This window comes from Clupea harengus, chromosome 14 (assembly GCF_900700415.2).
Source record: "Clupea harengus chromosome 14, Ch_v2.0.2, whole genome shotgun sequence".
Classification (NCBI taxonomy): domain Eukaryota; kingdom Metazoa; phylum Chordata; class Actinopteri; order Clupeiformes; family Clupeidae; genus Clupea; species Clupea harengus.
Window position 1 is genome coordinate 19,114,107 of NC_045165.1, and position 64,553 is coordinate 19,178,659.

Consider the following 64,553-nt stretch of genomic DNA (forward strand, 5'->3'; position numbering starts at 1 on the left):
TTCTCACCCTCCATTATTTTGCATGAGGTACTTCTTTAACACAGCACATGGTCTGCAGATGATCTCAGAGCATATCAGAGCATATATTTAAATATAGGAACTGTAGGAAGAGAGAGAGAGAGAGAGAGAGAGAGAGAGAGAGCTCAGCCCCTCCCCCAGCCTCTCTGGTTCACGAGCTTCCCATTCACATCTTTAAAATGTTAATTGTGCATAAATTGAGCTGTTATGGATCAAGGCCATGGGAAAATAGGATGAGTGCAAGAAAGACAGGGAACGATTAAAAAAATAATAAGGAACCGGTAGCAAGGAAGGAAGAGAGGAACTGAGAGGGAAGAAAAGTGAAATTACAGCCTAACCCTAGACACAATTACAAAAACACAGGCCGTAGATGTGCTTATTGTTTTCACTAACACACTATTTGACGACATAAGTAAAGGTGACAGCACATTGAGTCTCACATTGGTTCTATGTGCTAGAAGTGATATTAAACAAAGATTCCCAGGTCACCTGACATGTTTCTTTACCACGACACTCTAGATAAGGTTGAGGTGTTGGCATGAGTCATGACAGGCGGGAGGGGTGGAAAGGTCACAGGAAAGGTCACAGGATGGTACACCAGTGGACTAATCCTCCTTCTCACCCTGGTGCTCTAAGGATATAACACCCAATAGAGCTAAATTAACACCATCAAAATAGACCTGCAATAAGAGAGCAGGTAACAGGGTGTAATAAGCCCCGACACACATCTTCACTCACTGAGACTGTTGCTGTGTCTTTGAGAGATGACAGAGTTCTGTTTGCTCCTGAGTTTCTGAAGATAAAAAGCTAAACTTGACAGACTGCTGTCTCTGGTTTGTGAGAGGCATGCCTGCCTGCTGAAAGAAAGGTGCCAAAGTGGTCGTTTTTTCTCCCCAGCCTTGTTATTTCCTGTGTGAGCAGATAAAGAGGCCCGGTCCTGTGGCCCAGTTCCTGGTTTAACCTTCACTTTGTGCCACAAACCACAGTGATGAAGCTGATCAGGCTATCAGTATTAGGGCACCACCTGAAAACAACCACAAAGGCACGCCCTTCACTGGGCTCCACAACCACGAAACTGCCCCCCCCCCACCCCACCCCACCCCTGATGACCACTATCTCATCAGCCAGCATGGCTGACCACCGACAGTCCCCATCCAACCTGACAGAGCTCCAGAGGAGCTCCAGAAACCACCAGGTGGGCAAAGCTTGTTGCGTTATACCCCAAGAAGACTCAAGGCTGTTATCGCTGCCGAAGGTGCATCAACTAAGCACTGAGTAAAGGGTCTGAATACTTATGTCAATGTGACGTTTTAGTTTTTTCCTTTTTAATACATTTGCAAACATTTCTAAAATCAAATGATTGTAGCATAAGGCTGCACAATAACAAAATGTGAAAAAAGTGAAGGGGTCTGAATCCTCTCTGAACGCACTGTAGATATGTATGTATTTATGTGCGTGTGTGTGTGTGTGTGTGTGTGTGTGTGTGTGTATTTACTCACCTCTCCATCTATTCACTGGTTTGTCTGTCTCCATGTTTAGCTTTACAACATGAAACTCAGTATTACTTGCTTAGCTGATTGTTGTTCTTGGAGTGTGTTGTCAGTTGAGTTCACTCTGCCACCTTTGCACTTCTCAATCCCCAACCTATTACCTAACCCACACACCTGCTCCAACCACAAAGAGGACGTTAAGCGCCAGTATCAGATAGATTAATGCCGCTAATGAGCGCCACAAAGAGAAAAAGACACGCTGGTGGAAATAAAGAAGACCGACTGTTACATAAGGATAGTAAGTTTGTGCAATGCATGGGGTCTGGTCTGTTAACCAGAGGAAGATAAAAAAGAACAAATGCTCCTCTCACTTCCCTGGTTGATGGAAACTCTGACAGATGCACTATTGGGGGTGATCTACTACTGGAACGGCTTTCAACCACATCTAAGATTAACGTCACCATACAGTTTGTGAAAAGGGTGGGGTCTGTGTGTGTGTGTGTGTGTGTGTGTGTGTGTGGGCGGGGGGGGGGGGGGGGGGGGGGAGATGGAGGTGTGAAAAGGTAGGTGTGGGGGTGCTGTTTGGCCTTCTTAATGTCAGAGACTTAATAAAATACACAAAAACAGTTCTTCAACTTTCAACTTTGATGGAATGTCCCTGGTTCCGTTGATATGACGTCATGAGAGCGCTCTGTTGAATGATAACCAAAGTGTTTGGTGACTATCACTATGACTATCAGTCTATCGGTGTGATATCTGTCCTGCTTACTGTAATCCGGTAACTTCTTTGGTAACATTTTGTTTTGAATAATGTGGTCTAATTAATTTTGAATCATTCACTTCAAACCAGAACATGTCTTCTCACCCCAGAGATATAACAGTGTTCCCTGCAGTCTGGTCCCCGGGCCCTTGCCCTGTGATGCCCCTCTGTGGGCCCATCAGCCTGGCAGTGGAAGGCGGCTGTAGTATTAGGTCTCATTATCCTCTCACGTCCTTCACCTGGCGGCAGGTTCTTCTCTTGATATTGAGCTGGTCGTAAAGAGCCCTCATGAGTGAATCTGGAATGGAACCTGCCCTGATCCGGTACAGGGGACGGAACCTGCCCCTGATCCAGTACAGGGGATGGAACCTGCCCCTGATCCATTGCAGAGTTAATGGCTATAAGGAGTGGATATAAAGGTGCAGTCCGCAATTCTAATCCCAGACGCTTTTTGTCAAATTCTGCTAATTGCTCCTCATGATCCTCAGTTGTATGTTCATTGTTCACACTGAAAAAACCTCCACTGTTCATTCCTGGCTCGGTAAATGGGACCCAAACATAGTGGCTTGGACTGAGCCATACATAATCCCAGCCAATCAAGACGGTGCTTCAGGGACAGGGGGGTAATTTGATTGGCTGTTCAGCTCAAATATCAGCCCCCTTTTGCAAAACCGATTCGCAGACTGCATCCTTGAAGGCACAATCTGTACTTTTGGTTGTAAAAAAAACAAGACGGTTTCAAGAGAAAGTTTTATTTAAAAGTTACAGTAATGTCAAGGATCGAGTAAATATTTTCCAAACTCCCACGGTTTAGTTTGGCCAATACATTTCCATCATTTTACATGAATCATCAAACAAAACACTTGAATTATTTACATGACATTTTGAAAGAGCCAGGGCTTCAAAAGGATATGACTCCCAGCAGCTGCAAACAACTGTGAGTTGAAATGTATATGTGTCTGAAACCGATTGAAATATTTAGGATCCCCAGTTCTGCTCTAATTGGCAGCGTGTTTGCAGCGCACTAGGACTGACTGCATGAAGAGTTTGACTCTGCCATTTTTTATTGAGTCTACCCTGCGATGAATGATTAATTGTACGTATTTACGGTGAGAAAGCGTTTCCTTTTCATTATTCAGGTATTTGGTCCGTGTGAGGCTAGCGGAGGAAAATGGCATCCATTTACAAACGTATAACATTTATGGATGCGCAACTGAAGTGACAGATCTCGTTCCTGACAATGCTCTTAGCCCGGTGGTAGCCTCGGAAACCGCTCGCAGGGGCTTTCACCCAGTAATGTTTACACCGAGATAACCTCAGGACGACGAGAGATTCCATAAAAGCACTGCCCTGTAAGGAAGGATCATGTCAGCTGGCATAATTTAACAGCTCTTGAGTTTACTCGGTTTACAAAAGACTATATATATAGAATATAATAGAAAAAAAAGATAAATAGATAAATAACTGAAACAGAAATAGGACAGGGCTGTAGTGGGGAAAGGGGATCTCCATCCTCTTTCTCTGAGAGCAGGGGGCTGCACAGACTGCAGACTGTGTGAGTGTCTGGATCGCAGGACTGAATCATCTCTTCTCTTTCTCTGTGCTGTTCTCATTTCAGGGTGCTGTGACCGATGCCTGCGCTGCTGTAATGCCTGTGTGTGTGTGTGTGTGTGTGTGTGTGTGTGTGTGTGTGCATGTTTGTACCGCTGTAACACTCCAGAAAGGTCAAGCTCCGCTGTGTTCTGGCGACATATGCAAGCTTTACCTGGTGGTAGAAGATTGTACGGGGGAGGGTGGGATGTGTGTGCGTGTGTGTGTGTGCGTGTGTGTGTGTGTGTGTGTTTTCAAACAGGACATTACCATATTCATTTCTTTTTCTTTTAATGTGGAAAATTAAAGATTCATGAGGATGTCATTCTGTAGGTGTCCAGGCCACCATACATCCTTTGTTGTGTCTGGGCTTCATCTCAGAGCCTGATCTGTCTGATGTCACCACGCCTGCCCTCAGGAAGGAACCACAAACTGACCTGTGGGGTCAGACCTGGTGTAAGATCCCCCCACACACACACACACACACACACACACACATTCATTCAGGTTGAGTTCCCAACCCAGAAAACATTACGCGCTGAACCTAACCTGGCCCTGATCTGGCAGATCTTCTCCAAATCCATACCAGATCTGCGCCAAATTTAGACCAGATCTGCGCCAAATCCATACTAGATCTGCACCAAATTTAGACCAGATCTGCGCCAAATCCATACCAGATCTGTGCCAAGTCCAGACCAGATCTGATCCAAAACCAGACCAGATCTGTGCCAAATCCAGACCAGATCTGCTCCATAACCAGGTCCAACATAAATCTGGGCCATGTACGGGCCAGAGGCTTTCCTGCGACAGCTGCTTCCTGAGGAAGACACATCACCTGCCACCGGCTCCTCTCTGGCCCCCACACACACAATGAGGCTGAGCCTGTAACGAATGCCCTGCATATCTTTATAGGGAAAAAAACAGCCCTGCATGCAAGCAGGAGGATGCAGTAATGACCTGGCCCCAGAGTGCCCCATCCCATCCCCTCAAACTCAGGAGACTGATAAAAAATGAGGGGGTCATCGCCAAGGTGACGGAGCGGAGAAGGGGAGCGAGGAGTCGGAAGAGGAGCGTAAGGAGATGAGGAGGAAGCCCTCATCCTAACCACCCCCCCACCCCCGCCCTCCATCCGTGACCTCGCCACCCCCGTTCACTAGCGAGACAGAAAAGTGATTGTCATCCAATTAGAGGTACAGAAGCGGGTTTGATTAATCTGGCGAGAGCAAAAGGTGCCCCTGCCACAGCACAGCAGCCCGGCTCCAGGCACGACTGGGGCAGGTAGAGCAGAGCATGGCGGAGGGGGGCCGAGGGGAGGCAGCGGAGGGGGAGCGGAGGGGGAGCCGTCTCTTCTGCGTCGGTGTGCCGGGGGGGCCCCCACGGGGCCTGCCACCCCTACCCGCCCTGCCTGCGCCTCCACTGGTCAGCCAGGGCTGCTCTGAATTACTGCAGCTCATTGGGCGCCTGACACAATGCACAACTAGAGGTTATGTGCAAGCCGGTGCCTATTTTTCTTATGCAAAGAGAGAGAGAGAGACACAGACCTGTTCTCTGGCCTTTTGTCCTAGCTAAAAATAACCAGACAAATGTGTATGGAAATATTCATATAAATACCTTTATTGTATTATTGATGACAAAGGGTGACAAATTGCTTTATGTGGTCATACTATTGCACAGATGTGAGTGACCAAATGAAGTTATATCAGACCATAATTATAAAACATTTATTTAGGGGACAGAGATTGACTCTTACTGGCTCAGAATAAACCTACACAGATCATTCACGACCCCAATACAAAGAAGTCATTTCTCTGATATCAGAGAAATCATTGCAGTTACAGAGATAAGTCATGTTTTTATAGTATACATCATTGGCTTACTTCAGCTACGGTCCAGTCCATCAAAACCACATGGCTGTAAATGCAATCACCATTGATTGCCAATGCCTTAACTGACCATAGCAATAGATGACTACAAAACAAAGTACAAGCACTAGCATTTAACAGCCTACACACACTATTAATAGGCAGGTCAATATTAACCACACACATAACTATCTGGATAAAGTTGAAAACCCTGCTGTACAACATCATTTGCTAACTGCCCAAAGTAACCCATACATTAAAATGGCTGACTTATTTTTGTGAGTGCTTGCAATGCAAACTAAACCTCTCAATAGTGACCTGTCAGACTGGATTCTGATGTTCGGAGGTGTGATATTTCGGAATAATTTCTGACCATTGCTAATGTTTGCCCTAATGTCTGTTTGACAATCCTATGTGGAGTTATGGATCTCTCCCCATTCATTTAGATAGGAGCCTGATGTTGTTTTCCCGAAATAGCTGCCCGAAGGTGTTACCAAGATGAGTGGCGAGACTTGCCTGTAAGGACTTTGCTTTCACTCTCATCAATGCTCTGGCATGAAAATAAATGTTTAATAAATGTTGAATGACAGCGATGAGCAAGACATGGTTTGTATAGTGGGACTGTATGTCTCTTTTGCCCACAGAACTCACAGTATTGTCACAGAAGTCAAAACTCCATTCAGACACGAAGGCCGAGCATGCTGCTGGATGGAGGTCGAAGCTGTCAAGGGGACATTGCAGTTCTTTTTCCTCAAGTACTTTAGCAGTATGGCATATACTCCACTGCATTCTCGTGCGCATATACACACACACACACACACACACACACACATACATACACAAGAGAGAGAGAGAGAGAGAGAATGGGAGTCCTTCTACGTGGGCCATTCCTTTGTCTCTCAGCCTTGATGTGGAATGAAAAGCTCACTTAAATAGGCCTGTGGGCACACTGTGAGATAGGGTGAGCCAGGCCCGGGGGCAGCCACTGATAAGTCATTGGTCTCCTCTTAAATTGTTTCTTCTTAGTTCCCAGTTGCGTTTCGCCAGCATTTCTGACGGATCTGAGAAGAAAATCAAGGGGCCCGGGCGCGAGCCGAGAGAAAGACAGCACTGACATTGATTGATGTCCGAGCTCTCTCCCTGATTCGCTGATTAAAGCCATCAATCTATATGCAGAAGAGGTGTCCGATGCAAATAGACCCAATCAGCTGGGACAAAATGGTTTTGTCATGATGGTATGGAAATAAGAGCGGCCAGCAAAGGTAGCGCTGGGTGGGAGCAGTGCAAACCGATTTCGGTTCGACTCGGGAGATGCTGTGTCCCAAATTAAAGCCATTACATGCTTGTGTTGTTCCCGTTTGGTCTGTTAGGGAGAGCCCGATTGTTTGGCCTCAGTTCTTTTCTGACAGCAGCTAGAAGCAGGTTGATGAGCAGGAACCACGTGGAAAACGGCACAAGACAGTTTTGTAGTTTGTATGTGTGGGGGAAGTTGTGGGGGAGTGTTATTGTGTTGCTATATACAACATTTGAAATTCATATGCTTCATTTAGTTTTCATTTCTGTGAAACCACCACAAGCCACGGTGTGCGTAAGTACACAGAGAGTGTATCTCTGCATGACGACTCATGCAGCACCACTGCAGAATGGACATGGCTCGTCTGAGAGCTGGGGCTGCCATGTCTATCTTCTGGGGTGTTAGTCTGAGACATTTTAAAAAGTGGCTGCAGGCTGTCCTTTAGATGTCAGATTTCTATCTAGTTCAAATAAAAATAAAATGAGACATTGCATTAAAGAATTCCAAACATCTTTTAGCTCAGATGAAAATTGATATGGGAGATTGCACTGAAGCATTGAAGGATCATTACAAATTAAAGATGGCCTGAATCACAAATGGCGGAGGTCTCTCTCTCTCTCTCTCTCTCTCTCTCTCTCTGTGTCTTGCCAACTATCGGGATGTCACCGCAGACGGTGGATGGATCCATCTACAGAAGCCTTCACCTCACTCTTTCCCGCCCTTCAATTGCTCCACATGTAACAAGCCGACTGGGCTGCCGACACCAAAGTGTGGCACACTCCTTCTCCCCTCCAGCCAATTCTGATTTGAATCAGTTAAATTAAGTAACAAATTCTGTTGGCATAGTAACAGCCCGGCTAATTTATCATGGGAAATAGTCTGTGAGACGGACGGGTTGCCCGGCAACAGCCAATGGCGACGCGGAAGAGGCCCGGTGACAAATTGCACAGGATGCAGATGCTGTGATGGGTGTGTGTGTGTGTGTGTGTGTGTGGGAGGAGGGGGGGGGGGGGGGGGGGCGCATTTGAGTGACGCTCACAAGGGAGTTGTATGTGTGTGAGTGTGTGAGTGTGTGTATGGGGAGGCGGGGGGGGGGGGGGGGGATCCTCAGGAAGCCGGGTGTGTCAAAGGACGGGGAGGGGAGAGAGGGGGCCCCGCTGCACAATGCAAGCCTCCAGTATCGAGATCACAAACCACAGACTAATGGCCCTTTCAGTCAAGCAGACAGTACTGAAATAAACCACTTTCCCCCCTCTCTCTCTCTTCTGACTGGAGCAGCCTGATGGCTATGAAACAGCACGGTTAGAAGGGCCCAGCCGATTGGATGGGGAAGGGACAAAAACATGAGAATGATAATCACTCACTCCTGTGAAAGTCCGGCCAAAAAAAAGGGGCAAGTGTTAATTTGAGGTAATCAGGCCAGATAACTGTGCACCACTAACCCTGACAGGAAGATCAATGGCCATTCAGCTCATTCAGATGCATGTGTTTGGAAGTGTTGATGAGAGGACTGCTCTGAAGTGTATAGGAAGCCATATATTGTTCATCATATGGTATGTGTATATTGTTGTACATTAACCCTAACCCCTAACAATAATCTAATATCAGAACTAAAAGTAATGATGATGATGATGATGATGGCGATGACAATGATGATGATGATGATGATGATGATGATCACTGTTTAGCTCTTACCAGATCTTCCTTTAGCTCTTGTCTCCTGTGTGTCATATAACACTACATTAGTGTATGTTTGCCAGGGCACACAGGGCACTCGGGATGAAGGAAAAGTGAACTGTTTTCATGAAGAGCATCACCCTACTGTTTTTGGACTCATTGGCATTACATGCAGTACATATTGTGCTCTTTCACCTTTAGGGTCATCTATTCTATAACAGAATAGATATAAAGATAGAAACAGATAGAAAAATAGGAACAGGTACAAAGATAGAAATAGGTAGAAACAGACAGAAAGATAGAAATAGATAGAAAGATACTCCTCAGGGTTCAGCCTCGCTCTGAGCAGTGACATCTTCTCATTTCTAAACACTGTTTTGTCATCCGGCCACAGAATACTGACCATCTGAGTTCAGTGCAAATGACAACACACAAATGATGTCCAGGACAAGTGATACACTTCAAGTGCAGTCCTCAGTAACGTTCTCGACAGACCGCATGTAGCGTGTCAGCAATTTATACATTGGATACGAACATTTAGGACTAATGCATGCTTATGATGGGCAGGAATTCCTGCGCTGCTTCAGAAGCCTGTTCTCTCTCCATTTTTCACAGCATGTTTGTGATGGGGATTCTCCAATCAAGAGATGCTCCCACCTCTGGATGGGCGAGATGTTTGATGAAAGTTATTCATCACGTTTGAATTATAATAATCAGTTCTCTGTCACGCACGCTGCTCTGTGGGGTGACACCATGTTTCTGCTCTCTAATATCTATGAAATTTAGATCATCCTCACAGCCAGATGGCAGCCGACCCTGAAGCTGACTCACCCGGGATATGGCTGGGGTCTGGCCCTGATATGGCCCACATTTGGCACGGATAAGACCCACATTTGGCTGGGGTCTGGCACGGATATGGCCCACATTTGGCTGGGGTCTGGCACGGATATGGCCCACATTTGGCTGGGGTCTGGCACGGATATGGCCCACATTTGGCACGGCTATGGCCCACATTTGGGCCGGATCTAGCCCAGAACTGCAGGACCAGCTGCTCAGGACCAACTACTAACTGGAGAAGATCTCATGAAGGTTATGTCTCCAGCATGAGCAGGGGGATCGACAGTAAGAGCCATACACTGATGTGAAGCATGAAATGCTATTAAAGAGTTTTGGGTTGGAGGCAACCTCACCAGAACAGCCCCTTCACCTCTGCATGAATAAAGAAACAAAACAAACAGTATGGAGTATGGAGATGTTCATTGGCATCATCACATCATATCATGCAGCAGCGATGATGGAAGTGCCATGTGCCCGAAGGTTATTTTCAATAACATGCACAGGCTCAGATGAGGAAATGGAGGGACTGCTCAGAGAGGACGCTGGGACACGCTCTCTGTGTTTCTCCCATGTGAGGAGTGGGATGCAGATTCTCCACCTCCTGCCAAACCCGCGGGTGAAGTGGGACTGTCACTCTAATACCTCACGGCGGCTCTGATGAGCTGGGGAATAAGTATGCAAAAAAGGCCGGCAGAGAGGAGGAGGAAAAAAAGGCAATCAAGGGGAGCAGTGTCTCGAGCTGGACCATAAATCTTTGTCTGGTTCAATCGCGGCTCGGGCCGAAACGGTGTAAAATTCGAGCAGGGATGTCATCAATTTCTGTTAGCCACTCTGTCCCTCTTTGTGTCGACGGTGGAGTCGGTGATGGATTGATTTTGTCAGTTGTGCTCGGTTCACAGTATGTTAACACGGAAGGCCAGGGTTGGGTTATGGAGAGAGGGTTATTCCAGTCCTGGGTGTGACCGCTCTCTCTCTCTCTCTCTCTCTCTCTCTCTCTCTCTCTCTCTCTCACAGCCGTTCACACCTTTTCTTCAAGACCCTCCAGAAGGGTGTAGAAGTGAGAATGAAAAGAAAAGAGGGAGAAGACATCGTGAAAATGTCTTCATGAGATAAACAGAGAAAATATGTAGCACAACATAACAGGCAACTCCCAGGAAGGCTCTGGCGCACACACACATGCGTGAATTAAAACACGTCTACGGTTACACAAATAAATAACACATAACTGAATGAAAAAAATGAAGAGAGGCCATTCTCCAGGGTCAATTGAAATATTATACTTGGTCTTTGTGTTGCATGTCAGCCAGTGTACAGTGACACATAAAACTGACATCAAGAATGGCTCATCTCTGAAACGTCTTTATCGCTTTTTACACAGCTTGTCTTACTGAAAGATGACTTTGAGCGGAAACAAACACCTGTTTTTAAAATGAATGCACAAAAAAACATCAACATGATTAGAGCATAATATTCTCTAATGTTTTTTATTATTATTATTTATTTGGTTTTATTTTAATATATTATTTTTTTATTTTAACTGAAAAAAAGACATGCAGAAAGACTCCATGTGTGTGCATACTGTGTGTGTGTGTGTGTGTGTGTGTGTGTGTGTGTGTGTGTGTGTGTGTGTGTGTGTGTGTGTGTGTGTGTGTGTGTGTGTGTGTGTGTGTGTGTGTGTGTGTGTGTGTGTGTGTGTGTGTGTGTGTGTGTGTGTGTGTGTGTGTACAAAGACATTGGCATGTGTAAAGGGAGTGTATTCCATAAGCAATGTCTGAATAGCTCACCATGAAACTGTCAGCATGGTCACCTTCACCTTCTGTGAAACTGGTAATCCTAACATGGTTCACTAATCATTGAGTCTGCTCAGAGGAATGCACAGTTCAGGCCAACACACACAAACACACACACACACACACACACACACACACACACAAACACACACACACACACACACACACACACAAACACACACACACCCACACACACACACACACGTTACACAAACTTATAAAGACACACACACACACACACATGCACACACTCATACATGCAGACATGCACACTTACTACTGTAGCCTTCACTCACTAATTCACTCTCTCTCAATCACTCACACATTCACACCTCTCTCTCTCTCTCTTCTCTACCCCATCCGCCTTAGCTGGTTTAGAGAAGACCAGGTTGGGGTGGGATTGTTGCCTCTTAGAGATATCTTGGCCACTTCTGTTTTTTGCTGTCATAAATGTCGGAGCTGTGAGCAAGTGTGTGTACACTCATTTTTCAGAGATTACAGAGCTACAGCATCAACAACACTGATATTTCCCATAGACGAGGAATTGAACCAGACACAATACAAGAAAAGGAAAGACACCAAAAAAACAAAAGATAATCAGAAGACAAGAAAAATTATATTTGACTGTAAGTGCTTGCATGTTAAAGACAGTACATGTTAAAGAAATATGAAGTGCATTTTATAAAGCTACCATGAAAAAATAATGAAGGCAAACATACAGTACATACAATTTAACGGATATGTTGATGGCATCATGAAATTAGTTTTACATCCTGACAGGCACCACCCCCAACCCTCCCGCCCCCCACCCCACCCCTCCACTCCCACCCTCCCCCCAAGGGTGACCACTTCTGTGAATAATCCTCCCCCATCAGGCATTAAAATCTCATTTCCAGACTCAAGACACTTCTTCCCGTCACTGGCAACCGACATGAGAATTCATCAGCATGGGTGTCAGGTCAGGGTTTAGCACCCCCAAGCCTCAGAGAAGGGGGACACAGGGGGTAGAAGGGACAAGAGCAAAATTACCCACTCCCCAGCTTCTCTCTTCCCCCTTCATATGTTTGGCTGTTCCTCCACACATCGTCCCCACCGCCGCGGCTATCACCATCCTCTGTGCCCATTAGGTGCGAAAAATCCTGGCAGATAATTTGTTTAGTAAATGAAACAGATGTCTTTTCAGATTTTTTGGAGTGTGTTCCCCTGGGGGGTGGGGGGACTCTCTCCTCCCTGTCCGTCCGGGGGGGGGGTCAGGCAGAATGCCCCCCAGGGGTAGTTGGAGGGAAGAAAAATAACAAGGCACGACGGGCATCTGGGGACCCGCAAACATCACTCACATCTCCCATAATCATCAAGGCAATGCTCGGGTGCCTCCTTAATTTACATAATACCATCCTGACACTTTTACTCCAGCTATCCATCACGGGCGGGACGAGGCCTTCTCCTCTCTGTCTCCTCTCTTCCCTCCTGATTGGGCCTGGTGTTTATCTGTCCAAGCACAAAAGATTGATTCCCTGCTGTTTCGCTCCCTTATGTTCAGCAGATATGAATTTTCACAGAATGATGAAGCACCGAGCCGGCTAATAATAAACAGAAAGCACATATTCAAAAAAGGGGAGAGAGGCTCTCTCTCTGTCTCTCTGTGTGTGTGCGTGTGGAGGATAATGCCAAGTTAAAGAATTGTGTAGAATGAAACCGAATTGTCCTCTTAAAACAAAAAAACAAATACAGTTCGGTTACAACCACAGACACACAAAAACACTCCACTGGTTTCTTTTCACCCCCAAAATGCTACCATTCCATCACATCATCAACCTATTGTTGCCATGGAGCACTTGGAAAGTTCTACAGTGAATCCTTCTGAGGACACGGAGAAAATTCTGTCTCAATGTTGTCCCAACAATGTTAATTATGAATTTAAAATAGAATGATATACATTGTAAACACTATCTACTGTCATCTAACACAGATCATAATGGCATACAGTTATAATCATTATTATGCAAACGATTTAAAGAAATGACTAAACAATACAGAAATATATTTATAAATATATTTGCCTTTTATAATTGTCAAATAATATTATATATTATATATGGTATAAACAATAGCTGTCAGAAGCAGCAGTTGACTCTATTAGATCTGGCCTGACACATCTATTAAGGACTCATCTGTTCTCTGGCGGAGTCTCCAGTAACCAATGGGAACAGGAGCTCCCCTTTCACCACGACTGCTGAGCAGCACAGCTCCTCAACACGTACTGTACGTAGCCCTTAGTCACAGCACAGCTCCTCAACACGTACTGTACGTAGCCCTTAGTCACAGCACAGCTCCTCAACACATACTGTACGTAGCCCTTAGTCACAGTACAGCTCCTCAACACGTACTGTACGTAGCCCTTAGTCACAGTACAGCTCCTCAACACGTACTGTACGTAGCCCTTAGTCACAGCACAGCTCCTCAACACGTACTGTACGTAGCCCTTAGTCACAGCACAGCTCCTCAACACATACTGTACGTAGCCCTTAGTCACAGTACAGCTCCTCAACACGTACTGTACGTAGCCCTTAGTCACAGTACAGCTCCTCAACACGTACTGTACGTAGCCCTTAGTCACAGCACAGCTCCTCAACACATACTGGACGTAGCCCTTAGTCACAGTACAGCTCCTCAACACGTACTGTACGTAGCCCTTAGTCACAGCACAGCTCCTCAACACATACTGTACGTAGCCCTTAGTCACAGCACAGCTCCTCAACACGTACTGTACGTAGCCCTTAGTCACAGCACAGCTCCTCAACACATACTGTACGTAGCCCTTAGTCACAGCACAGCTCCTCAACACATACTGTACGTAGCCCTTAGTCACAGCACAGCTCCTCAACACGTACTGTACGTAGCCCTTAGTCACAGCACAGCTCCTCAACACGTACTGTACGTAGCCATTAGTCACTCAGCTGCAGGGGCGGAGATCCCATTTCATTGTAGGGGGGGACAATACATGGTCAAATTTCAGAGTGTAATTCCGGGGGGGGACATGAAAAAATTGCTTTCACGAGAGCTAGCATAAACTGCTAAATACCGAATTCTCTTATCACATTTACAAACAGAGATTCGAAGTCATTTTAGAATGATCTAAACAGCATTAAATGTACTAACACGAAATATCTATTCACAGACAAATAATGTCCAAAGTTCAAGAGAACTTGATGCTCAAAATAAGTTATAAAACAGCTCAACAGGGAATCGAACTTGCAACCTTTTGATTACGATACGACTTCTCTACCTCCTACGCCACTGTCACTCCACATTGCTATATCAACATAGTTCATGGACCGAAGAAAAAGATGACATTAATTTAACTTCAGATAATTTAACAAATCTGGAGAGGCACTGAGATGTAGACCTACATTTATTAACTAGCATGAACCTGCCCTGACAGGACATTGTCCTAGACTTAGCTAGCTATCTTAACTGTGTTAATTACCGGCATGCGTGTGTTATCGGCAAACGTTCACGTTGTCATGCCAATCCATGAATAAGCTTATGTATACTTGAGCATATCGATTGGAACTTCGTAAATGGAGTTTAGAAAAAAAACTTCTTCTTTACATATTCTTACTGCGTTCGAGAATGAGGTAAATCTCTTTACATATCGTGTATCATAGCGGCAGCGACAGGGGACAGAGGAGGAAACAGTCTGACAATCTGACCGTGTAGGCTACTGGGCTGATTAACTGAAACACGGAGCTGCCGGTAGCCCTGCCCGTTGGAAACAGCATGTGAACCAAACCACTTTGAGGAATAGGGGGAACATGATTTTTCAACACTTAAAAACTATTTTTTTTACGTCTATAATTAACACCGCTTGTGTCGTCGTATTTTTATTAAAAAAAAAAAAATCAAAAAATATTTTTTTTTTTTTAGTTTTCAATGATTGTTGGGGGGGACAACTTTATGGTAGGGGGGGACACGTCCCCCCCGTCCCCCCCGGGATCTCCGCCTATGCTCAGCTGTGCAAACCACTATCTGTTTGTTGTTTAGGTCATCAAGTGAACTTCAATAAATTGTGCGTGCCATGTTGTCAGAAAAAAAGGACAAAGGAAGACTTGATGACAAAAATGAAAAATAAATCATCTGCCGCGCACTTTTTGTCTTTTGCCTTACATTTTACCTGCCACTCTATCTCTCCCCTTATGAATAAGCAAAGAGAAAATATATGGCATGCTCTGGCTTTTTTTTCTTTTCTTTTTCCTTGGGTGTGGGGAAAGGGGCAGTTCCAGTCTTCAAAGTTTCCTTTATGATAACGAAAACCATTAGCTGCTGTCAAACCCCGAAGAAGAGAGATTATTTTTTTTATTGAAATAAGATTAAAATGATAACTTTGACTGCGCCTTCCACCTGATAAAATATTTCAGCTCATAAGTGTGGTGTGGGCACAGGGATTAGAGTCGAGAAAATGGGGAGAGGGAGAGGCAGGGATTCATAATATATAATAAAACAAAGGTGTCATGGGAAATAACATTGATATTAAAATTAGACTGTGACGCAATCTATATGAAAAATGCAGATTTAAGAATGTAAATAGTGATGGGTAGATTCCAGGGCACAGTTGCCATGTAGAGGCGCTTCTCCTTGTGATGTTAGACGCTGGGGAAGCTGATGACCTTTCAACGCATCGTGATTTTGATGAAAGGCAAGCTTAGCTTTGCGTGGACGTGCGCTTTAAACGCCATCTGTCCAAATACCTCTACACGACATATATGCATGTAGGGAAAGCAACGTTATGCAAAGCTTAAACTAAAAATGAAAAAATAAATATTTAATTGAATATGAGGTTGTTTGAATAAATGGGTAAAACATGATTATAGCTATAGCATGTGCAGGGAATAGTACATCTCCATCTCTGTCAAGTTGAAACAGTCTGATTTAAAGCTATCTTTAGCAGCATGTTTTATTGGAAAATTGTGTTTTTAAGGTTTGATGTTGTGGTCAAGTTTAATTGAATCCAGTAGTAGGCCTGATTCATATGTAATTACAACATAACTCAGTGAACAAATGGATATGCTGAATAATTGATTACTTTAATACATTCTAAATTGATTAAGTGGTTAACCAATAACTTATGCAATTTAAAGTTCTTGGCAGCTAAGGTGCTGATGTAATGTACTCATACTAAGCAACTTTGGAAAGGGGGTATGCCGATCCCAGGGGTCCACAAATCCACTGACAAAATGTTTTACCACGGCGTTGATATGTATATATATATATTTTTATTTTTTTTTTATTTTTAGTGCCCTGCTGCACATGCTTTGAAAATACATTTTGAACTTCTTAGTTTTTTTGAGGTGACTTACATTTTCTGTGTTTGAACTTAAAGACACGCTGGTGGTGAACTGTATGAGAAATAAATAAATAATAATAATAAAAAAAAAAAACATAAATAAAATAAAGACAATAAATAAATAAGATCAATGCAGCCTTTCAGCGCACATATCAAATGACAAAACCAGCACACTCCAAAGCTCTGGGAAACATAGAAGGATGATAATGGTCTAAAATGTATTCCTTTCCTCCAAGCTGGAAGCTGGGGTGTTTAGAAGAGACACGAGGTGGATAAAGGAACGTTTGAAGTGTGAAGGGCATTGAGAGCGAGCGAGGAGAGGAGAGTTGCCAATGTCAGCCACAGCACCCCCTGTGACAGAGTCCTCTCTCGTCACACCGCTTGTTTACACTCGCCTAAACACACGTAGACGTCTCGGGGAGGACGGCAGCGCTGGCTGGTAAGCCTGGCATCTGTCTGAGCCATGCCACCCTCAGGCCCTGGCAACCGGTGTAGGTGCAGTCAGTGGTTTCTGTTCTGTAAGAAAATATAAATGAGCTTAGACCTACAATAACGACACGTATCGGAAGGAGAAACAAACCAACAAAATGGCCGTGATTTTTTCTTTTAGAAATTGATTTCCAGTACTTGGCATTAACTTGTCATTTAGGTGGAGTGAGGAGCTCCCACTACTGGACCTAAAACAAATATATCAGGTTTTACACCTGCATTACCCTTCAGTAATAGACCTTATCTAGTGATATCACATAAAAATGCCCACTTACTTGGTTGTGAGAAGCCCTATCCATACCATACATAATCAGATCAGGAAACTGCAATGGCTTCAGCCATTTACCAGACATGTATGTATAGGCCCATGTATTAAGACAAGCAAACACACAAACCTGAATTTGGTCAGTTTTGTATTTTTGAGCGATAAGAATACGTGAGTAGCTGATTATCATTAAAAAATTAAAAAATTTAAATCTCGCACCACTGCCAGGTGTATCGTAGCAACGTTGACGGTGCCTTTCATTGGTTATGACTCACGACCAATGAGAAGCCCGTTCTCTGTTTGGGTAGTGGAACATAACATGACAAACTGAGGGAGAGATGGCCTTCTATCTCATAAAAATCACCCTGTCTTAATGGTCTTAATGGTCTAACCTGTAATATTTCTCTCCCGTAGATTTGCACTGAACTGATTCTCAAAAATACGGAACAAAATCCATCCCGTATCAGTTCAATACAGAACATGTCTTTTATTTTAAAATTCACTGACATAGTTTCCTGCTTCATTATTCTGCTCATCCTTATAATAGTAACCTTGTGAGGAGACTGTTTAACCGCTAAGCTGTTCTAAAACCAATACTTTAAATGCCGGCTCTCACTATCTTTATCCACTATGAATTCTGTATATGAATTGTTCCATTATGTTTCTAGGAATCACGTATGCATCATACAAAGACCCACGTGTGCTGACATGTTATATCCTCTGTAACGTGTATGAATCCATCCGCTTGCTCCTGATGCACTCTTCTCCTTCTCTCCTACCTTCTGTCCACTCCCCCCTTCCTTTTCTATCTCTGTCTCTATCCGGCCGGCCCCAAGCAGATGGGCCCCCCCTTTGAGCTGAGGTTCTGCTCAAGGTTTCTTCCTGCTAAAAGGGAGTCTTTCCTTGCCCCAGTTGCCTTTGTGCTTGCTCTAGTATTTCAGGCCCTGGGCTCTGTGAAGTACCTAGATACAATTTTAATTGTTACTGGCGCTACATAAATAAAATAAAATTGAATTGTATTTTAGTTTCCAATAAATTCCATATTTTACAGGAGAGTCGGCAACCCCAGGTTATTATGCAGCTATGACAGAGGATGAAGGTTACTTTAGCACGGAGTGTAGGTATTCATTTCCCTCAGAAATCAACCTACTTCACCATGAATGAACAGCTGTTGTTATTTGTCAGCTCAGAGACACATACATGATTCTTTTTTTGAGGATGCGAGTTCTAAAATGCGAGTTCAGAAGCAGATCTGAATGACTGCAGGGGAAGCCAGTGCCCCTCCTCTCTCAGTTTCCCATAGTCACTCAACCCCTTGCAACTCAGCTTTGTGCGCAGTGGCTTACTCATTCTCCACCTCCCATCCTACCGCCCCCCTCCCTCTCTGTGGGCATAATGATGGGGGTGTTTTCAGATTCATTGCTCTATCCTCGCCCTACCCAGTGTTTCAGGACCCTGGCCAAAGACCCCTCCAGGCAAGGATTCCCTGCAAGCCCAGTCGTCATTGATTTGACACTCTAACCCTTAACTGGCATAAATATTTGATCAGCAAGGTTAAACAGTGGAAAAAGAGAGCAATAAACCCATCCCTGAAACACTAATAATGTACATCTCAGCGTGAGGTTCGGCTTTTGGTGGTATTTAGTTTGGTGGGAATGTTTGACCAGAATACCTCTGCTTCTTCTTGTAAAATTGGCACCTGTTATGTCCTTTTTCTGAAAAATAATACATCAATCTGTTTGTAGTTATTTTTGTCCTTCAACTAAATGCATCACAAGTGTGTAATAAATGCCCTAACAATTTTACATTGTACATTGCCGTTGGCGCAACTCCCCCGATCATTCTCCTGGTGCAGAACCACCTTAAGTGGCCATTCAAAGGCAGACAAAAACATCGGGAGGAAGCTGAGCGGGGAGTTTTTGACACAAGACCCTCCCAGAGGGGGTCTCCTGCTACTTCAGGTTTTGGAAAGTTCCGGTGCCGGCCCCTGGCTTCTGAAAGCTGACCTCAACCGGCAAACGTCCTCTGTGACTGGCGACTGAAGGGCAATCGCCAATTTAGCAGCCAGGCTTGTTTGACAGGGATCTTTATCTGGAGGCCATAGAGCACAAATGACAACTACATATCTATGGGCTACGAGGCTTAATGTTGTTATGTGTGCAGATGCAGTATTTGAACATCATTTGTATATCCAGGCAGACTTTTAGTCTGTTGTATAAATCTGCTGAAAAAATGCACTGCTGTTCATGCATTAGCACTCACATACATTTGTACATTGTGCATATATTAGTTAAGATGTTTGACGCAAAGTGCCTTACAGGTAGGGTACAAATCTTATCAGTCTGGGTCCCTGTGGGGTATTGCATTAGCTATGTTCACCAATATAATTAAATACAAATGTACTTACAGACATAAATGCAGTGTATGGCATAATGCATGAAATAATTGCATTGTAATGACATACTGCTGTTATTACCATAGCATGTTCAGTTTCTCCCTCTGCCACTGTATTCCTCATAATGACGTCAATGACAATAATTGCTACAGTTACAGCACATAATCTGCTTGCTAGTGTGTCCCAAAGCCTTGTACTAGTCTGCACCTCCTGCATCATGTCTGGCAATGCTGCCAAGTGGCCTCCTCTGCTCCTCATGACAAACATGCTCCTTAAAAGGAGATGGTTACATGTCCTGTGTTTCAGCCTCTCTATGTTGATGAACGGAAGCTGCGTTTACCCACACCTCTCCACTCCTCTCCTCTCCTCTCATCTCCTCACCTCACCTCACCTCACCTCACCTCACCTCACCTTACCTCACCTCACCTCACCTCTCCTCTCCTCTCCTTTCTGTCTTGTCTATCTGTTTTCAGAACTACTGTCTATAACTGTGTTCACTCTGACAACAGAGAAGCACGGTACACACACAGAAAAATCAGCCCGGGTCATCTAGCAGGTCTCACGTCTCAATATTCTGACACAGGAAATGACTAATTAATCCCGGCATACTGATGTCACACTCACACACCACAGCACTCAATCAGGCCCAGGCACACCTCTCTATCCCTGGCTCTCGCCCTCCGACCCCTCAGCTGGTCCCCGAACGTCACCTGGTGGCGGTGAGCCTGGCCGGCATCTGTGATCCCCGGTGACCCTCTCCTGGCACGGCGACTCGGCCCGGCACCCGTGTTCGCATTCGCACCTCAGATGAGGAGGCGCGGGGGTAGGAGGAAGGTGGAGGCGCGCCAGGCTCTCTCTCTCTCTTCCTCGGCGAGCCGCCGCACTTCGCACTCGGTTAACACCTCCCTGATCGCGTGGGGGGGGCCGGAGCGACACACCGACACACACACACGCACGCACGCACACACACTCCACTCCTCGCACAGCGTGTCGGCGAGCCTCATCAACACTCATCAGTGTCCTCCAAGCCTTCCTCAGAGATGCAGCACAAAGCACCGCCGCACCGCTGCGCCGACTTATAATTTAACAGACAGTGTCTGAAATATTATACCGGGAAAGATAAAGAAGGAAAAAAGAGGCATAGCCATGAAATGTCACTGTAAAATAGGTAATATGAACCTTCGCAAAACTGTCCTAAAATACTCGCATGTGGGTTTCGTCATTCTAGTATTTTTTATTTAATTTTTTATTTTACCCAGATCTTGAACCTAGTTATTAAATCTCCTCTTTTACAGGTTAGTGGCGTGGGGACAGCCACACGGGACATCTCATTGGCCCCCCTTCAGAAATGCTTCCCTCTTCAGAAACAGCAACCAAACAAGCCAGAATCTTCACAGCGCTCTTTGGGGAGATCCTGGGTGGATTAAAACATGCTGTTGTTGTCAAAAGCCCAGGTTTGGTTTCTTAAAGAAGACGACAAAGTCACATACACACATACAGTATATTAACTTATTTATTCATTTGCTACCTCATTATGGAGAATGCTATATGTAATTGCATGTTATTTTTACAGCATTGAATTCAGAAGTCATTAAATTTCCTCTATTTTATGGAGGTATTTATATATATTTGTAAGGAGCAAAATATTGGGTTATTTCAGGCATGCATACTTTTACTCTTTTAGTCCGCAGTGAATAACAGACAAATAATGTGGGAATGAATTCCTACCAAGTGAGAAGAAAATATGAGGTCCTACTTAATTCTCCGTTATCTTCTCACCAAAACAAAAAGCATTAATTTATGGTAATTTATGTCCAGAGCGCTGCAGTGGCTTCCCTTCACATCAGTGGCTCTCTCCCATTACTGTTTATAAAGACACTTGATTTTCCAATTTGATCAAATAAACAATAGTCATTTAGGAGAGAGATTGGTTTACATGTTCAGGCATTACACAGTGCCTATCATTATCATCAATGGCATACTCCAATGCTCCCGCCTTGCTGCACTGCCGTGCACAGGTCTATTTCCCCTCTCTGTTTATATAATCAAGGCAATCAAAGGGGTATTGTGAGCTGCCACATAAAACAATAGGCTGTGATTAGCAAAAGGGGATTTTGTATGAAATCGCACTCACTGGCCTTTGAACGTCGGCCTAATGCTAACAAACGCTTTCAGGTGGTGAGACAACAAGCTTGCCATTGTACACGCAAAACCACCACTGTTAGCATACAAGACTTGGCCGCAACATGGCTGGCTGGCGAGACACCGATTCGCTGTATGTGATTTGGGCTTTGTTTCTCTTAACCTTGTTAAAAAAATGTCCTGTAGAGGCGGTCCGACAGCTACGATAGCCACAGATGGACACGTTGCCATTCCCTCTCTGCCTGGTCCTCGCTCAGGCCTTCTCACGTTAAATTGGGCTACTTAAAAAAAAAAAAACTCTGAGATTTGGCCACTGTTTTTCTGGGAAACTCCACACTGATTTAAGTCACAGGGGGACGCTGGCAGAGATATTTGGTCTCTGGTCTATATATGTTATTATTTTTTTTTTCTTTTTCTGTGCCGGCGAGGCATCTTCTCGAGCGGGGATGTGCGAGTAAAACCAGATGGGGTCTATTCACACCACTTTGGGACACCAAGAGTTCGGGAGGCACCCTGCAGCCACTTCTAGTTATCTTTTGTCACCAATCAAGTGGCAGCTTTTTTTTCTACTCCGGTCTCTGTGAGTGAATTTTCATGTTTAGACCATATGTGTGTGTGTGTTTCTGTATGTGTGTGTGTCTGTGTGTGTATGAATGTTTTCAAGGCCCAAACTGTAAAATGAGGAGCCTTTTTTTATTTTACTACTAACTGTGAAATTATGCAGATGAAAACAGGATGGATTACACATGGAAGACGAGCACCAAACACCTGAAAAAGGTGTCTCTTGAACGCACATAAAGGCATGCATGTGTGTGATAGAGCTTTATACACAAGGAAAACTATTTTCCAATAAATGCCATGAAATAAAAACACAGTGGTAAACATTGAGTCCCAGGTTGCAGAAAAAGGAAAGAGCAGGACCATGGCGTTTATTTAATGCAATGATGGTGTTGTTGCATTAATGTTGCATTAATCAAACACCAATCATTTTCAGTAGAGATATTTTATATTTGATCCATATCTGTTTTTGACCCCTTGTCCCTTACCCAAACTGCTTCAGAAGAGCCACATAAACACTGTTTCTGCTAGTTCTTATTCACACAGACAGAACATACAAAGCCAGTCTCTCTCTATTCTTATATATGTGTACCTGTTTGTGAGAGTGCTTGAGTCTGCATGTGCATGTGTGTCTGTGTGTGACACCCTGTGTGTGTGTGTGTGTGTGTGTGTCTGTGTCTGTGTCTGTGTGTGTGTGTGTGTGTGTGTGTGTGTGTGTGTGTGTGTGTGTGTGTAATTTATTTTGCATGTGCGCATGTGCGCATGTGCGTATGTTTAAACCCAAGAATGTATTCTTTAAGAAGGTCATGCTGTAGTTCTGGACAATGCATGCTTGCTTGTAAGCACATGCCTGTGTGTATTTGTGTCCTTGTTCTCCATCTCGTGCCATGAAAGCCATGTGCATTACCTCGGCTTGTGTCTCTCCAATCGGTCCCAGGTGTGTGTGTGTGTGCGTCTGCGTGTGTGTGTGAGTGTGTGTGGAGAGCAGAGGCCATTTCATTTCAATGCCCCATTCAGGAATCAATGGCAACGATAAAACCCACCCACAGTCTAAAAACAGTCTAAGTCCAGAACCCTCTCCCCTCTCCCCATTCTGTGAATGCAGACAGGACACCTGACCCGGTGCTGCTCTGTCCATCCTGGCCTCTGATGGAGCGGTGTCCACTTCTGTTGGGGTTAGAGAAGGGAGGAGGGTGAAAATGGTGTACTGAGAAGTGTTTGGGGCCGTGTAAGTAGAGCAAGCTCTGCCAGACCCTCACTGCTACTGTGAGGCACACAGTGGCACACCTGTACCCGTATGAAAAGGCAAGACTGGGGAGAATTGATTTGGCACTGACCAACAACTGTTACTCCGGATGCAAACAATCTCTGTATCTCTCTCTGTCACACACACACACACACACACACACACACATAAATACAGACAGGCACATACACACACACACACCGTGAAAATATACTGTACTGGGCTGAAACAATTTATTGAAAGGGGTGGTCAGGGATTCTGGAGACAGATTGTTAGAACTTGAACTCAACAGCCAAACAGTCAGTGTTCTTTCCGATGGTCCGTCCCCCGGGACAAAACAATACTGACCTATTGGTTCTGTGAAACACAGCAAAACTAATGTTACCCGCCTTTCAAGCAGAAGTAGAGAACCTCTGCATCTGACAATATTTGTTACTCTGACCTTCTCCTCTTGGACTGTTTCCTGGCCATTTCTCCTTCTTGACAATGCGATGATTGTGGAGTTCAGCACGTTAGCATGTCTCCCTTACCTCTCCCCTTCCCCCTGTCCTATGTATGAGCAGGAACGACCTGCTGCTGATTGGCTGGAATAGTGTTGTGTGGTTCAGTCAGAACCACTTTGTTTGTTTCCCCTATACAGAGCCAGGGCTGTGTATAAATACTGGCTTTTTTTCCCAGTGCACACACAGAACAGACAGCTAGCGGCTCGTGAGGAGATATTCTCTTCTCTAAATTTAACTGAGATAAAGACATGCAATTAAGTCATCATTTGGCTGTTTGTACAATACATTCATGCAAAATACATCGACCTGTCTCTTACTTGGTTACTACAGCTACTATTCTCATTTTGGTCTATTTGTGTATGGCAGGTGAAAAAAACTTTTAACACTTTAAAAATGAGTCATTTGAATTTTACTATTATTATACATAGTCTTCCAGATGCCAAATCTGTGGTAATATGATGTCGATACATTTATACAGTTAGGAGGTCTCATCTCAGTTACATGCTTTGGGTTCCAGGATTGATTACAATTGTGTCATATTCTGAATAAAAGACTATGAAAGACTTTTTTTATTTTTTTATTTGTGACTGGGTTGTCTTTCACATGGCTGCTCTTTCAGCAGTTGACATTTTCTATCCTATCCATTTCTTAAGAATGCCCAGTTTTTTTTCCGTCTTTTTTTTCCTTTTTCCCTCATGGTATTTTTTTCGGCTGATTCTATGACACTTGTGAAAGTGGCGTATGAATGTAAAGTGCTCCAGCTAGGGGCACACTGAGGCCAATAAAAACCTCCTCCTTGATTGCCATTAGTGCGCTTGGCAGCCGTCCTCCTCGCCATCGACTTCAGAGGAGCGGGGCTGCAGTTTTGGGGAGGCAGCCGTCCTCCTAATTTGCACATATGGAAATGCTTTTTCTCACCATTCCACACTGCCTCTGTTGTGGCCAGATGGAATTAGAGAGAGCTCAGAAGCCGTGAAGGAAAACACATCAAAAAGAGGAGAGAGAGAGAGAGAGAGAGGGAGGGAGGGATGGAGGGAGAGAGGAAGGGAGAAAGAGAGAGAGAGAGAGGGATAGAATGATAGATGGAGAGAGAGGGAAGGGATGGGGAAGAAGAGAGAGAAAGACTACTACAGAGATTTTTCTTAAAGAAACCATGAGGCAGGACATAGATAAAGTACTTTGCTTCTCGCAATTATACAGGATACAACACAACACAATCTCTCTCTCCCTTTAACACCTACCATTTTGCAAGGTTCATTATTCATGTTAATGCATACATGTGCACAAATAAACACATACATTCACAATATATACACACAACTGTTTATGTAGTGGCGACACTTCAACAGTTGTACAAACCTTCCTTTTTGCAGTCAAGGTGTACTTAACCTTACACTTTTAAAAGTTATGGTGGCCCTACTGCCTTGTGCAACACACACCATGTTGGTGGATGCTGGAGTGGTGAAAACGCCATAGCTGAAAAACAGCAGCGTGGAAAACAAGTTGCTGATTGGTGGCAGTGATTCATCAGTGGCTAGCAAACCTCCCAGGAATGAAGGAAAAAGGCGCATGGAAGAATAAAAAAAAAACTGCTGCAGACAAACTATGGACCCCACCCTATGACAGCTTTGGGTGAAAAAAAAAGCCACAAAGAACCCCTGTTTCCCAACCTCAGGGCGGAATGGTGTGCGTTACAGTGGCCACCATGCTGCTGTGTCATCAGTGAGCAGACATGGTGGTTCAATGCAGTGAGTTATGTTTTCTGTTGGGCCTTCTACACATTACTCGTCATAACAATTTATGTCGCAGTTATGTCAGCGTCATCTGTCATGATTACTGTCTAATTGTAGAATTAGTCACTTGACTGTTGGTTGAGTAAATGTAGCAGACAGTATGTGATTGCAGCCGCTTGGCTCATGTTTTTCCCTTTCTTCACTGCAATTACTGTATTAAGTTTCACACTTCATGTAAACTGCAGATGCGTCAAGAACAGCTCGTCTGTGCACTGCCTGGGCTACCTCATCTGTTGACCATGAGAACACAATTTAAAAAGATCTTCAAACACATGAATATTTCTGTTCAATGTATGTATGTCATTTAAATTGGAATTTTACATGTAATAGGTAATATATACAGAATGTCATTCATTCCAACATTCCCTTAACTCCTCACGTGAGGAGCCACTTTCCAAACCAATGGTGGAACTGGGGTGGCCGAAGGTTTCAGCGTGTTCCTCTCTCTGCGCTTTGCATATATATACAGTATATAATATTTATTAAAGGACCCTGTCTTGGTACAAACATAATTAATCTGACTCAGCCTTAGTTCATGGTTTTAATGTAGATTTCCACCCGTTAGGTAGGCTGACCTAGGGTAATTTCTTTGGATGCCTACAACCTGTTTTGACGAATACCCCTCTTACTTTTTAATAACTGTTTTCTTCTAGGAATAGTGTTGCACAGGATTATGCCACGGCCGACGGCATATCCATGGACACAACCTGTTTCTAGTTCTGGAGACTAACTCAGAGGCTACAGTGTTGTTACGGGGCTTAGCAGCGTGTTAGATCGAACTGATTCAGGGTGGTGCCAGGCTGCTGTACGATCTCAGTATAACCATTCGATCCAGTGCAGAGGCTGATCAGCAATCCACCGTTGTATAATACAATATAACAGTTCTGCTGCAGCATGTCTTGTCTCATTTAGCACGTCTCATTTAGTCCTACATCTGGTATAATAATTAGCCACATGGACAGTGGTGTTTCTTGATCACACATTGAAACAGACAAATAGAGTGGGTTGTCACCCAAAGGGGGGTTACCTACAACCCACAGAGACCAGAATTCCCTGAAATCCATGTTAAGACTCATCTATTCAGCTGCAGGACTGAGACCACTCTACCACTCAGACTGAGACCATTCAAATAAACCCAAACATGACAAAGAAATCATCTTCTAATGAAATATCTCACTTAGTACTCTTAAATCCATTTTCCTGCGCCTAGTTTAACCCTTGCATGGAAAAGCACAGAGAGAAACCCAGAGAGACAGGTGATAGAGTAAGGGCACCAGCAGGGATGTGAGAAAGTCAACCAAATGGAACAATGCAGTTCTAGAATGTTGTTAGAGGCACAATCTAACAACTAACCCACACCTAATGAGTAATGACAACTAGAAGAAGGCCATCTGTGTTTTTCCAATCCGAAGATTCCCATCCTTCTTTCCACTCACAATAAGATATCATTGTAACTGTAATCTGTTAAAACTATTCCTTTTACCTCATATTATTGTATATCAGAAGGTTGTGAATATGTATAGAGTATAGTATTTGATTATTTTGCCCTTTTGATCGTGAGTCAGACTGTATATATGAATACAGTCCTTGCCATGCATGAGCGGCCCTTCTGTTTTTCTACTGTTTGTTTGTTTGGTTGTCAGTTTTCTTCTATGGGAGGGAGTAGACATGCGATAATTTGCTCTTACACTCAGAGCAGTCTGTTTAGGGATACAGTGAGTATTGTCTGTGAGCCACTGTCAAGATATTGATGCAAATACAAACTGATTGATGCATGCGTGACCATGGGACTGAAGGGGTTAAATGCAGCTTGATGGCAACAAGGTCACATGGTCGCGGACCACCCCGAGACCCAATTATGCATGTCAAAAACGTTGACATATACATGATAAGTATGCAGCCACATAACCCTGCAACCCTGCAATCATGTACAGAAACATGACCAAAATGATTAAACCTTTAGCATGACTCATGTGCAATCTGTCCTGACCATTTGCATTTCTATGCGATTAGCTTACGTGATTAGATCCTTGCTTCTTCTCAATGCGAAAGGCATTTTGGGGTGGTCTTCTCTCAGTGTTTGCAAACATGAATATAGCCAGGGGTGGATTTGCCTTAGGTAGTGCATGCCAGTGACTACCACAGACAAGAACCCCCCTCCCTCCCCATCTCTCTGCTATGCTCTCAGTCTGTTCTCAACACACACACTCGGTGTCACCTCATTGTACCACTGGACTTAACATGGTTGCCCAACAAAGTCCTGACCTTAAACTTTGGGGAATAGAAAAATCCTATAGATGTTTTATTGTCAAATTATTTAAACTTTTGACATTTTGACATCATACCACCATCATTGCAATGGACATTTTAGGACGAAAAATGCTCAGTTCTGATGGAAACTGTAAGCAGAAATAAATCAATTTTCGAAAAAAGTGCAGCCTTTTTGTGTGTATATTCTACTGGGTGATCTAAATGGGTCTGTGTCAGGTCTTGGTCAGCCTCTTGCGTGTGATTTTGTCTCACTGGAGAGTTCAGGGGTTTTCACACACATGTGATTGTGAAAGGAATCAAAACAAAATGAGGACAGTTCTTGGGAAGCACTTGCGAAATGGCATTCCACAACCTATAAATCAGCATTCGCGAGGAGATATTAATCAAACTAGTGAAGACTGAAGACTGTCAGCAAATGCTGCTTCCACTTCCAAGGACCCGCTAGTTCTTTGGCTCACTGTTCGGAATGCCATCGTTACATTTAATTAATTTCAAGATTCTCAGACATGAAAAATGTAAGTGAAATTAGCAGCTCTGGCTAACCTCCGCCAGAATTTACCACTGTAACAGTTTAACCCTTTTTCTTCAGTCTTGGTGAACAGGCGTAATGATAGGCAGACAGACATGCTCATCTCTTTGATGGTCTGTTACTGTAACATGTTCAATGTGAATGTGTTGACATTCAAGAGGCTAATTACAAAGCACAGGGGAGTCCCAGGTACATTTGTGTTTTTCATCATCTGATTTTGTGATCGATATCTATCTGTTAAGCTAGATAGTTGAAGTACTCTTTTAAAAAAAATCAGCCTATAACTGCTTTAAGAAAAGCAAATGAGAGTGCAGTTGAGGAATAGTCTTTAAGGATCAGCATATCAAAATCCTGTTAAATACCCTCAGACTACAGCCAGTAGGGCATATGGACCACATCTAGCACCGCTGTTCAGAGAAAGTGGAGCACTGTCTTACGCGGCCGTCACTAAAACAAACACCACACTTAGTCGTCAGAAGTGAACATGCTCAGACAGATGTTTTGTTTTGGTGTAGGTGGTTCTAAAGAAAGTCAAATTATTTTGCAACCCCTCTCTTTTGACATTTCAGCACGCTCGAGAGTGAGCCACACTTTCTCTGACACAGTTTACATGCAATCTCATTTAGTGCCGACACTTACATTTCCAGAATAAAAATGACTGGACTTGAGAGCAACACTTTTCCACTCCTATGCTGAAAAGTGAGCATATGATAAATAAAAGTCAGATGAAATGAAATAGATAGTGCACTATTTAGTAACAATAGGCAATCTTGTCCATTCTCGCAGACCAGCTCTTTTTTTTTTGTCATGTTGTGGTTTCTTTATCTTCTCCTTCATGATGTCCTTTTTCGGTGAGACCAGTGAGCTTTTGCAGGGGAAGACATTATCTTTCAAAGCCAAGCGAATCAACAAGACTCCACTTGTCTGAGGTGTGAGGTTAATTGGGAAGTGAATTTGACTAAATGATTAATGCATTTGTCAGCACACTCTTTCTTCTTCCTCCTCTTCTTTTTTTCCCCCCAGAAAAGCACTCTGCTGATTTTGGTCTTTTTCTCCTTTTTTCTTACATGGCTTCAAGTGGACAGTAGATTAAAGAGATACACAGTTCCTCAAATTAGTGAATTGTTTTCTTTCAGCAGAAATTAATTGGGTAATTTCAATGCAAATGTTTGCAAGGATAAAAAAAAAATTGTGCAGCATTTGCCTCATTAAATTCCTGCCTAACTGGGGGAAATTGCTGCAACAGCGCGTCAGCTTCACAATAGCCATTAGGAAATATTAGTGTCCTTTTCTCTCGAAACAGTAAGTATCACTCTCATAAAATTAGGCTTAACATGTTATGGTTGCTTAGCTCTCGCCCTCCTTTTTCCATGTAGGATATGAAGCCTATTGGTCGGTGAAACTCCCACTCAGGCCCAGTATGAGAACACGTGGAAATCACCAGTGGACCCAAGTTGTTGCTCTTCCGGGATTTATAATACACTGTCCCAAATGGTGCAGATTAATTATGAATAAATGATATATGGGTTAAACTTCATCACACCAGGAAAAGCTTCTCTCTGTCAGCATGAAATATATACGCCACTTAAAGCCTTTATTAAGAACATATTTAAAGATGGATTATTGATTCCTATAATGGACAACAGAGAGGGGGTAAAAAACCGATGTGCTCATCAATGTTATCGGTGTGAGTTTAATGGCATACGGTGGTGAAGAAGAGTGAGTTTTAACTAGCAGGGAGTCAGACAGAGGAGACGAGAGAGAAATTAGAGAAGTTGTCATAGCCTCAGACGCTTCAAACTCTTTGGAAAGGTAGCGTACGGTTGACCTACTTTGCTCTCTGCCACCCACCTCCGGTAAGTGTATTTATATTTCCATATCCAGATGACATCAAGCACTGAGACGCTGCATCTTCCCCTTCACACACACACACACACACACACACACACACACACACACACACACACACACACACACACACACACACACACACACACACACACACACACACACACACACACACACACACAAACACACACAGATACAAATACACACACGCACACTGTGATATACACACACACATCCCTCTTCCATGGTGTCCCACTGGGTGGGCGTAAGTGCTGCTCTGTGGCTGCAAAAAAGCAGGTGTTCCTGAACAGAAGCATGCAACTCTCTCTCTCTCTCTCTCTCTCTCTCTCTCTCTCTGAACAGCCTCTCCCTATCTTCTTCTTCTCTTACTCCCTCTTTTCTTCTTTGTCCATTTCTCTCTCTCTCTCCGAGCAGCCACTCTATCTCTCTCTCCCTCTCTCTCTCCGAGCAGCCACTCTATCTCTCTCTCCCTCTCTCTCTCCGAGTAGCCACTCTATCTCTCTCTCTCTGTCTCTCTAAACAGCCTTTCTCTGTCTTCCTCTTCTTTTTGTCCCTCTTTTTTCTTTGACCATTTTTCTTCCCTCTCTCTTTCTCTCTCTCTCCCCCTCTCTCTTTTCATCTCCCCATCTGTTTCTTCCCCTTTCTTTTTCTTTCCGCTTCTCTCTTCTCCTCTCTCTGTTTCTCAGCTATGGTCTCAGTTTGGCCCTTTGACTCTGTTCAGGACTGCCCTCATCTTTACCCACGCACACAGACACAGACACAGACACAGACACACACACAGCCACACACACACACACACAGACACACACACACACAGACACAGACACACACAGACACACACACACACACACACACACAGACACACACACACTGCCGTGGCTGTCCCTCCTGCCTCGCCGTGCTTCTCTCTCAGAGGTATTTGTTTTGATCATACGGTTTGCAAGGATCTTTTTTAGTTTTTTTTTGTTATTCTAGCGTTTGACTTTCTGACTCGTTAACATGTGGCTCTGCTGCACCCAGAGCTGTATGGAGACAGGATGTCATTAAACGTCCATTTTTATTCTTCAACTATCGCAGGCATTGTGGAATGATAATCATGATTATTATTATCTGTTAGAGCTTGAATTGTAAAGGCAGTGTGCTGTGACACCAATCAGTTGTTTCTGCTTTTTTTTTCTTCTTTCCCCTGCCCCGTACTTAATTAAAAGTCCACACCTTCTGTTATGCAAGGTTCAGATCGGACCATCAGCACTGGCTCACTGAAAGGGCAATTCTCGGGGGGGCAAACCTCAACTTGGGTGAAATAGCAAGCTGTTCTGCATCACTATGGTAACACCTGCCATTACAGGTTCCGTCTGGTAGCCAACCCGTCCCAACAGGGGGTAAGAGGACTACCAAAACATTTGTAACTACAAAGTTCCTCATTACCATACTGATGGGAACCATCGGCTCAGGAAATGGAGGGGAAAAAAAAGGAAAACAGAAAAAATGCAATGCCACGCTACCATATTAGGCTCAACTATGTTTTTTTTTTTTTTTAAACTGATAGTTCATGATGAGTCACTGTCATGTTGCAGTGTTTGCACTTTGTCATATTTACATTTATGTATTTATTTATTTATTTACTGATTTGTTTGTTTGATTTTTTAGCAGATATATTTATATATTTGGATACCACCCTGATATTTCTGTTCCTGTATTTCAAATACAGCAAAGATTTGGAGAACATGAAACATGGAGTTTTAAGCTAGATAGATAGCTGTGAATGTTACTTTGAGTTAAATAACACATAGCCTTCCACACAGATATACAAAATTTAGATATGGGGGTAAATTCCCGGCACTTTAAGCCCTTAATTAAAAAAAAAGAAATTACGTGTTACACATCTGTATTCCCCCAGAATGCATTTCACCATCGGCCCCTGATGTATGACAGGTGTGTGTCGTCCAAGCCACCTTCATGGCCAGCGTCTGTTCGCCTCGTCCCGGCGGCTGCTCCTAAAGGTCCCCGGGAGCGTCCCACTGTGGGCGCGCCACCTCCATGCATCATGGGCCACGGTGGCCATCAGTCAGGTGATGGACCGTCCGCTCACACACCTCCGCTGGCTGGGGCCCTCCTGCGGCCTAGACGGCACATGAGGGATTACTGGCACCGCAGGAGCAGAGAGGCCAGAGGATTTCTCAAACCCTCCCCAAAAGCCCCTCACACAGACCCACTCACACACACACACACACACACACACACATACACACACACACACACACACACACACAGACAAAAGGCCCTGCCAAACGACAAATGTGTCACTTTGTGCCGCTGCCACACAGGGGTCCTTTCCAATGACCTTCTTATGCCATCAAAGTTTGCTGGATAGGCTTATAGCATACCTCCCTGTGTGTGTGCGTGTGTGTGTGTGTGTGGTGTGTGTGTGTGTGTGTGTGTGTGTGTGTGTGTGTGTGTGTGTGTGAGAGAGAGTGTGTGTGTGTGTGTGTGCGAGAGAGTGTGTGTGTGTGTGTGTGTGTGTGTGGGTGTGTGTGTGTGAGTGTGTGGCTTTGGAGGAAGTGTGTTAATCACAAGAGACCTACTGTGGAGTAATATATCACGCAAACACACACAGTAAGACCAAAAAGTATATAAAGTATAGGTGTAACTATGGACTGAAGTGCATGTATCATGTAAGTAAAGCCCATGATTATATTTCAAATATGCCTTGAAGGAAAACGCTACGTAGATTTTCAATGGGAATACAAAATAACTTTACTCATTACCGTAACATAGACAACCTGTTTGCATAGCAAGTTCAAAGAACATGTGCATAAGCGAGTTTCCTTTTCTAAAAATAGACAGAGAGATTGATTTAAGTGTTCAACACAGCTGCTATGATATGGAAAATACCAGATTTTTTGAATTCATGTAGTGTAATTGTAATTCAATTTCTAGTGCAATGGAATAGTGAAATTTCAAATTTCAAAATAAGTCAAATCAGTGTCTGGAAAGGACAACATTATTTGGTCATGTGATACATGCAGCTTGCATTGTTTATCATAACATCAGATTACTTAAATAAAACTTTACTGTAAAAGGGTGAAATGGTATTTTGACCTTATTCATGGGTGGATCAGTAGCAGAGGCCATGTGACTGCATCCTGTGCTGGCCCTGTTTTAAACCCCACTGATTGGTGCGCTCTGCCTTTAGGTTTTATTTGCGTCTTGGGAACATAAGGAGGAAAGATGGGCCAGTAATTGGGAAGAAATTTGGTCACATCGAGTCTGACCCCTGAATTAATTAAAACAATTTTATTGCATTCTTGGATTAATTAAAGGCACATTTCATCCGCCGCCCCCCCCCCCCCCCCCCCAAGGTCTATGCGTCTTTCTGTCTCGTCCACCAGCCTTCAGTGTCTGTGCTTCAGGGCGCACGCAGGGGTGGGCATTTAAGTGCCTGGCAGCTTTGCATTGTTCTAGTGATCCGCCAAGCGGGAAAGAGAATAAAACACCGAAAGATGAAGGCAGACAACCCACTATTATACCGTGTGATTTAACAGGAAAAATGCCCCTTTCTGGATGAGCTGAGGAAGTACCATGCTACCATCAGACAGGCCTGTTCTCCCAGGAAGGCCATGATCTTAGGAAGGCTGGAGGAGAGACGGGTGGGGGGATGTTCTGGAGAAGGTTTTAATGTAGTGGTTACTAATGTGGGAGTACGGATCTTACAGCTCACCAAGGCCTTAGGCAATTAAGAGCAGCGCGGAAGCTTAAACGGCAATGGAGATGCTGCAGTGTGCAGACGTATCTGATACAAGGCTGCCGCATCATTCTTTCGGCACAGAGACCTAATCCCCAACTCACCCCCACCCCACCCCACACCCCCCAAAAAATAAGTGCGTTTAATATGTGGGAACGCACTACACAAAACACACTTAAAATTAATTCTTCATGCGGAGTGAAAAAACATATGCACACTGACACACGCCTTTTACCGAAGATCAAAACGGCAGGGGGAAAAGGAGGGCTGTGCTTTCACAGTTATTAAAAGGCACAAACCCTGGTAATTACGAGAGGAATATTCAGCGCGCTGGCTCCTTGTTCGCTTTAATGTTGGCTGATGTGCTGCAGTCAATTTCATTCCCATTATTTGGAGAAAAAAACCCTTTAAAAAAGCACAACTGAAATGCTTGTGCACAGCCCATTAGCATGTTTTATTACTTAAACCACCATGGACTGCGTTAGTGTAACCAATGCAAATCAGGTGCAACTTCAATCAAGCGAAAGTAAGACAAGTTTAGTCCAAAAGATGAAAACTTTTAAAGTCACAGCTCTGTTCTTCGACTTCCATCTCCGGAACGACTCTGAGGAGGAGGAGGCGTGATAAAGATTGGGGGTGGGGGGGGGGGGGGGGGGGTAATTTTGGTCGAATGGTGACATTTTGTCATCTGTTTAATGCATGGGGTGGCTAAGGGGGCACTAATGAGAGGCGTTTTTAGTAATCAATAAATCATGCCTTATTGATTTTCCTGCTTAAGCCCTCTTCTGTTCTCTGAAAGTCACAGGCGCCCCAGGAAGATGCATCCAAGGAAGCCCGTTAGTCCGACAGGATAAACAGCAGCTGCTACTGACCGCAAACTCACAAAGGTCTTTAAGTCACACATCTATACAATACTTATACATCAATGCTAAAGCAACTTGTTTTGTTCTGTATCTGATTTGAAAAGTTGCTATTTTATTGCCACATTGACTTACACTTAAGTAAATTGTGCTCTTCACAGCTGCTGCAGAGTTCAAGTTTAAACGGAATTGAACTTGAAAATGAAAGGAGGTTTGGGAATCTGCGACTCCCTTAAAGATGTAAGATTCATTTTTTAACCTGGGCCCTATTTTCCCATCTTTTTAAGTCCAAATTTTTACTAGTGACAAAAACAAAGGCTTAACTGAGTCCTGCACAGAGAAAGTCACTGGCGGACTGTGTCAGCACTGGACAGCAAACGCCTGAGTGTATGCCTCATCATCATATGCCTAGGGATATTTGTACGAGAACAGAGAGAAGGTAGGTCTAGAAGGTGTGCAGACCAGCCAGGCAATAAAGCCTATGACTGAATTCCACTCTTTATGCGTTTGTTGTTTGTGTGATGATTTCCATATGGTGAGACTGGGCTGGCACCAGTTCAGTAGAAACCAGAAGAAAAGAGAGAGATCCAGTAGTCTTTGTTCTTTAGTCACAAAACGGATCATATAGTTCTATAATGACGGGCTTGTGTTATGCTCCTGGATGTAATATGTGGGCTGGCATGGAGTCTGTGCCACCATGTTGTATAGCAGCTAAAGGAACTGCGTTTCAGTCTGGTATGGGTATCACAGTGAAGGAGAACAGGCCTGGTGTTTGAGGTTGACTTAGTGACATGGTGTTGGTCGTGGGCCACACACACGAATTTCTATGTTGTAATAAGTGAGTTAGATCCAGCTGTTGGTGCAATTCCTTAAAAATCACATTTTGAACTAGAAAATATTTCAAAAATGTCGTATTTATCATAATCTAATTTGGAAGATGTCTTGGATCACAAAATAAGGACCAAATTAAAAGCTTAATGAGGAATGTTGCAATAGTCTCTCAGACAGATTCCCTTCCATCGCTACCACTGCACTGTCTTGGCAGTACACAGATGGCTGAAGTACTACTTGTGGTAGGAGTCATACCACTGACGAATGCTGAGTTGTGCAACTTTAGCTGAAGTGTGGTCTCAGTTCAAGTTTCGCTGGTCTGCAAGTTTTGCTGTTTCAGCATGTACTGTTTGTTTGTCTGTCAGTTGTCAAGATGTACAAATGCCCAAAGCACTTTTTTATGGAACCTATTCAAAATTATTGATCCATGGCATAGATAGAATTTATTGATAGCATTCTATTTTAACAATGTATCCCATGGTTAAATTAGCAACTATCATGCATGCATTCTGAAAGAACCACCCAAGCAACTATTAGGCCCAAATATGTCTGCCACTTGTAATACACATATACTGTAGAATATCAAAATCAAAGTCGAAGCGTTTCTTGTCACATGCACCGTTAAATACAAGTTTAATACAATAAAATTCTTCCTTTGCCATCGACTCTGAATTCCAGAAGCGATCAAATAAAATAAACGAAATAAACAAAATATATGCAACATATTGCACATTGCAATATCTCAAATATTGATGTCTGTGTATGGGCCACAGTATATAACGTTGTTGATACCCGTTAAATAAGGTTCTTAATCCGTGCATATCAGTTTCACATAACACACACACAGGTGTGCGACAAGGCTGGTTTATTAAGACGGTGTGGTCCCGACTGACATCTATGTGTGTGTGTGTGTGTGTGTGTGTGCTGATAGAGTTTCTCTGATGCTATCTTTAGTGAATCTTTCCCTCAGAGAGATAAAGAGTACCAAGGTGCAGCTGACGAGTGGAGGGGTAAGCAGGAAGTGGCCCTACTGCGAGTCGAGGAGTGGTGGCCCTTGTGGTCAAACTCTCATAGAATGAAATCTAAGAAGCGTGTGGAGGGGGAGGGGAGGGGGAAGTTAGAGGAGCACAAAAAACCACGAAACCGGAAAAGAGATAGAGAGCACTGACGCCTGCCTATCAGAGCAAAGAGTAGACGAATGTATGAGGCCTGACCAGGCCTAAACTCAACACTCAACCAAACACAACATAGTGACTTTGAAGAATATTCGTATGTTTATCAGAGAACACCCTTTACCATTATTTATTAAATAGAATCCCATAAATCCTGTGTGTATATATACGTATGTACAGTATATGTATGTGTTTCATGTAAATGTACATGTATATATATATACATGTGCATTTACATGATGTATATATATATACATGTGCATTTACATGATACACATACATATACATATATACTGTATACATGTATACTCTCTCTCTATATATATATATAGAGAGAGAAACATGAATCCATTAGAAATGTGTTTTTCCTGGTGAAGTCTCTGGAGCATAGTAGTAAATACTGTGAAACGTCTTAACTTACTCCAGTGTCTAAACTGAGTTTATGTTATTTGCTACGCCGCAGTATGTAATGTGATGCAAAATGACTGCAAACCAGGCACTTTGTGTCAGACCATCCTTAATGACCTTGTGCATGCAATGAAACAAGGCCACTCAGTGTTTTCAGACAGGGGGTCCTTGTTAAATCAAATAACACTTTCACATTAAGGCCATTTTATGCCAAGACAAACTGCTATTCTTCTCTCATTATAATAAGGGAGAGAGTGTGTGTATTCCGGTGTGTGTGTATGCCGTTGTGTGTGTGTGTGTCGTTTCAGAAGCGGTCTAATTCCACCGTCACACCTGCGTGTGTCGGGGGGTGGCGGCGGGTTTTGGGGGCTCCAGCCGTGCAGCTCTGGGGGCTGCCGCGGTGCTCCTCTCCTCCGGCCGCGGCGGTGGCCCCCTTCCTGTCCTGCAGGGCGCCCCCTCGCGCGGCCCTAATTATCCTCTTAAATTTATATCTGGAACCGCAGGCAGTCTCACGGGATTAGCCACAGTGTGTTCTGCAAATTGGACAGAGGAGACAGAGGGCCTGTGGAGCAGGACTCTGTCTCTGTCTCTGTCTGCCCCTTTGCACCCTTTATCTGCCCATATCTCTTTGTCTGTCTGTCTGTTTCTGGTCTGTGCCTGTATGTCTGTCTGTCTATATCTGGCCTGTGCCTGTCTGTCTGTCTGTCTGTCTGTCTGTTTCTGGCCTGTGCCTGTCTGTCTGTCTGTCTATTTCTGGCCTGTGCCTGTATGTCTGTCTCTCTGTTTCTGGCCTGTGCCTGTATGTCTGTCTCTCTGTTTCTGGCCTGTGCATGTATGTCTGTCTGTTTGTCTTTATCTGTTGGTGTTTTTCTACCAGTCTATAGCCTGTCTATGTCTCTGGTCTGTGTCTATAAAGCAGGCCTCTGCCTCAGTGGACATGCAAATACACTTTCTGTCTCTCTGTCTGCCTATCTATACGCCTGTTTCTGTCTATCTGCCTCACTGTTTCTGTCTATCTGCCTCACTCCATCTGTCTCACTGTTTCTGTCTTTCTGTCCCACTCTATCTGTCTCACTGTTTCTGTCTTTCTGTATATCTGTCCCACTGTATCTGTCTCACTGTATCTGTCTTTCTGCCCCACTGTTTCTGTCTCTTGTCAGTAGCAGTTTGTCTCTCACTGTCTGTCTGTCTGTCTATCTGTACGTCTGTCTGCATGTTGGTCTCTAACCTCTGTCTGTCAGGAGCATCGGAAAGGTATTTGACATTGGTGTGTGTGTGTGTGTGTGTGGGCGGGGGGGGGGGGGGTTAAACAGGGGGCGGTCTGATATGGTGTAGGCTACAATTGCAAGTTTGCAACAGGATTGAAAACAATTTATACTAATTTGGTGCAATCAAAAGTTTATCAAATTGTTCTGCTCAGGAACCATTGATGTGAAAAGAAGCTACAGTTTGACCGTTTTTGTTGGATATGGGATCTTTGGATAAATGTTTACGCACAACCCCGTGAAAGCAGTGATCGGTGTAGCCTAGGTGTTACAGTTGAGCCTAGACTGATGATATATTTTGTTTTATTGTAGTGGGAAGGTTTTTACCATTACAGTGTTTGAATTTGCACTTTTCAAGCATTTGGGGATTAAAAGGACCACAGAAATGCATCGTTTACTACTAGGTTGCGTTTTATGTCATATTTCTTACGTAACTAATACTCAAGTAAGTGAGCTTAGGCTAGTGCTAGTAGTACGTCAATATTAAATGTTAAAAACATGCTACAAACAGTATCTGTAAATTAGTAGTTACAGAACTCTAGGGTGAGAAACCTCATCCCCTATGAGAGACGCGTGCTAGCAACAAATGACAATTTTTAGCACAGCAACACTTTCTTTTATTTAGTAATAAGTATAAGAGACAAATGATCTGTTCACATTGTTTCGCTGGTAAGATGCAATCGGATTTTCTGACTTGCATTTCTCAATAAAATATTAATTTGTTATTCTTCATGCGGTATGGATTTATTTGTTTTGGGAGTGAGTTGGGGAATCCCCCCCCATTTCTGACGTCCCTGCTGCCTGTGTTTGTTTGTCTCTCTGTATGATGGTCTCTAGCGTCTCTCTGTCTCTGGAGTGTGTCTGTGGAGCAGGACTCAGTGGACATCCCTACATGCCTCACTGCGGATCTGCCTCTCTCTTTATGTCTGTGTGTTTGTCCATCCATATTTGTTTTGTCTGTCTGCATTTTTGTCTGTCTGTCTCTCGGTTTACTCTCTGTCTACCTGCCTGAGCTGTTTGTATCTGTCTGTCTGTATTTGGCCTTTGTCTGCCTGTCTCTGTCTGTCTGTATTTGGCCTGTCTCTGCCTGTGTCTGTCTGTCTCTAGCTTTTGGCTAACATATGGGCCACATGCATCAACGGTGCATATGCACTAAAATCCTGCTGAGCTCTTTTCTATGAATCATTTATGTTTATGTTAAATTAATATCTGTGTAAGGGATAGCGGCTGCTGTACGAAAATATTGGACTTGACGGCCACCTCTACTTCACGTAGTGGAGTTCTTTGCCTCCATCTCTTCCCATATTTTTGTATAATGGGACACCTCGAAGGCCTTTGTCCTTCTCATGAAGTGGTTGCCACACATGTATTTAGGCATGCATGTATAATCCACAAAGGAAACATTTGGTTCCGTTTAAAAAGGCGTTACCGAGAGGCATTAACGCTGATGCAAGTAGGCTACATGGTCCGTGTATCAATCAGTCAGTAACATGGGAAGCAGTGACCAGGTTGCCTTCAAACTATATGTTACAGTACAGAGTGAGATATTCAAATGTATTTTGCAGTGCTATCAGGTTTTCACAGTGTAATTGGAGTAATTGACTGTATACTCATATTGAAATAACGGCATCAAGAGAGATAGATCTGTTTCATGATCTATCAAAGCAATACCCAAATTATTTGAGACTCCACAGTCTGCATGATTCATTAATTCTTTAAAGCAGTGAACGGTGGAAATTGCAAATGGAGAAGTGTGTGATCTCGCTAAGAATGCATTGTCAATATATTAATTTCTCCTTTGTTTTATTTAGCATAGGCCTTAGTGCTAATTTAACTTTGAACACAGACGTGACTCACATGGTCGCGGATTATAATAAACCCGCAGGCCGCACAGCAAGAGAATTTCAAGCACATCCATGGGCACACCTTCTGTGTGGAGGTGTACGTGGAAGATGTGCATTCTAATCTGACCAATTTAAAGTGTGTCTCGACTCATATAAGGATAATTGTAGGGGGTGGACGTTCATGTGTACATGATTCCATGCTGATTTGATTCACTTTCAGATTGATGTAGAGAATGTGCGTACTTTGTGTTTGATAACTCTGACGGAAAACCTCATGGGGTTGTGCTTGGTTCTACGGCACATTGTACACAAAGACTGATACATTTGGCCCAATGTGTCTTAACCCTCCGTCAGCCTCTGTCTGTCCACCTGTCTCTCTCTTCTTGTCCTAATCTGCATTGTCCCTCTGTGTCTCTTACTCCCTCAACATTAACTGCCTGATTGCCTCAGTCTGTGTACACACACCTTTCTATTGAAGTGTTTTGCTGTCTGTCTGCTTTTGTCTTGTTGTCTCATCCTTTCTTTCACATTGTTTCCCCATCCATCTCTCTTAGTGACCCCCCCCCCCCCCTCTAGTTCTCATTCAGACACACACTTCACCTTCAAACTTATAAAAAGGAAAAAGTCCAGTTTTGTTTCTCTTCTCATAATGCTATTCTAAAAACTCACAGTGAACTCGAATGAAACTAAAGCGCCAGTGAGGTTGGAGTGGAGGCAATAAATGTTTTTCAAATTAAAGTATTTTGTTTTCATCTAGTTGAGGAGTGAATGCAAGCCTCAATGAATATCAGTTAATAACTCATATTTGGTCGTTTTGGTTGGATACAGACAAGTAGTATGCTCATGATGAAGTTCTTTAACTTTTAATTGGATATGAAAATGAAGTCTACTTTACAGACAAGTAAATGTACAACTGAATAACCCTGTTGCCCATGTATGTTTTGCCAATTAGACTGGGAGAGAGACGAGAGGGGGAAAGGATAAGAGTAACTGGCATATAACAGGCATATAACATTAGCTCTGGTGCCTAATAGCCTATCCGAGGGCAGGGATCTACTGGAGAAGCCTTTTTTTCCGGAAACAAAACTTAGACTTATTTTTTCCCCTGAATAATCCTATTTTAGTTTTGCTGAGGGCGATAAAGGCTAGGAAGAGCTATCAGTATTGTTCCACAGTGGAGGGTCTTAAACCCAGTTTAAGAAGTACTTTTCTATTTTATGGTTCCTTATGTGTCAGGGCATCTAGTCTTCATCACCTAGGAAATAACGGCATGACTAAGAATCCTATCAAAATAATGGCCGCCGTTAAAAACAAATTATTTAATGAATGTATAATCTGTCTATATCTCTCAGTGTAAAATGAGTAGATCAGAAATTTCCGAAAAAAAGAAGTGAAATGTGGTCTTTTTAAGCAACTGATGTATATAGCTTTACTCTGTTCCCAAAGCATCCCAGACTAGCTGCCATTGAACCTATTTTACATGCACATGTGTATTAATTCATGAATTTTGAGATATATTTAAAATATTTCCTTAACCTTACCCTTTGCCTAGCATTCAAAAATCCTTTCCTCCAACTCTGTGAAATGAACTTAATCTGGAAATCACATTAGGCCCCTAATGAACAGCGTGTGCTGAATCAGACAGTGCATCAGACAATAATCAGGTTTGATTTAAGATATTAAAGCAAATTAATCATTGTAAAAATGAAAATGATCTTTGACGTAGTCCCTGCTGTGCAAAGCTCTGTGCGTTCCTCTCTGTGGGTGCCTCCCGTCCCATCTTAGGGTCCTTCTCTGCAGGCCATGTGCCTTTGCTGCTTTTAGACGGTGTGTGCAAAGTTAGCATACCTCGCTAACTTCTACTATACTTATCCAACATAGCAAAACCCAAACCCTTCTTTCATTGTACAGGCCATGGAAAACAATTGGCCGGCAGGGATGCCTGTCACTTTGGGAAGTTTCCTGATCATGTAATGCAGCTGTGCTATGTTGAGCTGCTGAAGACGGTGGCCATGAGAGGACATTTTTGGTTATATCCAGATTGCTAAATTATTCTAAAGAAGTATAACTAACTGTGGATTTAACTATCATTCATTGGCATTCAACAGGCATTCTTGAGTGGGTCAGTTATGATTGATCTTTATACAATGTGGACTATGATGTACACGATATATGTATTTGGTTCAAATAAGCATCGATCAAGAATAACCATTACAAGTGTCAAGAGATAATAGATGTGTGTGTACTTCTATGTGTGCATCCGTGTATGTGTGTGTGTGTGTGTGTGTTCATCTGTGTGTGTGTGTGTATGTGTGTGTGTGTGTATGTTTGTGCATCTCCATGAAAAACACAAACCCGTTAGCTTTTTTGCCCACAAAATATTGAAGAGAGCACATTCTAAAAACAAACGGATAATTCATGCCGTGCACTGAAAATTACTGTTGTGCTTTTCATTTTGTGGACAATAGGCTGAATGTACAAAATAAACTAATTTCACAGACAAAAGTCTACAAAAGTTAAAGCAGCCTTTGCTTTTGTGGAGAGAACACATTCTGCAACCTGTTTACTCACAGAATGTATCAGACCAAAGACCATTTGTTGATATCATACTTTCAGTAGTATAGCTTATGGAAATAATTCAGTTTGTACTTCAGCAAAAAACTGATGTCTACAAAAGTTAAAGCAGCCTTTGTTTTCGTGGATGGAGTTCCTTCTGGAACTTGCTGACTCACGGAATGTGTTGGACCAAAGACCTTCCATGCACGGCATCCTTTCTCTATTATAGCAGAACCGTTATGAAGACCAAATGAACATTGGACGGCACGGAATGATCATAGCGTTACGCGTTGTGTATTTCCTGCCACAAAAGTGTAAATGTTGGCCTAAGATATTTATTACGTGGGCAGAATTACATTTGTCCGTGACATGAGTTTATTTTGTCCACAAAGTGAGTGATGTTTTTGCTTATATGAGTCGAGTTTTTGTCCACAAAATGAAAAGCACTACAGTCAATTCAGTGCACAACATTTTTAAAGTGGTGCAGGGGTAGTGTTCAGTAGTTTAAAAAATATGAAGTGAATATGCAAATGTGAAGTGTTGTTGGCCACACACCAATGGATTATACATGGTGCCACATCTAACACAGCTAATGCTCATTGCACTTGTTTATTCCTGGTCCATGTCGTCTAGACATTTCAGTGAAGAATCTTTCTGTAGATAGGTAAACAAACGCAAATCCAACAAGCCTGTGAATGCAGCTTGGCAGCACACACACATGTATACACACACACGCATACACACATACACACACACACGTGTCCATGCACACACACACACACACACACAAACACAGACTCACTGAGAGAGAGATAGAGAGAGAGAGAGAGGGAGGGACAGAGAAAGAAGGACAGAGGTAGAGAGTGTGTGTGTGTGTGTAAAGGGAGTGGAGAGCGTGGAGTGTAAATAAGCATCCTGCTTTAACTGGCTCTCTGTCCCTTTGTGGTGATTAGCCCAGTCCCAGGGGGCTGGGTGAGTTAGCAGAAGCAAGAGCTCTCTAATGAGCTGCGCTCTCCCCCCCTCCCCCCCATCCCAACCCACAGAAGAGCCAGTGGCTGTGCAGTAGTCCCATGGGGGGGCCGTGCTGCACCTGTTCTCCCCCCCTCCAACACACACCCACCACCACCACTGTAATCAGTGCATTTCTGTACTCCTTGGCCAGTCGTAGCCAAGTGTCCAAAGATCAGGTGTATTCCAGTCTAGTGCTGCCGTTACCACTGTTGACACACACACACACGCACACACACACACATCAAATGCACAAACACACACAAACACACGCACACACACACATACACATACAAATGCACAAACACACACAAACACACACACATACTTCCTCAGAACTACTGTATAAAGATCAGAAGTTCACATACATCTCTCATAAAACGCATTGTCTCACAACTTGTTTGCATTGCATTTTTGCAATTGCATTGTTGTACGCGTCTCAATACTTTGATTAGTCAATGCAAGAATAGTTCTAAATCTTGCCTTGAAATAATGACATCTTTCTGTCAACAATAATGCTTTCACAAAAGGAACACCTGTAACCCCCCCCCCCCCCCCCCCCCATTTAAAAAAGTGTTTCCAGTTAACTGAGGAGCCGTTTGTTTACACAGCGAGAGCCTGTCCGTCACACCTCCAGGATGGCATCTGAGACAGACAGACAAAGAACAAAAGAGGTGTTGTTGGCAGATGGAGGCGGCCGAAGACCAGGAGCCTTGTGTTAGGCAAACAGCCCCGCCGATGCCCTGCTCCCTCTGCGCTGCTTGGGAGAAAGGCGTGTGTCTGTGTTTGTGTTCAAGTGTGTGTGTTCACGTGTGTGCATGTTTACTTGTATATGTGTGTTTGAGTGTGCACGTGTGTGTTTGTGTGTATGAATGTGTGTGTGTGTGTGTGTGTGTGTGTGTGTGTGTGTGTGTGTGTTTGTGTGTATGAATGTGTGTGTGTGTGTGTGTGTGTGTGTGTGTGTGTGTGTGTGTGTGTGTGTGTGTGTGTGTGGATGTGTGTGATTAAGTGTTTAAGTGTGTGTTTGTGTGTCGTCAGCAGGTCTCAGGGGGTCTTGGTGTTGTTGTAGGGATGTGTGTGTGTGTGTGTGTGTGTGTGTGTGTGTGTGTGTGTGTGTGTGTGTGTGCGTGTGTGTGTGTAACACAGCACAGCGCTGCACTAGGCTGGACTCTCCCTCTCACCCTGGTGATTATCTCCTCTGCAGCCTGATGGCGGGTAAACAAAAGGCAGGTGGGTCTCCTGAGCCCTGGGACCACGGATCTCATAACAACCTGGCATGTCCCTGCCTCCCCCCAACATACAAACACACACACTTCATCCTACACACATACGCACAGACACACACACACACACACACAAACAGAAAAATCGCCCCCCCCCCCCCGCCTCACACACACACACACACAAGTATACTCACACACAAACACAAAGACACGACTCACACACTTCACACTGCCTCACCTGAAGGCCTCATGCAACAAGTGCTTCCTTGTAACCTCAGCAGCGCTCAGTGCCATTGCTTCATCCACTTGTGCACAGACCTTGACAATTGTTTCTTCCATCTGGCTCAATCCAATGAAACAGGGTGGCCTGAACGCATTACTACAGAAAACAAAACTGTAAATGGGAAATCTATTCATGAGAATGCACACATAAGGAAATAATCTTGATTTCTTTCACTGAAAACAAAACCTAATTAGTTCCATCCTTTCTAGGTAATCTCATGTACTATGTACATAAACAGTGATACCTTCATTAGGACTGTTTATTGTACGGCTCCTCGGAATTTCTTCGGAAGTTCTTTTGAATTGAATGGGCCATCTCAACGTTTGGGAAAATAAGGCAGTGACCTCTGCCTTTGGCAACAGGTTTTTGTGCTTCTGATTCATATCTTCCATATCATTCCGCAAGTAGTCTGGTTACTTAGCGTAACAGAAATTAATTGTAACTTGAGGTCAGCAAGTTATATGCTACCCAATACTTTAAAGTTTAAACTTGAGGGTAACATTCAATTAAAACTTGATAACTTTCCGTTACTTTTGGATTACCTCAATGCCAAACGTGCAAATGAACACAACAGAAAAGAGACATCAATAAGATGGCTTTTACTTAAGCATATTCTGTAAGTCAACAGCACAATGTTACCTTAGAAAAGAGAATGAGAAAACCAAGTTTTAAGAATTAAACCTGTCCTCTGCTCAGTGTTTTAAAGCCAAATCTGCTTGTCATTATGCAAAATCAGCCTACAGACCTACATTGAAAGTGCACAACACCACAGTTTACAAAGCATAGGCTAATACAAAATAAAATCAGCACAGAATTAGAACATTCACAGTATGTTTAATGAATAAAGTGTCCACTTTCTGAACTGTCAAAGAGAAGACATTCTTAAAGTAAATACTGACAGTAGGCCTACGGGTTCCAAGTTAAAATATAGGGCGGACCTACAGAGTAGTAGGCCTATAGTATAGTAGTATAGTTTAAATATGCTGTTTGTATGTTGTTTAAGTGATAGTCGCGGTAACGGTGCGCATTTAACTTACATGTAGCCAAACTTGCTTTGTTAATAAACAGATGTTACTCACACATCATGCTGGAACTTCAATTAAACTGCCACGAACATATTTCGGTCAGGGGCATGTTTTATCCACACACGATCATCCCAGTTATCACAGTCCCCCCTTTTCATTACGTTAGTAGCCTACTTAGTATGCAAGCAATACTAACAGGTTAGCTAACCAACCTTAACCTTAGCTAACTGGATGTCTGTGTGGACGTTAGCTGTGTTGGTCTTGCCTGTAGATGCTTCATGAAATTTGACGTCGTCCTTGGATAACGACAGTATTTTCACCACGGGTAGCCATAAGGTGCACTGCATGTTCTTCCCACTTTCATCTTTGAGGACAAAACAGTTTCGATATTTCCAGCCAGGGAAAGCATTTTTTTTTTAACTCGAGGTGATCATATGGACTTGTAGTGTTCTCTGTTGTTTTCTCGTGACGTGTTGAAAAGTGCACATGTGGATGATAGTATAATGTTCTGCATTTTAAAATCTATTTGTAATCCTGTTAATAATCCCATTTTTTGCTAAAAGTATCTGTAATCTAATTACGTCTTTTTTTTTTTTTTTTAACTGTACCGGAATACAGTTACCTTTTTTGTATCATAATTAGGCCTACTTAACGCCGTTCCATGTATTCCGTTACTCCCCAAGCCTGGATGCGAGGGAGATGATAGTAGCATATAGAAAAACCTTGAAGATTTTCTGAACTTACTTGATTGGACTCGAAGTAAGACTTGTGATACTTCTTACGAACCCTTGTTTGCTGGTAAGCCAAATGTTTAAACTAAAAACGCTAAAAGAACTCAAAGCAGGAAGGGAATTCTGAGCTAGTCCGTCCGGCTGGTTAGTTCATCGCTAACGAAGCTATCTGTAGCATGGGTGGCATTGGCTATTAGCAATAGTTAGCAGTGTGGATGCTCCAGATATCTTGCAGCACTTATTTAATTACTGTGTAGTATATATTTGTATTTATGGAATGGATATTGAACTTCCATTTGATTAGTTGATTGAAATAGTAAATAAATACTTCGTAGTGAGAGAGAAATGCGTAGCGGATCGAGTAATTTAGTTTACATTATGGAAGTATCGTTACTTCTAACCTTGCTAATTTGTAGCAAGTTTAGTTTTCCTGGTAGTTAACATGCTGCAACGGAGTCCTTACAATTAACAAGTTTGGTCTCACTTATTTTCTATGTATTTATGTGTCTATGATTGTTGTTTGCCTGACTAATATATTTCAGAAAGAATGATGACCCACACACACCCGAGCACGAAGACTTCAACAGGTAGATACGAGTTCTGGTGTGCACCTGTATAGAGATATGAACTTTAAAAATCCTTTGGAAGTATCAAAAACTCCGCGCACATGGGTTCTGTGTTTGAGATGAACATATTGCGCCCCTTTCTTTGATTATTGATTCATTAATTTCTCCCAGAAGAGCCTAATGAAGAACGATATGAGTTATGAAATCTCCATTCCCTTTGAAGACAACAACGGGTACCAGACAAGTTTTTTTAAACAAAGTCAGCAACCATTTGAAGGTAGCGTAGTCTTTCTCTTGTTTTCTATCAATTGTTTGTGGTCTTGTGGTTTGCTACACTGGTCTAATCTTTGCCACAGATCACCCATCCACTGGACAACAGGCCCCATGTGACTCCTACCTACTAATCTCAAACCTCCGCATGCATCTTCAAATCTCTTTGGAGAAGAACTCATGGCTGCAGAAGCGCATAGAGGACCTGGAGGAGGAAAGGGACTTCCTACGATGCCAGTTGGAGCGCTTCAGCAATTTCACCAAGAGCCAGGAATTAAACGGTGCAGACTTGTTCACTTTCATATATATGAATATATTAGTCCTGTCAGTTAAACGCGTTATTAACGGCGTTAACGCAAACCCATTTTAACGCCGGCATTTTTTTAATCGTGAGATTAACGCGAGATTTTTATTTTATTTTTAAAACATTTTTTTTTTCTTTGTCATCCCTCTCCTTCTGTCTCTCTCTCTCTCTCCACCCCCACCCTTCTCTCAGACCGGCAGGCAGAGCCTCCACAGGCAAGCCCCCAGAAGACCCCATCCCGTCGACCCTCAAGTCCGTTCCCAACTCCCATGACCACTCGCTTGTCTGTCTCCCGCCAGCAGGCGAGCCGTAAACGACCGAGCAGTGTCACCCTGAACACTGAACAACAGAGCCAGGTTTGTCAGAAGCTAACAGGTTGTGCCAATAACTTTTTTTTCACCGTTGTAGTTTGCTTCATGGGGAATGGGGCAGAAATTACCCATAGCTATAGTCGCAAAATATTTTTAACCATGATAACTGACCTAACCACCCAAAACGAATTCACTTGTTGATGAGCCAAAGCCATGGTTACTGTTACATCACTGTTACATTGTCATTGGAAGCACAAAATATGCAATACGATTAAAATTGACATACACAGATGTTTGCTTGCATATACATTTTAGATGTTTATTGTATTACTTAAAGTTATTTATTATGTGTGTGCTCAAGTCATTTATACACCTGTGGACATGCATACAGGCATGGTAGTGTATGTTGGCTGAGTAGCTTGAGTAGTATCCCCAGGTCATTTGGATTGGTATCTGTCCTCAGCTGAGGAGGACTATGAGGATGTTGTGGAGGAGTACCTGGAGGAAGGTGGTTACCTAGAAGAGGAGGAGGAGGAGGTGCTATCTTTTGAGGAGGATGGCAAAATGTCTAAGGAGGGGAGATCTGGAGGCCGGGCCACCCCGGGCACGTGCGTCAAGAGGACTCGCTTGTTCCGGATTTAAGAGGGGTATGAATAGGCGGCGAGGTAAGACCATTGAACGTTACATGCTTTGGGAGAGGCTTCATTTACATACATGCCCTGGGAGAGGGTAATTTAAGAAACACCAAGGCATTTCAGAGAGTTCCATGTGTTAACAGGGATTTTTAGTGTTGTGTGTGTGTGTGTATGAAATATATCTGTTGTAAAGATAGTTTTGCATAGTTCAGGCCTATTGATTCCACAGGCTTTCATCAAATCTGTTCTTTTAAGCTCTCAAAAACCCGATGGTAATTTGACAACATCATTTTTTTGCAGAGACCCTGCAAGTGTTCTCATCCGCTACCAAAAGATCTTGGTGACCTACCAGAAGCTGAAAAGCATGTCCAAAGCCTTCCAGGTGCATGGCATCAACCGTAACACAGTAGCTTCCACCACGCCCATTGCGGAGCTCCTGGTGGCTCCCGAGAAGCTGCCTGAGGTGGGCGAGTTCGACCCATCCAAGGAGAAGCTGCTCGATTACGCGCGGTTGCTACAAGGCATTGGACAAGGCTTCGCTGGCCAAAGTGCAGGCCCTGAAGAAGAACAACCTCCTCCTGCCCATCTCCTACCGCTTCAGGAACTCTTAAAAAACGACTCCTCTACCGTTCAGTTAGTAAAGTGGCAGGCAGTTGCAATGGGAGATCGACTTTGGGAGGAACCGGTTCCATTAAGCAAGACTCAAAAAAGGCGGTGCTGTTGATTACAGTGAGTTTTGAGTTCATATTTCTGTTAATAAAGTTTATCTTTATAATATTTTACGTAACTGTCGAGTCAAATTCACATTTTATAGAAGTGCGTATAGATCTGGTTCGGTAAAATGTTTAAGTTTAGTAACACAGAATCATTTAAATTGAAATTGAAATATTTTTATTTGACACCATGAGTGAGTTTTCAGTTCTTATTTCTGTTAATAAAGTTTATCTTTATCATATTTTACGTAACTGTCGAGTCAAATTCACATTTTACAGGAAGTAGGTATAGATCTGGTTCGGTAAAATTTTAAGTTTAGTAACACAGAATAATTTAAATTGAAATGAGATGTACAGAGTGCTATTACTTATGTAACTACACTGTAATAAGGACTGTGTGGTAGCTAATGTGTTAATTGCTGGAGTACACTGTACCGTTGCCCACCTAATATAAAGTAAGTGAGTTTGGTTTAAAACCAGCGCCCTGGTGTCATGGCTCAGGGTTCTGGGTTCTGCTGTGCCGATGGCCCGTGAGGGGCCGCTGTGACTGGTGAGGTCCAGATCTGATCCGACAAAAGGGCACATGTCAGCAGAGAGCTGTCCATCATGGATCAGCATACCCAGACCAGCATGGGGCAGTAATCCATGGATGCTCCCCTGCAGTTTCCCCTACAGCCTTTTGTCACTGTGTGTGTGTGTGTGTGTGAGAGAGAGAGATAGAGACAGGAAGAGAGTGTGTGTGTGTGTATGTATGTGTGTGCATGTGTGTTTGGGTGTGCATTTTGTGTGTGTGTGTGTGTGTGCTTGTGATTGTGTGTCTATTTGTTATTTGTGTGTGTGTGAAAGAGAGAGAGAAAGAGAGGAGAGAATATAACTGTGTGTAAGAGAGAGAGAGACAGAAAGAGAGAGTGTGTGTGTGCTTGTGTGCATTTTGTGTGTGTGTGTGTGTGTGCTTGTGATTGTCTATTTGTTTGTGTGTGTGTATGTGTCTGCCTGCATGTGTGTGCCTGCATGTGTGTGTGTGTGTGTGTGTGTGTGTGTGTGTGTGTGTGTATTTTCGTCCTGCTGTCTCCCTCCGCAGGGGATACTTAGACCACGCCATGTGACCTGGGTAGCCTAGGGAGTGGCCCAGGGAGGCCCTGGCAGGCCACAGGTGAGTCCCTGGCACAATCTGTCCCCCTGCCCAGCAGGGCCAATCAGGCCCAGGGTGCAGGCAGCAACCTGCAGCCAGGGTGGAGCAGGAGGGGAGGGAGGAGGGGGTGGGGGTCCGCACAGACCTCCTGTCCCTTAGAAACCCTCCGAGGATCTGTGTCACCAGCACTTTTAATTACCTCTGTGGTCTTCATTAATTCATGGGTGTCTTTATGCCCTGCAGTCTGGAGAGAGAAAGAGAGAGAGAGAGAGAGAGAGAGAGATGGATGGAGAGAGAGGGATTGAGAAAGGAGAGGGAGAGATGGAGAGAAAGAAAGTGGAAGAAGGGAAGAGAGAGAGAGAAAGAAAGATAGAAAGAGTGAGCAAGAGTTTTCCAAAACAACAGCAGTATCAGCGGTGGTGTTGGTGTGGGTGGCGGTGGCGGTAATAGCAGGTTACTCACTGATCTGTCCCCGGGGACCTCACAGGCTAGCGTGGGCCTGGGCCTCGGTGTAGACAAACATATTGTGCGCTGGACCCAAGGGTCAGCTCGCGGCGGCCACCTGCTCTTTACCCAGCAGACTTCTCTGCAAACGAGTCCCTGCGGTCGCTCGCTCGGTCCGTGGCGTATGGACACAGCCCACCTGTGGCATAGCCTATTATGTCTTCCAAGGGATGGATAAATGCGCTCAATTGATTTGACACGTTTAGAAAGGCCGGGTCAAAATGACCATAATGACACAGGGGATTTGGGGTTATCCCTTAGAGGCCGGTCTGAGCCTTTAGCCTTTTGAAGGGGACTGGTTGAAGGTATTTTGTAGTGTGCACTTCCACTTTTATAGGCTTATTCATAGTTATACATATTAAGAGGATTTCAGATAGCCTTATTCACAGTGGCCTTATTCATTCACCGGACACTTTCATTTAAAGTCATTTCCAGAATGGGTGCCGTGTGCTCTCATGTTAGTGTGTGTGGTTCCCTGGGAATCAAACCTTAGTCACGTCTGCTCATCAAGTTGAGTGACAGGATTATGAAGAACTTAAAGGACTAGATTTGCATTTCCTGAAGGAAGGAAGCAAAAAAAAAATAATAATAATACAATTAAATACAAAGCATAAACATTTAAAGCATACAGGGAAAGACTGACAAAGTAGAAGGAGGGCAAAAAAGGAAGAAAAGAGAGGCGTGTAAAGACTGATAGATTGAAAGAGAAAGATAGACTATGAAAGAGAGTGAGACAGTATGGTGACATGAGGAAATATTTACTCTCCTATTCCCTCCTGTCCTCTACGATGCGTTGGCCATCGTCTGACGAAGGAGGGTTCTGCCTCTCTGCTGCAGTGGTGCTGATAGCAGGTGCTGCTCAGCCCACAGAAGGTATCCTTTGTTGTGGTGATGCTCGTCGGGGCGCTGTGCAGAGAGAGGGCTGTCTCTGGCTGCTCAGCGCCCTGGGAAAGGAAAGGTAATACAGTGGCAGATGTGTACCTCCCCTGCCCTGCCCTTCCCTGCCCTCCCCGCCATGCAGCAGGAACGTTGCCGACTCTACCCACGTCTGTCTTCCGCTTGCACTCGCTCTCTGTTCTCTCTTCTTTTCCATGGCTCCCTCCCTCCCTCTCTCTCTCTCTCTCTCTCTCTCTCTCTCTCTCTCTCTCTCTGCATCTACCCCTTTGTCCCATTTCTTTCTCTATGCCTCTTTCCCTCCCACTCCTCCTCCCTCTCTCTTTTGCGCTCTCTACCCTCTCTCTGTCATCCTTTTTAACTCACTCTTCCTCTCAATCTCTCACTCTGTCTTCGTTTCTGTCTGTCTCCCTATCTCTCTCCTCCCTTCTCTCTCTCGTGTGTCTCTCTTCCGTACCTATAGATCTGGTGGACAGAGGCATAACCCCCCCATCCCCACCACCCCCCCACCCCGGATACTCTGGATGGTCCCGAGAGTGAGGTAGAGCAGAGCAGTGTAGCGGAGAACATTAACCCCCCCCCCCCCCCCACACACACACACACACACCATTCTCCCATTCACATCATCCCCCAACACCCCCCCAGCCCCCCCCCCCCCCGCTCCCTTTCCTCCTCTGTGCTGTAACATGACGCAGAGATTGACAGCCTCCCCAATGATGCCGAGCTGGAACAGATGGAATATGAATGGTTCATTCGTGTATGAAAAAGGTGTCTGGGCAACAGAGAGGCAGAGGGGAGGGGGGACGTGATGGGGTGGGCGTGGGGGTGGGGGGTGCACTTCAAAGTTATCCACAACTAAGGGTCTTTGTTCTGATGTTTGTTTGTTTGTGTGTTTATTTGTTTTAGTTGTTTGGTTTCTAAACAAATGTTTGGACGGAGAGCTGGTTGCTATTACTCTGTCCATCCTGTGTCTTCTCTCCGGTTCATACTCTCTCTATTTCTCTTTTTCACTCCCTCTCTCTCTCCTTCCCTTTCTCTCACTTCCTCTCTCTCTCTCTTGCAGATATACGTACATAAGCATACTTATATGCATCAACACACACACACACACACATGCTTACACATGCATTCTCTCTGACGTCTCTTAGTCTCTATGACTCTCTTTCTCTCTCTCTTCCTCTTCCACACACAAACACACACACATTCATATAATCTTGTCTAAGTTTTCAACTCAGAAGAAATGTCAAAGTTTTTAGAGATAAAGTTTTCAGTTCTGTCTGATGTATGCAATGCCAGATGTTAGAAACAAACATCAAGGACAGCCCTTATCAAACAAACAACTTTCCCAAGGACATATTTGGTTACTGCAATGTAAATACACATTTCAATGTCTTTGTGTGGGTGTGTGTGTGTGTGTTTGTGTTTGCTAATATAATTATACTGAAGGCAAGTCAGAGTTCATCTAAATAGATATACATATTCTGACCAGATTCCGGAGGAAACTAAGACCACTGCAAAACACCTCAAATTCATAGTGTTATTTAGTTTTGACCATGTATATGTTTGTTTTTTGCATACTCTGTTTACCCACATATTACAGTAACATCGTAAACAACGAGTTTAGACTGACTCATGTGATCATTTTTTTTAAATTGACAACAGCTTGATTTATAGTCTCAGTGTAGGTATTTTGCAAATGTTATTACTGTGCAAGTACAGCCTCCAATCTATGTTTCATTCTCTTTTTTTCAGTAAAATGTGTGTGATTCACTCACTCTGCCTCTTGTAGCCTTGCATGCGAGAAGCATATGGTGGTTAGACAGCATTTCAGACCATATTTAGCACAGCACGAGAAGCATCAGCGTACAACATGATAATATTTCAGCATGTTTGTGCATGGAAAAAAAAACAGACACATGTCATTTCAGGCTCCATGCATCAGGAGGAGGACTGAGTGTGTGTGCCAACAGAGACAGCCCCAGTGCCCCCTTCCACTGCACACAGTTGCGTCCTCTTATATGTCAACTGCAAACAAGTATGGTGCACCACGCCTTAGCTGTCATGGTAGTAGTGCACTGCAGTACAAGCAGTGCATAGGTACCCCTCGTCAAGATACTCTCCCATTTACCTTATGTCAACTCTGGAGCACAGGCAGGTGGACACTGCAGGGACACTTCCTGTGTGTTGATGGTGTCTTTGCCCTGTCTTCCTTTTGCGAGCCATTTGATAGGAATCAACCAAGTTTCCTTCGTCGCTCTCCCTCTTGCATTTGGATCTATGGGTTATCGTGCTCAGTTTTCGATAACAGATGTAACAACATTTAACGTGATGGATTGGGCTCTCTTCGCCTTGTCTCGAGCCTCGATTTGTCTTGAGGAAGGAAAGTCAGGCGACAAGGGCCGAATGGAGGTCTCTTGGCATCTATTTGCTCTTAACTGCTAAGTCATTATGAACTAATACATGTAGATTGTGTTTAGAGAGAGTGATGGCTTATGAAATGAGAGAGGAATTACTGGAGTGTTGTGTGGAGAAGCAGATGTTGTGTGAGAGTTATTACAAGCAGAGATGATCTGTGCAAAGGAAAAGGAGGGGGGAAAACTTGAAAAAAAATGTGTTTTGATTGAAGAGCTATTTGGCTTCGAGACAGGGAGAGAGGGAGACTTCATTTTGGGTCGGGTGGTATTTTTCATGGAAAGGCAGCGCAGGGCTCGTGATGTGATCTGATTTAGCCTGGGGAGGGGAGAGCCTTTTGTGTTACGATGCGACGAAGAGGAGGATGGCACATTGAAGGAGGAAGGAGGAAGCACACTAAAGTGACTCTGACTCTGCCTCGGTTCTATGAGCGGTTCAGCATCCGTGCGTTCAGTAGGCTGCACAGGAAGTCTCTGAACGCCCCTCACGCCATGCCCACATGCTTACACGCTCCATGACACCAGTCAACAAAATCTTGTCCTGGAATTTCAAAGAATGCTCTCCCCAACTCTGACAGAAGTAAAAAAAATTATAATAATAAAATAAAAACTTCTTTATTTTCTTTCTTTCTTCTCTCATTCATCCCTTTCTTAATCTCTCTCATCTCTCTTTGGCTGATGCAGCCTCTAGAGCCACATAGTATAAGGCTTGATTATGTTACGGTCGTGTAAGTATAAAAGAGCCCCCGTTACAGCCAATTATGGAACAGCTTGGATGGAACGAGACGGGGGAAATGTAAGCATCTCCAACAACTTCCTGTAATTTCAATTTATTGAGAGGGAAACAGAGGGTAAAGATTTTGAAATTAGAAGCTATTATGCTCAGGAGAGAGGACTGGGTAGGAGGGGTTTCATAAAATACAGCTGACGAGCTCCAGCAAATTATGCCAGGACCATTACAAAAATCACTTACTTGCCAACCATTCTGTCAGGCCAATTGACTCTAAATGAAAAAATAACAGAAAAGCATATAATGCCTTGTGTGGCAGACGCTGAAAAATGAGGTGAACCGTCCACAAAAGGATTGAAAATATCCCAACCCAAAGGTGGACCGGAATCAAGTATAGCTCTCGAGATATGGATATGAAGGCATGCCGTAAGTAAATGAGTAAAATATTTGTTGTAAATACGTAGGTAAATGTGCATTATTATTATTATTGTTGTTGTTGTTTTTCTGTAAACACTTTCGTTCTGCTCACTCCTGAAGGCACAAGTGATGTTTAGCTACTCATCTGCACACATGAGTAGAGGTCATGATTGAGGATATAACATAGAAACCATCACACTTATCTTTCTCACTCTCTCTCTATCCCTCAGACTAAGTATTCAATTGTTTACATATTATTACAAAATTCTCTCTCTTTCTAAATTCTGTCTCTCGCAGGTTTGCACAATCATTATGACTGAGGAAGTTGCTGGGAGGACAGCAAGCAGCTGCAAGATGTGAGTGTAGCATGCTACCCACCACAGACAAACAGCTCAACTTCATGTGAGTGTAGCATGCCACCCACTACAGACTAACAGCCTAACATGATGTGAGTGTACCATTCTATTTGTAAGAATAGGCGCGCTCTTCTTCCAAAATAAAGGCGATTTTGGGTGCGAGTGTACCATTCTACCCACCTGTGACAGAGTGCCGTCACTACAGATGAGTATATGCTCTGACTGCCATATCATCGAGCCTGGCTCTTTGGCATTGCGGTCAGAGTGCAGGTTTGGTACCCTGTAGACTCGGGGTCAAGGCCGGGTGGGGTGACTGCTCTCTCCCTTCGCTACACCACCACAGACTACCAGCTCAATGTCATGTGAGTGTACCATGTTACCCACCACAGACTACCAGCTCAACGTCATGTGAGTGTACCATGTTACCCACCACAGACTACCAGCTCAACGTCATGTGAGTGTACCATGTTACCCACCACAGACTAACAGCTCAACGTCATGTGAGTGTACCATGCCACCCACCACAGACTAACAGCTCAACGTCATGTGAGTGTACCATGTTACCCACCACAGACTACCAGCTCAACGTCATGTGAGTGTACCATGTTACCCACCACAGACTAACAGCTCAACGTCATGTGAGTGTACCATGCCACCCACCACAGACTAACAGCTCAACGTCATGTGAGTGTACCATGTTACCCACCACAGACTAACAGCTCAACGTCATGTGAGTGTACCATGCCACCCACCACAGACTAACAGGAAGACAGTCAGGACGGTAAACATGGCCCCTGGCTTCTTCTCTCTGGCGTGTCCCGAGTAATGAATAGGGATCTACTGATTAGCAGATAAAACATGATTAATAGCCGTGCTGATTATCGAATCACGGGCCTCAGCGGAATAATCAGTTAATTGATCACGGTGGCTGTGAGGGAGCCTTCGTCTTGGACTGCTGGCAGTTGGCAGTTGCTTGAGAGCTTTGGAGACAGTGTTTATTTATTCTGTCACCCCCGGAGACACGGACAGGACCAAAATAAAGGAGATGAATGTTTTTGGCCAGCTGACAGCATGGAGAAGATCACCTACAGTTGAGATGGCCTGTTCGACAACAGAAGCAAGTTGTGGGGGAGATGTTTACCCAGTCCACAAAGCCACTGGCTATACTGTGTGTAAAAGTAAATTAAAAAACAATAGTCCATAATAATACACTTACAGTATCTAATACACCACCTGCAATGATCGTTATACTCAGTTACGCCCACAAATATAGTAATGTCCGTCCCATAAACGTAACAAACCACTAACATAATACAAATCTGCACTTTTCAAACGTAATAATCTCACAAACGTCATAACTGTTGCCTATCACTAGCGTAATAACTAATTTCCCTTAAACATAACAATTATTATGTTCGCAGGAAGTTATTACGTTTGTGGGAAGGAAATGTAATAAATCACTAATCAGTTATATGAGTATGTTTGTCAATAATAATCACTATCTAATAGAATTTCCTGCCCATCTAATAGTTTTCTTAAGATTCATTCATGTTTAGATTGACTGAGTGTTGTGTATTAAGCTATGTTATACTTCTGGTTAGAGGCCAAGCTGCAAAGTTTAAAAGGCATCTGCTGTTATTTGGCGTGAGTGTGTGAACGCATTTGCGTATGTGTGTGCGTGCATGCATGAGATCCTCCTCACTGGATTTGAGGGTTTGGGTGGACTAGTGTCCCACCACATTGAGTGAAAATGCTTCTGTGCGGTTGGTGCATCTGTGTTTTATGGAAAATGTTGCATTGTTTTAGCTCTACTGTGTAAGAAAGGTCCCCCAAGGATCAACCTAATATCAAATTGATCTGTCATCTTTGCCTTTTTATACAAATTTATATAAAAAAAAAAATCAAAGTTCAGTGTGCTATAGGGTCTATTTTATCACATTTGAGAGGGGCAGCATCTGTTTTATAAAAATGTACTAGCGGTCAAGTTTTACATCACTGTTAAAAATATTATAGAGGAGATCAGAGATGGTACTTCATTTTTGTGGTCTATTGAAAGGCTACATTTGGCAGGCTCTGTCTTGCAAACACATTGTAGATGTACAACAGGGCCAAAAAATTATCCAGTTCTGATAATCTAAGAGAATCTGAGACTGTCGACCTATCCAGTGCTGGATAGGCCGAACTCCCTTGTGCTGGTGGTAGTCTGCCCAATCATCCTGAAGCCAAGCACCCCAGTCCCAACAGTGATGAATTCCCCAATACAAGAAGATACAAAGCCAACACATGGCAGAGGAAACTCTCTGTATGATTAGGCACACAATGAATTCAGACATTCAAGCCATTCTGGCTAAGCTGCAGAATGTTATCATGTAATGGTATACCACGTTTGTCGTTAATTGCAACTTTAAAAAATTGACAACAACTGTCTGATTTCTGACCTTTCTGCTTGGCCCCTAACTATAATCTGGACATAGTACACACAATACTCCGTCAAACCTAAAAGTTAAATGAATTGTAAGGATTTTATTTGTATTAAGTTTGTGGTTTATTACATTTGTCGAAGTAACAACACCATCTGTGTTTCACATAGTCTCAGAATCTACTAAAGCCTTCTCTACCTGTCACAGCATGTCACAACAGCATTGTCCTGACTGGGGTTACAGTCTCAGGTTTTAGCACAATCATGTGGTACAGTCACTTTTGCATTCAGTCACTTGGTAGATGCCTTTATGTAGAGTAACTAATGAGTGGGATATACTCCAAAAAAAAAAAAAAAAAAAAAAACATTGAAAGCAAAGTGCGATAAAAACCAGCCTTCAGTTTCACACTTTAACTTCAATAGCGCAAATTGAGATATTGTTTCAAGTTTGCAACGTGACAGTGGCATTTGACAGTGGCATTTGGTTTTAGCCTCGAAGGTGTCTCCAGTTTAGCTTTGATTTAAAGTCATCCACTTGGTGATTGTCAGGCCGTTTCCTATGTCTTTTCAGAGGCATGAAGTTCCTACTCCATTTTTACAATTCCCAAATTCCCAGTAAAATATATTGGCCATAACCAGATCAGGACGATTCGATTAAGGTTTTCTGATCCTCTCACATTTAAAAAAGAAAGAAAGCTGGTGTCAGTGCAAGTGCGGCTCCCCCTGTTTGAACCTCTGATTACATGTTCCGTGGTGGTGGCTGTCACTGTGCCCCAGCATATCCCCCATACTCCCCTGCATATGATAGACTATTAACATCACGCCAGCCAGGCCCATTGTGCTCCACCTCACCTCTGGGAATTAGATATGAACAAAGGACACAGATACTCCTACGGGGGGGGGGCAGAGGTAGCGGTGGAGGAGTGGGGCAGGAGAGAAGGAGAGGGCCAGGGGGATGGGGGGGTGCAATGGTGACATCCTCTGTTCAAAGCCTACACCTCCCTATTGTCTGTGATGCCAAAGGTCTCTGGTGAAGGCAACTCAAAATGCCCTGGATGAGCAGAGAGCACAGTTTTCATTATGTGTGACACACTCTCAGAGAGTCATTCACTGGGATAAGGAAATAAAGGGAAGAAAAATGATGAACGATTGGGAGGTGTGAAAATGTTTATGTGTTTGTGCTGGAGTGCATATTATATATGTGTGTGTATGTGTGTGTGTGTGAGTGAGTTCATGTTCACGTATGCATGCGTGTGTATGCTTGAAGTGTGGAATTTTTTTTTATTGCGTACATGTAAGCAAATGTGTGTGTATGTATATTTCTGTGTGTTTGTGTGTATGTGTGTGCATGTCTGCATGTGTTACTCGGGGGCACAGAGGGTTTTATTAAGTATTGAGCTGTGGGCTGTGTGTGTGTGTGTGTGTGTGTGTGTGTGTGTGTGTGTGTGTGTGTGTGTGTGTGTGTGGGTGTGTTTGTGTCATCATAAACTGTTACTTTGTCACAAGAGCACAGCCTGGTCTGTGTGTTCTCATCCACGAAGCACCCTGAAAGAAGGCTATTAACATTTGAAGAGAGCGCAGAAAAAAAGCGCCTAATTGGTGCACCAGTGATACTACAGGGCAGATATTCTGAGAAAATCCCGGCTACTGAGGGCCATTAATTAACCTTAGCGCAATGATTACTACTTACATTAGAGAAGAATACATTATGGAAGACAGGGCCTTTCCCTGGCACTTCAGAGGGTCTGGTGGATAGCCCTGCCCCCGCTTGCCACGATATGTTAACCAGGAAGCAACTAATTAGATGTCAAAAATTCATAAGGCCCCTCTTTAATATTGCATATCTATCCCGGCCTGTCACTTCAAAACAAGGGATTGCATAAACAGAGCAACCGCAACACAAAACCCCAGCAGGAATGTTGGAGCAGGAGGACGAACATGGGGGATGAAGGAGGAGGTGGAACAGAGAAATCACAAAAAAGAGAAAGAAAGAGAGAGGGAGGGAGAGAGAGGGAGGGAGAGGGAGAGAGGTAGAGGGAGAGAAGGCAGTAGATAAAATAGAGAGACAATCAAAGAAAGTTCCTTGATAAACCCTGGAGAATGGCACCTGTGGAATATGTAATCTTACAAATTCTGACGGAGGGCCAAGAGGAGAGCAAAGACAGACCGAGAGAGAGAGAGAGAGAGAGAAAGAGGAGAGAGACAGAGCGAGCATGAGAGAGAGAGAGCATGAGAGAGAGAGTGAGAAAGAGAGAGAGAGGAGAGAGCGAGCATGAGAGAGAGGAGAGAGCGAGCATGAGAGAGAGTGAGAAAGAGAGAGGAGACTGAGAGAATGAGAGAGAGAGCAAGAGAGAGCTCATCTTAATATGGTAGACCACAGCAGGGGCTGCGTTCAATCACCAGTGTCATCTAGGGTGTATGTGTGTGTGTGTGTGTGTTTGTGTGTGGGTACATGTTTGTATGTACAGGAGCTTGGTGGTGGGGGTGGCGATGAAGGGTGAGGTTTGGACTCATAGAGGGATGGGAAATAAAGGGGCCCCCAGGTCCAGGTTAGGGGGGACTGACTTATCAGAGGCGCTGGCAGGTAAATAGTAATTTAGTATGCATGCACAATGAGTGCTACAGTGTGGCTCGACACAGGCCGACAGACAGGTCGATGATGAGAGGCAGCGCTATTGTGGGATCCGTCAGGGTAGGGTTTTTTTCTTTTTAAATATGGCTACCCCTCTCTCAAGTGATGGGGTGCTGATGGTTCATGGCAGGGCCTCCTGTTGTAAGTCACTTTGCATAAGATGTGAGGGAACAGAAGTGTCATGCATTATCTGAGCACTGGAGCTGCTCTAAAATGACTTTTCTCCCTTTTTTCCCTCCCTCCCCAGTGCTTCATTTTAGTCTCAGAAATTGAAGAAAAAGCAGATGTTCTATTTTTTTTCCCCCTCACCAACGTTCTATTAAGATCAGGTAGTCAATCCAACAAGCCATCTTAACTGCCAAGTACAAGTGTGTTCCCTCTGCCGCGCACACACATCTTAGTGACAGTCTCATCACATCCACCGGGTTACTATTGTGACACAACTATGGTACCATGAATAGTGAAATACCTCCAGTTGGCGGTAACCAACTGAACACTATTGTACTCACAGGTCTTGGTGAAGAACATCATATCAAGCTTGTCATCTTGTGATTTGCATGAAATGATGTGTTATGCCTGTTGTATGCGTCACTGTAAATCCAATCCAAGTGATCCAATTGTCTATCTGTAGTAACATGTATTGTATGAATTTCCCCTTCCAGATAAAGTTACTATTACCTGTGGAAGACCATTACGCTAAGGCTAAAGGAATGAAGTAATGAGTAATGAGGTTATCAGTTAACAAGATGACCAGATGGTGGTGTGACTGTGCCAAATACGTGGAGTGACTTTAGCCGTGCACCCTTATGGCAAGACGGTAGGCAGATAGTTATATCTAAGCCAGCAATGTACTTAGTCTGTGGGCCCAGCAACATCAGCAATGACTTTGAACAAGACCTGGGTATCTAATTTGGGGCGTCGTGAAACAGTGACTTGCAAGCGGATGATTCGGGTTCGATTCTTGATGGCTGCAGGGTGTCTTTGTAAGTTGCTTTGGATACAAATGTCTGCAAAATGCCTGACCTTTACCCTTTCGATAGTTATGCCAGCAGTGCAGTCAGAAAAATCAACAATGACATTGAATTAGATATGATTATTTATGTAGTCATGAACTTTGATTTTTGACCATAGATAAGAGTGAAAAAGGACACTGTGGTGACACCGGTACGTTTCCTGCATTTGAACGACCGTGGTGGAGTCCACGGCAGTCTGAGTCTGAAGAGATAGAACTGTCTTTTGCACTTCCTGGTGCCGGCGAAATTATTGAATTCTTCTCACAGACCCACATTTGATCAGCATTTACGTCTGTTGACAAAACTTTACAGCTGACCAGAAGTAACATCAATCACAGTCTTTTCAATGAACTCAAAACTGGGGGACTGGAGACATTTTAGTGCTGTAATGTGTCTGACGGGGAAAAGTGGGGAAAGGTTGTAAATGAGCACCGTATATCTGTCGTCTGAGAACAGCTCGCACACATGCATATTTCAGAGGAATAAAACAAGAATTAGGGACTCTCACAAGCTTGTCAGGTTGTTGAATCTTGCTTTTGAGGTTTAAAAAAATTAATCTTGAAAGAAAGTTCCCTTGAGAGCTGTCAACTACCCTGAAGGCTGAGGCCTGCAGTGGGGATGGTAGACTCGCTTAAAAGTAATTATGTTTTACTATCTAACATCAGAATTCAATGGATTCTGTATTAAGCCATAGCATAAAAGACAAGTGTAACTTTCTGGCTGAGAGCCATATTTTTTACTGAAGCTTTAACGTACCTCAGTATATACTGACATTTTTTTTTCTCTGCATACATCTAACCTTTCTTAAACGTCTCAGTTTCTCATCTGCCTTAATCTATAAACCTGCACAAAGACATATATCTGTCCTGCATATGTGTGTTAAATCTCAGTTGAATGAAGTGACACCTTCTGATTCTTGGTCACTGGAGCAAAAGATTGGCCAGCTACCCCAGTGAAAGGTCACATTCCTTTTACCCCACCATGCCCTTGTACTTCGCTAGGGACGTGTGCACTTCCCTTTTCACTTGAACTGTATTGGTCTGGATTTTTTTCATTTTTTTTTTATTCACTTTGTCAGAAATAGTTTGTTAGTAAATACAAAGTTATTCTTAATTCAGTATGTAATTACGCATTCTAGCATTACACATTAGGCCTCCAATCAGAAACCTTTCCATTTTAAACTAGGAGTTTGTATGAGGGCATACCACACATGTAAATATAAATGACATGGTATGGTAATGAAGGTGACATTGTTTGTATACACCATATTACTGATCACTGATTAATGGTTGATAGTTTTTATTTATTTATTTTTTATTTACCATTGCCAAAAAAATAAAACCTTTGCAGGAAAAGTAAATAAAGAACCCTCGGTAGAACTTCAACTAATTAAATCTCTTACCTTGAGGACCGTGTTTAGATATGAAGACAGTAGATAATAAATAAAAAAATACAAAATAAATAAAGAAATAGAAAGGTGAGCAGCGCTAGTCATGGTTTAATAAACATGGCTGTCCATATTTTGTTTATTTGGGGAGATAATCAGTCCTTCCGAGCATTGCAGCCTTATCTC

General features: G+C 43.5%; 2 protein-coding genes across 3 annotated transcripts; both read left to right on the forward strand.

Moving 5' to 3' along the window:
* The first annotated feature begins 47,164 nt into the window (after window positions 1–47,164).
* Window positions 47,165–50,404, forward strand: LOC105908217. 2 transcript variants are annotated; one of them, XM_042709739.1, is made up of 7 exons: window positions 47,165–47,740; window positions 48,216–48,260; window positions 48,411–48,516; window positions 48,596–48,790; window positions 49,006–49,188; window positions 49,588–49,789; window positions 50,060–50,404. In XM_042709739.1, exons 3-6 carry the CDS (start codon window positions 48,420–48,422, stop codon window positions 49,764–49,766), a joined length of 654 nt encoding a protein of 217 aa, XP_042565673.1. In that variant the 5' UTR covers window positions 47,165–47,740; window positions 48,216–48,260; window positions 48,411–48,419; the 3' UTR covers window positions 49,767–49,789; window positions 50,060–50,404. The 2 variants fall into 2 exon arrangements, with proteins under 2 accessions (XP_042565673.1, XP_042565672.1); XM_042709738.1 differs by having other exon boundaries at window positions 47,166–47,740; window positions 48,414–48,516.
* On the forward strand, window positions 49,774–50,370 carry LOC122133496 (coiled-coil domain-containing protein 106-like). The gene is given in 3 exon segments (XM_042709817.1): window positions 49,774–49,789; window positions 50,062–50,269; window positions 50,271–50,370. Coding segments are annotated over 3 exon segments (324 nt in total).
* Window positions 50,405–64,553: the final 14,149 nt, after the last annotated feature.

Excerpts from the sequence above, each read along its gene's own strand:
- LOC105908217 (XM_042709739.1), top strand. The coding sequence starts at position 48,420 with ATGAAGAACGATATGAGTTATGAAATCTCCATTCCCTTTGAAGACAAC. Across the intron at positions 48,517-48,595 it reads AAGTCAGCAACCATTTGAAG|ATCACCCATCCACTGGACAA; the intron begins GTAGCGTAGTCT and ends TCTTTGCCACAG. Across the intron at positions 49,189-49,587 it reads GGTTTGTCAGAAGCTAACAG|CTGAGGAGGACTATGAGGAT; the intron begins GTTGTGCCAATA and ends ATCTGTCCTCAG.